At 37.4% G+C, this 71,921-nt stretch overlaps 5 protein-coding genes and 1 pseudogene across 19 annotated transcripts; 4 read left to right on the forward strand and 2 right to left on the reverse strand.

The window, feature by feature from the left end:
• Positions 1–2,350: 2,350 nt before the first annotated feature.
• Positions 2,351–3,118, reverse strand: LOC147511454 (uncharacterized). Its single transcript, XM_086603153.1, is given in 2 exon segments — positions 2,351–2,661; positions 2,664–3,118. Coding segments are annotated over 2 exon segments (402 nt in total). The 5' UTR covers positions 2,797–3,118; the 3' UTR covers positions 2,351–2,392.
• Positions 3,119–3,313: 195 nt separating this feature from the next.
• On the forward strand, positions 3,314–11,296 carry CKL4 (casein kinase I-like 4). Of its 5 annotated transcripts, none has more exons than XM_086603148.1 (19): positions 3,656–3,966; positions 4,040–4,080; positions 4,168–4,237; positions 4,320–4,468; positions 4,906–5,001; positions 5,135–5,205; positions 5,554–5,615; positions 5,704–5,767; positions 6,000–6,084; positions 6,193–6,319; positions 7,144–7,226; positions 7,702–7,759; positions 7,938–8,042; positions 8,749–8,940; positions 9,101–9,269; positions 9,493–9,563; positions 9,671–9,812; positions 10,339–10,488; positions 10,661–11,296. In XM_086603148.1, exons 1-13 carry the CDS (start codon positions 3,891–3,893, stop codon positions 7,994–7,996), a joined length of 1,041 nt encoding a protein of 346 aa, XP_086459274.1. In that variant the 5' UTR covers positions 3,656–3,890; the 3' UTR covers positions 7,997–8,042; positions 8,749–8,940; positions 9,101–9,269; positions 9,493–9,563; positions 9,671–9,812; positions 10,339–10,488; positions 10,661–11,296. The 5 variants fall into 5 exon arrangements, with proteins under 5 accessions (XP_086459272.1, XP_086459274.1, XP_086459276.1 ...); XM_086603150.1 differs by having other exon boundaries at positions 9,101–9,221; XM_086603147.1 differs by having other exon boundaries at positions 10,339–11,296.
• Positions 11,297–22,748: 11,452 nt separating this feature from the next.
• LOC147511456 (secreted RxLR effector protein 161 pseudogene) lies at positions 22,749–23,510 on the forward strand (annotated as a pseudogene).
• Positions 23,511–27,823: 4,313 nt separating this feature from the next.
• LOC147511457 (protein JINGUBANG-like) lies at positions 27,824–32,006 on the forward strand. The gene is made up of 2 exons (XM_086603154.1): positions 27,824–28,460; positions 31,172–32,006. Exons 1-2 carry the CDS (start codon positions 27,885–27,887, stop codon positions 31,889–31,891), a joined length of 1,296 nt encoding a protein of 431 aa, XP_086459280.1. The 5' UTR covers positions 27,824–27,884; the 3' UTR covers positions 31,892–32,006.
• A 9,235-nt stretch (positions 32,007–41,241) lies between these two features.
• Positions 41,242–59,558, reverse strand: LOC147511458 (uncharacterized). 10 transcript variants are annotated; one of them, XM_086603155.1, is made up of 11 exons: positions 59,239–59,558; positions 58,744–59,045; positions 58,581–58,621; positions 57,089–57,220; positions 56,874–57,003; positions 56,743–56,789; positions 56,572–56,672; positions 56,307–56,409; positions 56,028–56,095; positions 55,361–55,392; positions 54,271–54,691 (listed from the first exon to the last, which is right to left on the reverse strand). In XM_086603155.1, the coding sequence occupies exons 2-11, from the start codon at positions 59,021–59,023 to the stop codon at positions 54,645–54,647; spliced, it is 981 nt and encodes a 326-aa protein (XP_086459281.1). In that variant the 5' UTR covers positions 59,024–59,045; positions 59,239–59,558; the 3' UTR covers positions 54,271–54,644. The 10 variants fall into 10 exon arrangements, 7 of the variants coding, with proteins under 7 accessions (XP_086459282.1, XP_086459281.1, XP_086459283.1 ...); XM_086603156.1 differs by lacking the exon at positions 54,271–54,691 and adding an exon at positions 41,269–41,324 and having other exon boundaries at positions 58,744–59,558; XM_086603157.1 differs by having other exon boundaries at positions 58,774–59,555.
• Positions 46,335–49,244, forward strand: LOC147511459 (uncharacterized). 2 transcript variants are annotated; one of them, XR_015219383.1, is made up of 2 exons: positions 46,335–47,904; positions 48,503–49,244. XR_015219383.1 is itself a non-coding variant. In XM_086603162.1 (1 exon), the coding sequence occupies exon 1, from the start codon at positions 46,462–46,464 to the stop codon at positions 47,383–47,385; it is 924 nt and encodes a 307-aa protein (XP_086459288.1). In that variant the 5' UTR covers positions 46,335–46,461; the 3' UTR covers positions 47,386–47,978. The 2 variants fall into 2 exon arrangements, 1 of the variants encoding a protein (XP_086459288.1); XM_086603162.1 differs by lacking the exon at positions 48,503–49,244 and having other exon boundaries at positions 46,335–47,978.
• Positions 59,559–71,921: the final 12,363 nt, after the last annotated feature.

Below are 71,921 nucleotides of genomic sequence, written 5' to 3' on the forward strand. Positions count from 1 at the left end.
TATAAAGTTGGTACCTGGGAATTCTGCTGGAACTGTCACAGCATACTACGTAAGTAGAATAATTAACGCAAAGCAATCACAGTTCTGGTCTCCAATAAAACCTTCTTCCTACATTCTAGTATATCTTAATTATGCAATCTATGCACCAAGATCCTTAAAAAACCACAGTAACTATATTTACTTGGACACTGTATTCAATTTTGGCTTTCCAAACCTCAATAGGGTATTACAATTGGCACATCAAGCACTACATCCAATTCTTTACCAGACATCACTCCACAACATCCATAATCGTAAGACATGGATACCCTGACATCAGTAGATGGATACCTCCAATGCCAAGAGCAGTATTAGCAAACCAACATCCTGCACAGATCCATCAAAGAAAAGAGTAGCTAATGGTTCTTATCAACTTTATGCGGCTGTCTTCTCAAGAAGACAAGCACGACGATAGAGATTTTGAGTTCTTGAGGATCGGAACACCTCAAGACAACCTTGCATTATCCACACAAACATTTACACTATGGGGAACGGAAACAAGGAGCAGCAATTCTATCCCTGGTTCGATCCATCAGCTGATTACCATAACTACACCATACACTGGAACTCTAGTGAGATGGTGCAAGTTCATTCCTAGGCATATGATCTCACACTTCCCTAATACTTGAGTACACCATGATCAATTGATCATCAAATTGTTTGTTAATGTTTGAGGTGGTTTTATCGATGGGCTACCAATCCGTGTTTTCAGGAACTATGAGAACATGGGGATTCCTTATCCTAACAAACAAGGTATGAGGGCTTATTCCAGCTTATGGAATGCCAATAAATGGGCAACCAGAGGTGGTCTTGAGAAGATTGACTGGAACAGTGTACCCTTCAAGGCTAGACTAGGCTAGACTCAGTAGATTTAGAGCACAGACATGCAAGTTTAATCGGCCAGCTAGCATCTATCAGTCCCCCTTCAAATACCCCAGAAAACTGGTGGACTTCCCCTTTATACAGCAAGCTAAGTTATAGACAAATGGGTAAGATGAAGTGGGTCAGAGACAACTACCTGATTTACAACTACTGCAAAGATACTAAAAGATACCATGGACAGATGCCTCCTGAGTGTTCGAAACAGCAATTCTAATATCTAAGTGACTTACTACGGATTTTTCAACAGTCTACTGTGGTTGTTGCAGAGACAAATTAGCTCACAAGGTCCTATTTTTTTCATTCTTTCAGCTCCCGCTGAATAAATAAGATATCAGTGTTCTGTTTTTCCTATTATCATGTGTGTTTGTTATGTCTTTTAATTGGAGATTTTTTTTTTTCAAGATTACTATATTGGTGAACTTCACACGGTTGAACTGTGTCAAATTCAACAATAAGATTTTGGTGGCATGACATGAAAGACATAATTTATCATAGATATGAATGGATTACATGCCATGCACTTCTCTTTTAACAATCTGAGTTTTCAAAGAGAATATATACGAAGATCGTTAAAGTGATTGTAAACGATTAATATCAAAAACTAAATCAAACACCAAAGATATAAAACATTAAAGAGAGCATGCAAAGGGGGTAAAACATCAGAAATAGTAGTGAATGTGTACACTATTATACCACATCCATGTCCTAGCTTTTCAAAACCACAGCCGAAACATTTCGTATCTGCTTCCATAGCCTACAATAAAAAATTTAGAAAGAGCCTCCACACAAGAAAAAATAAGGTAATCTTGGAAAGAGCTAAAAATGCAAAAAGTGCAATCCTTCAAGGATGCATGAACAGATAGAGGAACAAATTTGAAGATAGAAATGAAGACTACTTTGAAGTGGAATGAAGTAGCCAGATATACACTAGTATGATTAATAAATAAGTTTCAATGGAAAAAAACACACGTTGAAAAACCAAGTGCCCACAAGTATAAAAAAAAAAAATAGTGGAGGAGTTTCATCGAGAGTACATGAAGAATACGAATACTTGATATTTATAAATTAATATAACATAAGTCTTGCGATGAATGAAATACTCTAGAATCTAGATGGCAGTAAATAACAAGGTTGCATGACTAGACAGAAACAATATGGCAAATGCTATGCGAGAGCAAACACAATAGGTTGGGGGAAATAGAAAGATATGTATAGATGGCAGCAAATAACAAGGTAGGAAAAACAATTACTCAATCAGAATGATAAAATAAAATTTGTTGGGTTGAAAAATAATTACTCGATATAGATCAAACTAGCAATATAATGATAGCATTGGTAGCGTTGTGAAGAAGCTTTAGGCTGGATGATAAGCAGAATGATAGACCACAACTAAACTTCATAAATAAACTACAATGAATTAACACACACATTAAGGAGAAATGGGAAATTGTATATCACATAAAAACCAATGTCACATAATACAAATCCAAACACCCAAAACAATAAGAAAAGTACCCAACAAAGCGAAACCAACACGAGTTTCTTCACCAAGAACCATAGCTGAAACAGCAGTTGCCGCAAAAGTAGTTGCATTGGTAACTGGAACAGCTAAAGATATAGGACTATCACTTAATATAGCAAAGAAAGCAGCAGAAGCAGATAAGTTAACTACAAAAGGGATTGAGTATTGCCAAATTAATAAAAGATTTAGCCAATTATTCAAATACCCAAGTATTTTTGATGGAGTTGTGAAGACTGGTGTGGTTTTGTTACTGATTGTAGCTTTTTGTCCCATATGAGTGCACCACGTCTCATTATTGCATTTGTTGCTCCCCATATCAGGCCGATTGCTATCATCTTTTCTGCATCTCCCATTTCTCGTTTTGTTCACTGCTAAATGAACGAATGGAAAAACCAAAATTTGGCAAATCTAGTCATTGACCCATTAGATAGCTTCCGTTGACGGTTGACCAAATTTAGCAGAGAATTTACACATGGTCAAATTGAAATAGCAGTCATTGCATTGCCGTGTTTCGCCCAATTCAGCTGGCCATAATAATGCACATAACATCTGGTTTAGCATCGCGTAGAGTAAAAGTTGCTCGTAGTTGACCCACTACATAACCACACATAGGGTGCTCCAAACCCCAAAGGGTCATAAATCTTGATGGTGTAAAACACTCAGTTAGATTTGTGATTTTGTTTGTTAAATTTGATTTGGGTGATTTTGTAGAAAAATTGACACAAAAAGTTTTTTGGGAGACAGATACAGGTGAGTTTCCTTTCCATTTGTTTTCCATAAACAACACAACAATTTCTACCGTCTTTGTCCTTGTGTTAAAATTGTGTCGTCCGTCTCTTTAAACTAATAAAACACCCATTGGAATGGTTTGGCATGCCAAATTTGGTTTGGAACCCTACAAGTGCTAAATTTTTGACGTTGACACCCTTTTTAGCATGTCACCATTAGACTAGCTCTCAGTCGTTGGTTGAGCCATCACGCACCTGAAAAACACGGTCACGATTCCAGTGGGCTGCGCATCCAAAATTTTGAGCTAAGCATCAATAATGTATCTTTTTAAAATTATTTAATTAATCAATTATTTATTGTGTTTAGCCAATTAGCTAGTAGCTAAAAGTAGTTCACAACTACACTCCCGAAATTACCCCTGACCCACTTAAAAACTTCCTCTCTTGTCATGCAACATGCAAGTACAAATCGCCGCAAGTCATTTTCTCTTTTTATATACATTATCTCATCTCATCTGCCTCCCTCTCTTTATTTCTCTCTCTCGTGTTGTTTGTGGTTTCAGATTCACGAGAAAAATAAAAACTCAACTCAATCTTTCGCGCTCTCTTCTCAACTCTCCGATCTTTCTCTCTCTCTCTCTCTCCTATCAATTTTCAATATAAAACCCCTAAACCTGTTGATGAACTTGTTCGATCTGAACTGAATATATATAAAACACATGGAGAGGATTGTAGGTGAGAAATACAAGTTAGGCAGGAAGATCGGTAGTGGATCCTTTGGTGAAATATATCTAGGTGAATATTTCTTTATTATTATTATTATATTTACAAATATCGGTACTGACTTGTTTAATTTTTTTTGTTTCAGCTACTCATATCGATACTTTCGAGATAGTTGCAGTTAAGATTGTAAGTTTTTTTTTTTTTTTTTTTTTTTTTTTTGATTGATCAATTGGATTTCTTTATTTATTAATAATTATTCATTTATTTTGACAGGAGAATACCAAGACAAAGCATCCACAATTGCTTTACGAAGCAAAATTATATAATATTCTACAGGGAGGAAGTATGTTACGCTATGTTAATATACTTTTTTTTTTTAAAAAAAAAAATTGTTGCAATTTACTAATAATTATTCATATGTTCAGGTGGTATTCCTGGTACAAAATGGTGTGGTGTAGATGGGGAGGAAAATGTTCTTGTACTTGACTTATTGGGACCGAGTCTTGAAGATCTGTTTGTGTATTGTGGAAGGAAGTTTTCACTGAAGACTGTTTTACTGTTGGCTGATCAGATGGTAAAGAGTGTTTATTTTATGACACAATTTATTTGTCTTTGCGAATATGCTCTTTCCGAGGAATGTACACACAAAAAAGAGAAAGTATATGTGTGCAAATGATGCTTCTACCATTATTACTATTGTTGTTCTGATGGATGTTTTGTGTACAGTGTACTTCACTTTATGTCTAGACATTTAGTGATCAGGGAAGTTCATATAATCTAGACATTTAGTGGATACAGGATTGGTGTAATTTAATGACATTACCATCTCGTCAAACAGTACCAACCTTATAATATAATATATGTGCTTTTACGGGATTGGGATTTTGATACCTCTAGTAACCTGTAAAAGTCTTTGTTTTACACTGACAGTTTATTTTATTTTTTCAGGTTCTACCTCTCCTAAAGTTATGCTATTAAGTAATAATCATTCCCTCCTTTCATTTTCTGCAGATTACGAGAATAGAGTATGTGCACTCGAAAGGTTTCTTGCATAGGGACATCAAACCTGATAACTTCCTCATGGGTCTTGGTCGTAAAGCAAATCAGGTAATCATCTTTGTCAAACTTTATAATTTTGTGATGGTTAATATGTTACCCTTTACCCTCTTGGTCTAGTAATTAGTCTTCAGTCTACCTTGAATTTTTTTCTGATTACTCTTTGCTGTAACTTGATTTTCAGGTGTACATCATTGATTTTGGACTTGCAAAAAGATATCGAGACTCTACAACAAACCGCCATATACCTTACAGGTAATGTCTGTAATAAAAAAATTGGTGCTAGTTAACTATATTAATATTGGGTCTGGCTACCATTATGTAAACATATTCTTGGGATTTTAGGGAAACAAGTCCGATTCTTATATGTTTGCTTATTATGTATCCATCCTCAAAATTTCCTATGCAGTTAGAAGCATAAAGTAAATTTATAAATTTTTTGGGATTGTATTCCAACTTCATTATCATACCAGATCTTTCATTAATTGACACCACTATTTATATATTTTGTTCCGACAAATGCATTGAGCTTCCTATTTGCTTAATAACTCATACTCTTGGTGTAAACTGGGCTGAAGATGGACTCCCTTTTATCTTGTCCAGGGAGAACAAAAATCTTACAGGGACTGCACGCTATGCAAGTTGCAATACTCATCTCGGCATAGGTAAAGAATGATTCATGCTTGGGGTTCAATTTGTTAGCATATTTGAATGTTTCATCTTAAGCTGTATCTTCTCCTTATGTTAATTTAGAGCAAAGCCGCCGGGATGATTTGGAGTCGCTTGGTTATGTTCTTCTATATTTTCTGCGAGGAAGGTATGCCCTCTGTTCAAGCTTATCTTCTTCATTGTGGAAATTCATTGGATTTGATGTGTATATCTTTAACTGTTGAAATAGTTCCCCTTCGCATTAAAAAATATATTCCATCATCTCGGTTAGGGAGTTTATAATTTGATTGTGTCCGTAGGATATTACTGATTAAGAGTAAAAATCTAATCTGCAGACTGGTTAACTTCTTTCTCATGTGATTTCCATATTTTGGTTTCAGTCTTCCATGGCAGGGTTTAAAAGCTGCCACGAAAAAGCAAAAATATGACAAGATATGCGAGAAGAAATTATCTACTCCTATAGAAGTATGTACTACACCAATTGCACGATCTTTTGTTCACTGTGTGCTTTTGTTTTTCTGAATAGATGAAGCAAGCATATGCTATATCTGACATATTTTTTGTTTTGTTAAGGTCCTGTGCAAGTCTCATCCTGTGGAATTTGCGTCATACTTCCATTATTGCCACTCTTTGACATTTGATCAGCGCCCTGATTATGGATTTTTGAAGCGCCTTTTCCGTGACCTGTTTACTCGTGAAGGTATATTTGGTGATGATAGACATAATCTTTGTTATAAGTAGGCTTGCCCTAATATGGAAGTTCTCCCGCTCTGTTCAATCATATGAGAATATACCCAATAATGTGCTCAAGGAATTTTCGCAGTTAAAAATTGATCTCTATTGGTTAATTATTAGTTTCCAAGCAAACTTGTATCTGATCATTTTTGTTAAGATTTGTGGTTCTCTCACATAGGGAAAAGATTTTAATTGAATTTTTCTTGGTTTAGATCATACTTCTAAAAAATAATATATGCAAACATAGAAAATAGATTATGAAATCTGGTCCATTATCCTTAAGCTCATGAACAATGGGGCTAATTGATCCACTTATTTGTGTCTATATATGAAGGGACAGATAAAAGCTATGTAACATCATCACTCCATATTTTCGGAGGAAAAAAACCCATGTAGGAGGGATATACATGTCCATGTTGGATATGACACAAACACATTGAAGATTTTGTAGCTAAATTTTTGGTATATCGTCTGCCCAATACTTCATACCCATGTCAAATACCCGAACACTTGCACGTGTCAGTGCAATTGTTGAGATTTATAATCCCATATCGTGTATCTTCTACGCATAAAAATGTATAGGTCTTGGGGTCTCCCCACTTATCGCCAATCAGTTTTAAGTTGGATGCCCATATTTTAATAGTGACTTGCAATAAAAGCAGTGTGTTGTTAATTTTTTCTTGCCATTTGAGGCTTCAGTTTACAGTGTGGCTTTGAAATGTTGATACTTGCTCCCATATCTTTGTCTTTCTAGGCTTCTTATTGTTTTCTCTTCTTCATATGTGGCAGGTTATGAATTTGATTATATATTTGATTGGACCATACTAAAGTACCAGCAAGCCCAAAGGACAAAAACCCAGCCTCGATTATCTGTGAGTGTATCTGATAATGTTATACTTAAGTGTTCCTTTTCATTTGACTATGAGTTACAATTTACTCATGGCATGCTTTCCCCATGGAGTTTATTATATGTTTTACCAACTGTGAAAAATATCTATGACTTTTTCTGGTTGGTGGAATCAGGATCCCAAAGAACCTCTTGAGAAAACAAAGAGGGGCAAGAAATAAGATGTGGAATGAAGATACCAACTCGCCATGATATTAGGAGCAATACAAGGAACGCAACTTTCATTTTAAAGAAACGGAAGTTCCCTATATTGCTCCTAACATGAGGGTTATTTTTCCTCTATCAAAATTTTGTCTTCAGTTCTGCTGCTCTCGAGTTCTCTTCTTTTCCCATGGAAATTTCATTCCACCAAGGACACCCTTTGTGTTGTCTAACATTTAGTGTCTAGTGATAATTGATGTATAGCAGGGTCTAACAGAAACTTTCATCTGAATTTACAGCCTGTGACTGGAGGGACCTGCACTCGTCCAATCCAAATGGATGTTGACAAGCATCAAGGTATCTTCTAACGCTTATCTTTCCAAATGCATCTGGAAATATAATTAGTCACATTGCCAGATATATAAGTTTGGACCAGATTTTCAAGTTGTGATGGATTTTTCTGCATTTCGCTGAAAGTACATTCTTTATTTTGGTTTATTAATGAATTCACGTGGGTATGTTGCATCTTATTCAGAGGTCACAGAGAGCTTGGGACCAAGTAATACTCCGCCCTGGCATTCGTATGCAATTTAAATCAGGAGAACAGAGATTGGGGCCCGACAATCCAGTTGATAAGACTGTAAGTTATACTGAACACATAAAAGTTACTTGATGGATTAATATTGAACATATAAAAAAGTCTCAATGGATGTTAGCTAGACCTATTGTGTGTTGAACCTTTTGTGTACAACTTGTTTAGTCCTGTTGGATAACAAAGTATATATTAAAGGGCAATGGATGGATAATATCCGTTTTTCGTTGGTATCAATATATTTATTTTTCATCTTCAAAGAGCAAGCTGGGGTAAGGCACAACCCCCACCACCCCCGCCAGGTTTTCTGGACTAAATTTAGGAGCAAATGCATCTGAGAGTAGAGAGCCAAACTGGTAAACTTCATTGTTTAAGTTTTATTATTTGAGTAGAGAGCCAAAGCCATTATTTTATTCTTGATGATACATTTTTTGCCTTTCTTAAAGACAGAGACAGTCCAATGAACTGTTTTCTGCCTTCTTCTTCTAGAGGGTAAAGAAGATAAGAAAATATTTCATCCTTAAACAAGAACTGTGCTTGACTTTTATGCTTCTGTTGAGGTTGTGGCGGTCACAGTTCCTTGTAAGCTAATTGTATTCTTATGCTCTGCCCTCATTCCTATTCACAGTATCTGGATGCATTGCATAGAATTGGAGTGGCTATTCACAGGAAAATAGTTAGAATTCTCTTGCTACGCATTGGTTATATCTTCGTTTAATATGGAGAATGACATGTTATGTCTTCCTTTTTACAGATTTCAAGCAATTTCACTGGAAAAATGCCTGCGCCTTCTAGTTCATTTGCTATGGCTGGTGCCTCCAAGAGAAATGCCACAAAACAAATGCCAACTGAAACATCAAACATAGCTCAAGGAACGTTATCCAGAAGTGGTCAGTCAAGCAGCTGGTTCCCTTCATTACAACGCAATTCTTCAGCTAAATGAATGGTATGGGACACGTTATCCAAGTAATTCCTTTTTTATGCTTTGAAATATCAATGTACTTGTACTCTGTGTAGGCATTCTTACTAGATGTCGAAGCTTCCATTAGATTTTTTTAGGTTTGTACTTTGTTTTTGATTACTGAATTTTTACATTATATCTTCAGAGGAGGTACTTTCTGGTGGAAAAGAGCCATGGATTGCATGTAGAGGCTGTTGAAGTCCTAGAGTGTTATTGAAGCTTCAAGTGCTTTTGTGGATGTCAGCCCAAGTACTATACTTCTTAAGGTGACTACAGCCACATCAGATGATGCTAAGAAATGGTCTCAGAGCTTGGTTAGTGTGCATATAGTGGCACCACAGAGTGATGGAAGTTTTATGTTTTATGCTTTCATGTAACATGGATGAGACGTGAAGTGTTTTCTTCATTCTTCTGTTAATAGATCATACAGTTACCATTTCCATTTGGTTCTGGATTCTGAGTTGCTTTTGTATCTTTTTTTAATGAATCTTATGGATTAAAGCCTTGGATGTTCACCTGGATCAATTTTAACCATAGGTACTCGAGTTCTTCCATAATATAGTGTTTCAGATGCCAAATTGTGGTCTCCGATATGAAGCTTTCACTAGGTATAAGCATATCTTTTCAAGCAACATGTTTTGATTCTTGAACTTAAAATTGTTCTCCACATGTTATTTCATTCTATATCTCATTAGCCATATTTCTTATTTTCCAGAGGAACTTGCCACTGCTTCAGATTATAGAAGGCTACTCCTTACACAGTTTTGGTGCACTGCACTTGTAAGAACCCGAACTTTCTTTGAAGATGTGTGGCATCCAGACGCTTCCAACTTTGAAAGCTAGAGAGATATTAAGAGGTAATAATACTTCACTATACTTGTGGAAATCGTGCGTAAGCAGCAGATGCTAGTACAGATATGCTATTTTGTTGCGCATCAAAAGTTAATCTCGGGGTTCTTTCATCTTCAAGATTAAGTTCTGGGATGATCTTTGGGACTTCACTGTACTTGAAAGAATCTTGCATAAGCCACTGCTTTATATACTTCCATGATGAGTTATGAGATTTTTTTGGCCGAGACAATCTCTTTTTGTAGATCTGTTCAAATTTAGGCTTAAGTTGACATCTGTAATTTCTTAATAAAACTGACCTATTCTGACTAGGTAGAAATTCTTGTAGTGGTTTTGTGTGTATGATGATATCCATGCTTGATCTTTCACTAAATAATAGCCATTGACTTGTTTGTCCAGAGCTTCGTGCACATGGTTATTCATAGATTCTGTCCCGTACTCCCGTGGTCCACCTAGTGTCTTTATTAATAAGTTATTTTCAGTTTTCTTGCAGTTGTTAGGTGTTACTGAAACTATGGTGTTGTAAATTTGCAGATTTTTATCCAACATTGGGGTAAAGCTACAAGTTACAAGAAGCATCATAGAAATGTAAAGATGCAAGTTAAAAGAAATAAAGCCACAACATGTGATCACTGTTTCTTTATCTGTCTGGGAAGAGTGGACCTTTGTTTTAATGTGGGACAGGTAATGGAGTGGTAACATAAAATATATATGTAGGTATTGTTTGATCAGAAGAGTTAATGAAAGGTCCACAGAGATGAAGAAAATGCCGTCATAAAACATATTGTCTTCCTGGAGTTCTTTGAGTGGAAGGTACCATTAATATACAGTCTAGTTCATCTTTGCTGTGATGTAGGAGAAAATCCATCGTAAGCTGCAATGACGAAGTTATTCTGGTTTGCCTATATTTGTGGGGAAGGAACAACTAGAAATGGAGTTACCATTACTTAACTTGTTGGATTCTAAGAGTAGTGTTGTATGGAGAGACGGTGATGTTGCTAGTGATTGTGATCCTCAGCTTTTTGTGGAAAAGGCAAGAAAATGTTTGTCGGCTTCCTAATGGGTAGGAGTTTTGGACTTTACCGAGTCGTATAGGCAACCAACTACACTTGGTGTCATCGACTGCTATGACAATTGGTGCCTTACGAGTAAGTTTTGGGGTAAAGAATGTTGTGTTTGTTGTGGTTCCCCCGTATTCTGCATGAGCTGATTGGCCTAAAAGCATGTCTGCATATTATCATCAAATGTTGGTTTTCCTAGCTTTGGAAGTACGCTAATAGATTTACTAGCTGCTTTAGGACTCTTTCGTTGGGGAGACCTTGCACGTACACTTGGTAATTATTATTTGCCACCTGATTATTTCTTTTCGGCTAATTAAGGAAATGTCAATTAGTGTTGTTGATAAGTTTCTGTGGTAGGTGCTATAGGTAGTTCTTCAATTAATGAAAGTTTAATTACCCATCAATAAAAGTATAAAGTGGGTTTCAGTGGAGATCGACATGAATAATGTAAATACACTTAAATGATGGCTGTTTCAGTAGTGTATGCAGATGGCAGGCTAATCACGTTCGCTCAACTAATCACAACTAGAAAATAAAATAGAACAAAGGTAAGTGTGTAGTCTTTTACTCTTTTAATCTCTTTCTTCTTTTCCTTCTATTAGTAATGCAAGACGACCCATTTATTTGATCTACTAATGTGTTAAAAGTTATAATCATTGATTTATATAGAGATAACCATATTAGGTTTAAAAAGTAGGTCTGTGTATCACTATTTGGTCTCTATACCATTTCTGTAACTGTATTGCAATGCAAACTAACGGTTATCTAAATAGTAGAATAGTAGTGAGTCGTTTAAAAAGGTAGGTCCGTGTAGCTGTACTTGGTCTCTATACCATCTCTGTAACTGTTTGAAATTTGATACCACACTTAACTACCTAATTGACTTGCTCTTTTGGGTCGGGTTCAAGGGACATATAACAGCACTCAGAAACTCACCCTATTGTGTACTAACGTGGCAAGTGAGAAAACTCTATTTTCACTTTTAGGTGAACCGGTTCCGTCACTAACTGGTCAATTAAACAGGTTTGCAGTCTTGCACAGAGAATTTGGAAGCACAAACTTGAGACAATGAGACATAATCAGAGATTCATCTTCTCTTTCACAAAAACTAAAATTTTTGTTCTTTCTCGCCTTCACTTTTCTTTCATCTTCCAAAACTAATATTGTCATTTTCACACCAGTTTGAAGCGTACATCTTTATTCCTGTCGCAATAATGATGACAAGAGGAAACATAGTTAGTAATTCGCCGAATTATTTGCAAATTATAAGGTTTGGCGAATAAAATGAATAAATCGGCGAATTTTTGAATGATACGGTTTAATTTGTGAATTAGTTGGGCCGGGCTTATAATTGCCAAATTATGATTCCGGATCTTTGAAATTCAAAAAAAGGGCCGGGCCTTAGTTGGAACCAAAAATAAATGTGGTAGTAATAGTAAGTAGAACCAAACATTTGACATTTGTATTATTTTTTTATGAATAAAATTGTAAAAATAAAAATAAAAACGTTATGTATCTATATTTCAAAGTTTTAAATGTAAAATATATAGTCGGATTTTAAAGGAATGCATTCGTATTATATCTGTTTAAAACACGTATATCGTATTTTTACCGTTAGTGTTTTATTGGACCGAATATTTAAAAGTATTATTGTTGAAAATTTTGAATCTTAAGCAAATAATTGCCGTATCGAACTTTTGACGTCTACGAATTTACTAGCTATAGGAGGAAGAAAGAATAGAAACCGAACTACGGAATTTTTTCTTTTATTTTCAAATTAGTATCCTAATCAAGAGTTCTAAAATGAAGATAGCGACTGATTGAATGCATAAATTCCTTCTATAAATTTCTTGATGCAAATCAAATTGTGGGATATTGCGTGAAAATTGAGGGTAAAAGTATCGGTCATAGTGTTTGATACACATCAACATTTGCCTTAATTGACTATGAAACTAGTATAAGATTTGGTTAAACCTCATGCTTCTTTTCTGCAGTTCACTTATGTTGAAGAATAGGAGATTATTAAAGGCGAGTTCGTTTGAATGTCACAATGGGGTTTTACCTTTTTTACAGCAATTTAGACCAATAGATGGGAAGAGATCGTGATTTGGCTAAACTCTAAAGGGCCTTCAAGAATTTAAAAGCATTTCCATTGAAAAGAAACTTATCGAAGACATAAAATTTCCTCATCATTTGGACAGTCTCTAGGACGATATTGAGGGGTCGTTTGAGGTTTCTCTTGGGCGACATAACTGGATTGTTTAGACTAAAAAAATTCTGTTTGTTTGTCATGAGGTTTATTTTAGTGAAGTTGGGTGCAAAATGAGAAGTGGACTTGAATGAACTATGAAAGAAAGAAACTGGACTTTGATTTAGCTCCAGCTAATGTATGTACTCAAAATCTGAGTCGAATTCGGTGGTTGCCCAATACAGGACCTCACTTTGATTCACTCCAGTATAACTCAAAATCTTATATTAACTCATACAACTAATGTACAAAAATATTCAAAAAAAAAAAACAAAGCAAAGACATTCAAACGACCTCACTGGGTCGTTTGACCCATATACAAAAGGTAAGACTTGGGTCATACGTCCAAGAGGTTTTATGTCTTGGGACTCTAGTCTAGATAAAGACCAAGTCTCCAAATAGAGTAAAATACTCTATATGTTGAGATTGAGTTGGATAAGATATTTTCTCTATATATTTGAGAGAAAATAACCAACATAAGTAACTCTAGCTTATCAATTATCCCAAAAGGCTTTAGTACTGACTCTGATTTATCCATTACAATTGCAAGCTACTTAGGGTTTTAAGGTGTGAAAACTTAAGCTATCTTTCTAGTAATTGTGGCTACGACATAGAGAGAAGGCGTATCTTTGATCGATTATGTTTCCGTTGCCGAGCTTATTGATTTGTTTCGACAAAAGATATGTATACTATTTTGTCTACATTGGTATCATGAGCCAGAATAGAATAGTTAAAGATCGTTTCTTTGTCGTTGTATGATTGAGTATCGAAAAGGTGCAATTTTTATACATTTAAATTGCATGTTTGGTAATTGGTGTCACGTTTTTTTCTTATGAAAAAATTGTGCATGGGTATCCTGCAATAGTGTTAACAGCAAATCTAATATGCAACTATGCATACCTAATTACTCGAGAGTTTGTCATTGAAATTTCCTATACATGTGATTAATATTAGACTTGATTCATGATTTCATGTTAAAACGGTAGTTATCATAAATGCATGAGTTTTGGTGTCTATATGTACGTCTGAACATTGTAAGGCAATGCAAAAGGTTTGGGTCCAGTAAGATTTGTTCCTACAGAGAATGGGCTTGAAGCCCAGTGTTCCAATTTAATTACGTAAAAAAGACACAACTTTTTCTAATTATATCAAAAGCCCATCCGGTCCATTTGTTGGCAATATTACACAATTGTCCCTTAAACAAAAATCAAAACTAGACAATTATGCAACATTCATGTTGCCATCAACAACATATGCAAATTTTGAAACCCTAGTTCTCCAAATTAAACCCAAATTTCGAAACCCTAACCCTAGTTCCCCAAATTAAACCCAAATTTTAAAACCCTAGTTCTCCAAATTAAACCCAAATTTCAAAACCCTAGTTCCCCAAATTAAACCCAAATTTCGAAATGAATAACCCTAATGAAGAAAAAAGAAAAGATTCAAACGATAATGCAAGCAAACACAAGATCTACTACAAAAAAAAAGAGAACAAGAGGGCAAAAGGTTAGATACCAAATTTCATTGATAGTTTCACAATTTTGATATATTAGGATTTTCATTTTATGAAAAATTGGTTAAAGTGTGTTGAATGTATTCCCTACAACATGAGTGTTGCATCGAATATACTTGGATTTTCATTTTAGATTGTCATTGAATCGCGAATATGGATGTTGATCATCAAATCCCAATGCAACATGGATATTGCATTGTTGAATCCCACTTTAACATGAGTATTTTGGGTTGAATGCAACACATGAGTGTTGTTTGAGGTTTAAATTGGTGATGTTTGTTTGAATTTTGAGGCATGTTTTCCACTAAAACATCTATGTTGATAAAAAGCACACCGCAACATTCATGTTGCGATCTGCGATCGTAATTGGTTGAAACAAGCTACTAATTCATTAGTTTTCTTTTCAAGGTTAAACAAGGGAAGGCAGCTAAATCTAAATGAACCTTCCGAAACAAACTAAAGATGCAACTACAGCTTTCACGAGCAAAACCCAAAAAATGAAAGGCAAAGAAAAGATATTGTTGGGTGCCGAACCTTAATACAACATGAATGTTGCAATTGTTAACTTCGTAGTTATTTTGGTCTTGTTGTTAGCTAGCTAGCATCGTAGTTATTAGGTGGGCGAAGTGTCCTCTGTCTACACATTTTATGAAAAATTCTCGAGATTGAGATCTTTGTTCGTCTTGTTCTTCTTGGTGAATTGGCTAAGCATGTCGTTTCTAAAGGCACCAAAGCGGTTACCAAATTTACTAGTTCTGGAAGATATTTGTTTAGGGTTTGTTTCAATGTTTCAATGTTTCTGTCTTTAGTATTTAGTATTAGAATGTTTCAATGTTAGTGGCGTCGATGTAATATATAGATGATTTGGAACCTATGAATCAGAGTTAGATCTTTTGTGAATGAAATTAGGGTTTCTGGTGTTCTCTATTTTGGTTGATTTCTTCGTTCGTTTTACCTAGTTCAAATCTGAGATAGTTATAAATGATGATGGTTGTGGATCTTGAATTGGAATGATGTCAGTTAAGAAAATGTTAGAATAATTGTAAAGTTTGGTTACTTTTTTATGCCTAAATTTTCTGGAATTCAGTTTGGGCCAATGTTTAGGGTTCATTCAGTTCTTAGAGATGAAAGGTTGTGGTACTAAGGCTTCTGTTTCGTCATTTCTTGAGAATTTGGTACTTCATAAATCCCATTTCGCGGCTTAGGTTCATTCTTGTGAATTGTGATTGTTGTTATGAATATGTAGTAAAGTTCAGACCCTATATAGGATGACCTATAATCCCTGCAATTTGTATCAGTAGACGTTGAATACCTCATTAGCCAATTGCTTCATAAATTCCAAGTTTCTAATAAATGGGTTTAGCTTTGTCTACATTATGAGTACATGATTCCAAAGACAAAAACACCAAGTTTAAAAGGAAACATCAAACTATGTAGTTGTAGTACATAGCATGACACCTGTAAAATGGAGAAGTCTCATTTAAAAGAGATAGGTTCAGTAAGTCTCACGCATTACGACTGCATGCAATATGAATGTTTCACTCTCAATTACAACTGCAATATGAATGTTGCACTCTTAATTACGATTACAACAGACTGCAACATAAATGTTGCACTCTCAATTACAACTGCAACATGAATGTTTCACTCAAATTAATTACGACCGCAACATGAATGTTGCACTATCAATTACAATCGCAACATGAATGTTGCACTCTCAATTACGATCGCAATGATCGCAACATAAATGTTGCACGCATCATCAATTACGTCTGCAACATGAATGTTGCACTCTCAATTACGACGCAACATGAATGTTGCACTATCAATTACCGCAACATGAATAATTTTATGGACTATAAATTTCATTATAACAAATGAAAAATAAAACAAACCGACTAGCTTAATAATCTCAAATGAGTATCAACATTCCATAAAAGTATACAATGAATATCAATTTCTCATTAATAAATGTCAAAAGACCAAACTTAAAAATCCCAATTAAGACAACTAAAACATATGGTTTGCCGAGAACATCAAAACTAATCATAGACTAACGAATCACACCGGTGCTTTCAATTCTTTTCTTCTTGGGTCTACCGGGACCAATCTTTGGACTACACGGATAAAACCAAGAGGAGAGAATAAGGCATCGCCTTAGCATAGAACCATTCGAACTGGCTTGATAGAATGTGAGTAGCATTCGAACGCGATCACCGTGATATCCTTCATCAATGTAGCCATAAAAGGAATCACCCTTACTACAAATACTGAGGGCGATAGCATGTATGCAAAGGAAATTATCGACACGCCAATAGTTACAAGTACATGTTCTATTCATCAAATCAATTGAATGAATAACATCTTGAGTGAAAGAAATATCAAAGCATGTATGCAAAGGTGTTAGAATTGGATCCGGATGGACTCGAACCATCACTCTCTCATTTAATGAGTGCTCTTCCATTTTAGCTTATGGATCCTTTGTAAAACTACGGTTTGTCGGAAAAAAAGAACAACAACAACTCACAGTCCAATGCTCGGAAGAATCACAAATACAAACAATGTCTCGTGTAATACCCCCTTTGAAACTTGATGCAGCCTCGAAGGGGAGGCAAAGATGGTGTTATTCATGTCATTGCACAAAGTGGCATTATACAAGGTAAAGATATCCTCATAACATCATATGATTTCTCTTGAAGCTTATCTGTTTGTAGGAGAACCATTGTGTCTTCTATTAATCCAAGAGCAACAAGCTTCACCCAATACCAAATACATGCATTGCATAGGGATAGTGAGATACCATTTATTCCAATAATCCTCCAAATCAATCCACATAAATCACAATTACTAAAGAAATTGAGATGAATAATTTTCCCACATTGACCTTATTTATCATATTGTTTACAAAGCCCAACCATAACTTTTTCTTCACATCAGAAACAAAAAACATTTGAGTGGAGACTGTCAATCAGATGAATTGGTTGACGAAGAATTTTCAGAAAGAAGCTTCACTCTTTCTCTCGAAATCTCTTGTTAACTACTATTGTCTAAATAAGTAAATTCTTCATCATACACCATTTTAAAGCTAATAACGTATTCATGGAGCATATTAGCCACTTCCTTAAATCGAAAGAAGTGTTCTAGAATTGAGTTCCAATGTTATTTCATATATATTTAAAGTGCAAGTGCTGCATCAATAAGATTAGGTAATGTAACCATCTCTAATTGATCTTGTGTTGCAATAAGAGCTTTTGCATCTTTGACATTTCTATCTAGATCTGTTTCACATCAAAACAAACAAGAAAATTTTCATTTCTTTAAGTATTTGAAGCTTAACAAAGCCAAATGTACACTATACCTTAACAAAACCAAGCTTAAAACTCAAAAATGAAGAACACCAATTCTCATTTACACATTAAATCAAAAGCCCAACATCATAAAAATCTAACCTTTTTCTTGCTAAGCCACTAGTGATTCCTTTCTCCATTACCCAAACATGGATAACAAATTTATGTTATCCAAATATTTTCAATTGACGAAATCACATATCACGATCTCAAACTCAATGATTTTTCGAAAACAAGCTACAATAAGAACTAAATAGAGAAGAAAAGGGTAAATTTGGTATTAGAAGAAATTAAAGGAGGTGATCTAATTGGATCAATGACCTTATTCCATAATTTTAACGTACGGAAACTTTTAATTCACAACTAAAAAAAAGGGGTGGGCTTTAGCCGTAATTCAAAAAGTCAATGGGTTTTAAGCTAATAAAGACTGGAATCAGGGTTTTTACCCCAGTTTTATGTTGTTCCTATGGCTCACAGAATAAGGCTTAAATGTTAAAGATTATTGCAAGTAATTACTGCTTCCATACTACCTGTTTGTTATATTTTATAAACAAACATGAGATATACATACGTAATGATATAATCAGACAAATGGCATGTTTTATCAATACATGTACAGGAACTATTGGTTAGTTTTTTTTTTCCAAAGCGTTGTTTATTTGAGAATTATATATTTGAATTCATGTGGAGTTGGTAGTTAATTATTTGATGCTAGCCTGCTTGAATTTCAAATATGATACTTAATTGCTGTATACAACAATGGTTAGCATGACTGTGCAAAATAAAAAGATCTGGGCTACCACAAGGATATCCCTATAGGGATGAGTGTTTCGAAACCGTTGGATCCGAGATCTAACAGTCCGAAAATCAAAAACAAAAAGGAAGAGAGAGAATATGGGTTTGTTTTTTATTTTCGGACCGTTAGATCTCGGATCCAACGGTCTCGGCTGGCGTCCCTATAGGGATATCCTCGTGGTAGACGAACTCAAATAAAAAGGTTAAATAAGCACACAATATCGCAGTTGGGTATTTGTTATGGTACTGTGGCAGTAAGGCATATATAATTCTTTACTTTGCAAGTTAATAACGTACCACAACCTGTTAGTTTGTATGTTTGACCACCATGCTGTCCATGCGTTAGTTTTGAAACTAAGCACCTGTATATATATCGATTACCAGTAACAATATGATGTTAAGAGGATGTATATTATTTATATGTGATATTAGATTGAGACTAATAATCTGTTATATGAGTGGAAGTTATTTAATTAACTCCTCATTAATTTTTGCCCATTGTAAAATTTATTGGGAATGGTAAAACCAGCAAACAATTGAGATGATTGCTAAGTTTACTTAGCTTTCAATCAAGGGCCTATGGTTATATTATTATTGAAGAAATTTTGATAGTGAGGCAATTATGCATGTGTGGCATAGATTAATACTTTTTTACGGCAAACTATTAATTATTTAATTATTGTCTATGCATGTAGTACGTGTAACATGGCATCTAAAAATATTGTTGTTGACCTGAACAAAGGAGAAAAACTGAACGGTTTGAATTACAATATTTGGCACCGTATGATCCAGTACCTCCTAGAAAAGCAAAATGTCCTCGAAATCTCTGACTAATAATATGGAGCTGCTTGAAGAAGGCACTACTACTTAACACCGTCGTAGCTTGGGAGTGTACCAGAACTGGCAAAAACAGGATCGTTGTGCGCACTTTACTATGTTAAGCAGCATGCGCAACGACCTGATTAGTGGAGTTTGAGGGTTACAAAACCGCTAAGGAAATGTGGAGTGATTTGAAATTGACTTATGCAGGCACCACATCTATTAGGTTACGTGTGTTGACTCTGAAATTCAAAACCTATAAGAAGGCTTCGAATGACACAATGGTTGAACATCTTAGGAATATGTCCCAGATGATACGTGACCTAAAAGCTGCTGGAAATGTTCTTCGATGAGCAAAGAAATTTCTGTTTTTTTGAGGTCCTTCCCTGATTCTTGGGAACAGATGAAACTCATTATGACGCATAATGAGAATATAACCAACTTTTCTCAGTTATTGCGTCATTTGGAGTTAGAGGAGAGCGGCAAGCTACTAGGACTAATAGCAGTGCTACCACTGCTTGTTTTACTGAACCAAGCAAGCGCGTGACAAGGTTCAAGTGTAAGCAAAATGGTAAAGCAGGTACAGGGGCTCAAAACAACACACTTGCGCCTAAAAGGAACATTAATAAGCACTGCAGAGGTAATAGAGCTGGTAAAAAGCAAGACAATAAGTCTAAGATGACATGTAACAACTGTGGTGTACTTGGACACTTTGCTCGTGAATGCACTGAGCCGAAGAAGGTAAACTCAAATACTTTTAATTGTTCTTATTGCTTTGTTTGCATTGAGGTGCTTGTTGCTCATTCATGTGATCCTAATTGGATTGTGGATACAGGAGCAACCAAACACATCACAAAGGACAGAGTAGGGTTTGTGGAGTTTCCTCGGGTTCCAAGTGGCAATCAAAGAATTTTTATGGGAAACAGTTCTAGTGAAGACGTACTGGGTATTGGCACATACAAGATACGGATGCGTACTGGTCGCAAGCTGATACTCCATGATGTTCTTTATGCGCCAGGAATTCGACACAGTTTACTTTCAGTTATTTGTCTTTTAGAACTTGGTTTTGATATTAATTTCAGCTTAGAAGCAGTTTCTATTTCTTTAGGTTCCATTTTGTATGGACGAGCTTTTATTTCGAATGGTTTATTTGAGTTGGATATTGATTTTAGTAATTATAATTCAGCTGATTCTTTTTTGACTTCCATGGATGATGATGTCGTTTCAAATTCAGTGAAATGGCACATTAGATTAGGACATATTGGTCAGGATAGGATGAATAGACTAGCAAGGGAAGGATTTTTGAGTCCTCTTGCAAAAGTCAATCTCCCGGTCTGCGAACACTGTTTGGCTAGGAAGTCAACAAGAAAACCGTTTGGAAAGGCACTAAGAGCATCTGTTCCACTAGAGTTAATCCATTCCGACATATGCAGACCATTTAATGTGAGGTCCCATCGTGGTGCATTTTATTTTATCATATTCATAGATGATTTTACACGATTTGGTTATGTTTACTTAATTTCGCATAAATCTGATGCTTCTGATTGCTTCAAAAGATTTATGGCTGAAGTTGAGAATCAATTGGAGAGATATATTAAGGCTCTCCAAACTAACCAAGGGCGCGAGTATTTGTCTGAGCAAATGAGATTACTTTGTGAACAAAAGGGCATTCGACAACAACTTACTATTCCTTCAACTCCGCAATAAAATGGTGTTGCTAAAAGGAGGAATAGAACCTTTTTAGATATGGTGAGATCGATGATAGTGCAAGCAAACCTCCCCACGACCTTCTGGGGTGATGCTTTGCTGACTGCTGCCTACATTCTCAACAGGGTGCCCTCTAAGTCTGTCCCATCAACCCCTTATGAGCTATGGACTGGCAGAAAACCTAAGTTATGCATCCATGGGGTTCTACTGGTTTTGTTCATACCCCGTCTTCACAGACCGGAAAGTTAGACATGAGAGCTAAGAAATGTATATTAATTAGATACTCTGAGCACTCTAAGGGTTATGTCTTTCTTCATGAACAAAATAATGGTGGGATGGTGGAAATTGAGTCACGCGATGTTGATTTTGTGGAAAATGATTTTCCAAGCAGGAAGAAAACTCGATTGTCAACTGAGTTCTATGAGATGGTAGAACCAATTGAGGCTACAGAAGAGGTAACTCCTCCTATGCTCGGCGATGGTGGGGTAATAATTCCTCCTTCTGAAGTTCCAATGATCGTTGAGGATAGTGGGAGTTTACCGCTAGATGACTCAGATGATCAAGACAATCTTGAGCCACGTAGAAGCAAACATGGAAGTGTACCCCGTCATCATTTTGAGATTGAAGGGGAAGCTTTCATGTGTGCTGTTATTGACGATGATGAGCCTAGGTCATACCAAGAGGCTTTGTCATCACCTGTTTCAAAGGAATGGTTAGCTACTATGCAAGATGAGATTAGTTCCATGAAGAAGAACCAAGTTTGGGAACTTGTTGATCTTCCTCAAGGACGCAAAATTATTAAGAACAATTGGGTTCTGAAAGATAAGCGAACAGTAGATGGAACTATTGATAAGTATAAAACTCGATTGGTAGCGAAAGGTTTTACCCAAATAGAGGGTATAGACTATGAGAAAACTTTCTCGCCAGTGGTGAGATTTACCTCAATTCACTTCATTTTAGCACTTGTCGCACATTTTGACTTAGAACTCTATCAGATGAATGTTAAGACAGTATTTCTTAATGGGGATCTAAATGAAGAAATTTATATGGATCATCCCAAATGCTTTGAGGTAGAAAGACAATAACGCAAAGTATGCAAGCTCAAAAAGTCTATCTACGGATTAAAGCAATCATCCAGACAATGGTACCTTAAGTTTTATTGAGCCATTACTTCATATGGGTTTGAGATGATTGAGGAGGATCATTGTGTGTATGCCAAACGATCTGATAAGAGTTTTCTTGTACTGTCATTATATGTTGATGACATTTTGTTGGCTGGAAATGATAAGGAGTTGATCATTGCCACTCATAAGTGGTTGTCCTCTAATTTTGATATGAAGGACATGGGCGAGGCAAATTTTGTATTGGGGGTAAAGATTACCCGAGATTGTTCTAAGAGGTTACTTGGTTTATCTCAAGAGACTTATATTAAGAAAGTTCTCAAACGATTTTGAATGCAAAATTACAAACCTATTTATACTCCTATTCAAAAGGGTCATACTTTACATCTTGGTCTTTGCCCAAAGACAGAGGCAGAGAAGGAACAAATGGCTAATGTGCCCTATGCAAATGTAATTGGGAGTCTGATGTATGCTATGATGTGTACTCGCCCAAACATTTGCTTTGCAGTAGGATTAGTGAGCCGTTTTCAGAGTAATCCTAGACATGCTCATTGGCAGGCAGTGAAAAGGATTCTTAGATACCTTTGTGGGACTTCAGACTATATGCTTTGCTATCAAGGAGCAAGAGCAAACCTTCACGGGTGCAGTGATGCTGATTGGGCTAGTGACTTGGATGAGCGTAGATCCACGTTCGGCTATACTTTCTTACTTTCAGGAGGTGCTATTTCTTGGAGTAGTAAGAAACAAGCTTGCATTGCATTGTCCACGATGGAGTCAGAGTATGTTGCTTGTTGTGTTGCTGTTCAGGAAGCAGTTTGGTTAAGAAGAATCTTTAAGCGACTAAATGTAGTGCAGAATGCCAAAGACCCTGTTACAATGTATTGTGATAATATGGCAACATTAACATTCGCTAAAGATCCTAAATACCATGGAAAATCCAAGCACATAGACATTCGTTACCACTACATTCGTGATATGGTTGTGCGTAAAAAGGTGGTCCTCAAACATATATCTACGAAAGACATGGTGGCAGATCCCTTTACCAAGGCAATCCCAATTCAAGAGATTCCTTTGTGGCTCATGTTAGGAGCTTAGGACTTCGTAGATTTTGATTTATGTTTGTAATGACCTTATAACTTTGATGGTTATTCATGTTTTTGATATCGTTGGATTCTTTACTACATGAAATTATTCTATGCATACATTGTTTCCATATTTTTTTAATGTTAGATTATATGGATATTCGTCATAAGGCTTTGGTCATTCACTCACACGGAGACCACCTTGGCACATGGAATGTGAGCAAGATAAGATATGTATGAATGAGTTAAAATCTTTTACCTAAGAAAGGTTGATTAGATTTTAATAATCAGTGGATGTGAGCTTGGTACATACAAATTATCACCTCAAAATAGTTGAGATGAGTTATTAATTTTTCAAATTATAACAAAAGCTTGTTAGCCGGATGTGAGATTTTAATCGATTTCTTTCGTAAGAAATTCAATTGAAAGGCTCAAGTGAGGCGCTTAGTGAGCGACTTGACTAAGATTCGTACAGTGTGGAAGCAGACGACTTCTTATTAGAGCTCCACTGTGTCATGTAATCATACTAAATGTGCTTATACGACCTAATATGAGTAAGTAATTGATCCTTGTTTACTTACTGTGTGAGCATATTCTTGTTTTATGCCCTCAATGACTAATGACTATGTAATAAAGTAGATTTTGATGTATACTACTCTAGCTTGTGACCTATGGCTAAGCATGATTAAGCTTATGGAACATGTCTGGGAAAACAATTAATCTGAAACTGAATGACACGAGGAATTGAAGATGACTATTTGGTAACACATTCTGGAGGTAATATGTACGCATTGACTTTGAGTTCCTGCCGGCAAAACTACTTGATTTTTTCATGATTTTTAATTCTAGTATGATATCCATATCTATAATTATTTATATGATCTATTTTTATTTTAAGGAACTCAAATATGCGTACTGGGTTGAATATTAATCTGAGTTAAGGTACTCTTGAGGGATTAGAAAATATTCAATCAAATGTGACCAAATATGTCTTGGGCAGTTATGAGTTGTTAGAGATGTGATGTGCCATTTCAGTCGAGGAATGACTTGATTTGAAACTCTCTTATGAAAGCAAGCTCTCATTGGTCGCACGCTTTATCTCTCTGTATGAAGTTTGCAATGTTGTAGTTGGATAAGAGGATGATATATAAGTACCACCATGGACGAGTGGGAGATGTAAGACTTGGGTCATACGTCCAAGAGGTTTTATGTCTTGGGACTCTAGTCTAGATAAAGACCAAGTCTCCAAATAGAGTAAAATACTCTATCTGTTGAGATTGAGTTGGATAAGATATTTTTTCTATATATTTGAGAGGAAATAACCAACATAAGTAACTCTTATCAATTATCCCAAAAGGCTCTCCTACTGACTCTGATTTCTCTATTATTATTGCAAGCTACTTAGGGTTTTAAGGTGTGAAAACTTAAGCTACCTTTCTAGTAATCATGGCTATGACATCGAGAGAAGGCGTATCTTTGATCGATTCCAATTCCGCTTCCGTTGCCGAGCTTATTGATTTGTTTTGACAAAAGATATGTGCACTATTTTGTCTACACAAAATGATCTCAATGAGTCGTTTGGGGCACCTTACTGGGTCGTTTGGGGCTTTTTCAAACAATAATTCGGTTTGGTACTTGTATATCTTGACTATTTCTTTCTTCACTAGCACAAATGCATATCTTGATCAACTCAACATTGGAGGAGTGATTAATACAAGAAATGGTGATTAATACAAGAAATTTGAATGATTGGTTTAAACAATTTCTGTCGAGTTCCATGTCGGTGTTGTAGTGATCTCAGCCCATTATGGAACTCAGAATATAAAACCAAGGACTCGTGAGAGAGATGACCGGTTCGAGAGAAAACTCAATTTTTTTTTTGGGTTCAGAACTCGCAAGAGAGATGACTAGTTAGAACGGTTGAAAAAAAAAAGCTTCATAAGGTCTTTCTGTCCAGGTGCAGGCAGTCCGCATCTTCACAGACAAGTCTATTTCACCGAGCCTCTCTTCGAGACAGTTCCCAGATCATTACGCCTTTCGTGCAGGTCAGAACTTACCCGACAAGGAATTTCGCTACCTTAGGACTATTATAGTTACGGTCGCCGTTCACCGGGGCTTTGGTCGTCGACTCCCCTATCATCAGGTCACCAACTTCCTTGACCTTCCCTTTAGGCGTCGGCCCCTCATACATGGTCTTTACGACTGCGGAGACTGTGTTTTTGGTAAACAGTAGCCCGAGCCTGGTCATTGCGACCCCCTTTGTGAGGAGGCACCCCTTCTCCCGAAGTTACGGGGCTATTTTGCCGAGTTCCTTAGAGAGAGTTGTCTTGTGGGTGGGTATTGGGCTTGGCTGTTAGGCTTCTTGTTGTGCATGGACTGGAGGCTGCCCAATCGAATTTGGTGAGTGTCCAATACAGGACCAGTGGAGAAAACATTGCGCTTAGGAGCGAAAAGTCTCGTAAGCACTCATCCACGACACATCTACCATTTTGTTATCTATTGATTAACTCAAGTTAATTAAAATCAAACCAAATATTTGTTTATTCTCTACAATTATTCCATTTTTTTCTTCACAAATCTTTCATTTTCATTTTTTTTTTTTTTTTTTTTTTTTGTTTCTATAAAGAAAGAATAACTTTACATAAAAAAAAACTACACTAACATTTATGAAAAAACTCTTAAATTTTATCATAATTAGTAAAGAAACGTAAATGCAATTACAAATTGTAATTTTATTACAACTCAAAATACTTATGATAATAGCCAATACAAAATAACTTTGAGAAATTCACACTGTAATTGAGCTAAGGAGAACCACATTAAAAATCTGCAACACAAAATTAAAAATTAATTTGCAATTTTTTAATTTTTAATTGAAATTAATATTTAATTTTTCTTTTTTATGGAAGCACAGAAAATTAAAAGATTTGGAGAGAAAAAATAAAATAAATATTTTGTTAGTTTTTAATTAACTCAAGTTAATCAATAGATAAAAAGATGGTGTATGGATGCGTAGTGGATGGGTGCTTAGGAGACTTTTCACTCTTGAGCGCCTACAATCGTTTTTTTTCTCTGCCTTTATGAGTCATTTTTTTAAGAATATATATGTCTCTAAAACCCGACCCTTTTCTTTTTATCTTTCCATTTTTAACTTTTGTTTTTTGTTTCTAAAAATCCAATGTATGTAACGCCGTAAACTCGCATCCATCTCTTTGCTTGGTCATTCATAAGTACAGGCAAGCCGTAGTACGATACTAGTGAGTCATTTCAAGTTTTCAACTATTGCTATCCAATGCAACTTGGGGTTACCATGATCATAGTACAAAATATCAGGATATGGGTATTTATCGATATTCAATTTCTGGATATGTATCGTGGATATATCCCCCTCTTTGGGGGTATTTGACATTGTTTCACATGCAAATATCGTGGATATATCTAAAATATCTAAAATATCGTAGATATTGTAGATATTTCTTGATATATCATGATACATTATTTATATTTATTTGAAATATAATGGTAAATATTAAATAAAATTGTTATATACATAAAATATCGCCAAATATCTCCAAATATCACAAAATATCTCCAAATATCACAAATATCACAAATATCATTAAAATATCACTAATATTTACAGTTGTATATATCTCTGAACATATCGTGATATTTATATATTTTTTTCTGAAATCCAGATAAATATCTCCAAATATCATATTATATCAGGATATTTTGTACTGTGACTATGATACCATCTGCACTACAGGTAATATTGATATGCTACAACAGACAACCATGTGACAAATCTGGCACCAACCATGTGACAAATCTGGCACCAGCAAAAGCCATTTTATTTTGGTTTGACTCCTCCTAAAAATGGCACATATGAAAATGGCACATATGAGTTTTGGTGTGCTAAAGATATTTTATTAGGTTTTGATCGTGTCATAGCTTTTGTATTTTTTGAAATACTCAATCTACCCTTACGTGTGCAAGATCGAAATAACATAAAACTTAAAACTTCTTTACGCTAGGTGCAGCCACGATCACAACACCGTTTGAATAAGAGGTGGCTTGTTTAGTTAATATTGTATGGTTACTTGGTTAGTGCACGCAAGTAATTAAATTTAATTTTTGACCAAATTTTTGAAGATGATTAAAACATACGTAAAATTTAATAAAATTTTCGGTAAAAGTTAAAAACTGAAAACACGTACAAAACTATGAACAAATACGGAAATTTTCAAGATACTAAATCTTTGGGGGCAACCGGCAAAAACGAAAGTTCTTTGGCGATTTCATGACGCATTGGTGCGTCTAGTCTTTTCTAGTATAGATATATATATTTCACTGCTCACACTTTAAGTAAACAATGTGACAAAGCATGGCTTCTATAGATCCCAGAAACTCCCCCTCACCACATTATTCTTTCAACGTAAATAGATTGTTTAGAAGCATTTCAACCAAAGAATCTTCATTCTCTCACTTACCACAATTCTCTCCACCTCGACATAGCACCTCTTCGATCACTCTACCTTTCAAACCTACTCCTCCACCTTCTCCTCAACCATCTTCCACATTTCCGAATCCCGACAAACACCAGCTAAATATCGAGAAATTTCAATCGTCGCAACGATGCATATGTTCCATGCTAAAAAAGGACGGTCGAATTCTATCCATTGCTATATCAAACGGCCTAGTCTACACAGGTTCCGAGTCCAACTACATTCGAATATGGAAACTACCAGAATTCACTGAATGTGGGAAGTTGAAGTCTAAGACTGGTATGGTGTACGCATTAGCTGTCTCAAATGATCAACTTTTCGCTGCTTATTCTGATTGCAAGATAAGGGTATGGCGCAGAACTTGGGATGGAATCCCTACGCATGTTAGGATTGCGACCATTCCGAAGTTAGGCAACTATGTTCGGAATTACATTGCCGGGAAGGACAAAAAAATGGTAATGTTGATTCTGTTTTGGTTCATGTTTTCGAAGTTAGGCAAATGGTAATGTTTTTTCCCACTTCCGGTAGGGGCATTTAAGTCTAACAATTATATGTGGGGTTCATTGATGCTATCTTATTCATGATTATCTAGGTGATGGTTATAAGAACTCCACATCAAGTGAGTCTAAAAAAACTCCACCACTAAATACAAGGAATTAAAAGTTGATTTTTGGTGGAGATGTTCTCCACCTAACAGAGATCATCCTCACAAAAAAATCAGCTCGTCAAAAATTGTTTATAATGTTATGAGATTATCCAATGGCCCATATTTTTTTAATTTCAGTACAACTTTTGACAAGGTTATACATATTCAATTGAGCTGATTTTTTGTGGTAGTGTTTTTGATCATGTGATATATATCTCTACAAAAAATTAGTCCTCAATTCATCTTGTAAGTCCATTTTTAGGAGTGGAAATAATTTTGGAGTCACTATAAGGTGGAGTTCATATAACCATCCCCTTTGATCTATTACCTATTATTTATGACAGATTTCATTTTGAATACATTTGATAGTAATATGATGGTATGATGATAATGATACCTATTTAAATAATAATAATAAAAAAAAAAAAAAAAAAACAACAACAACAGTAGTAGTAGTAAAACGTGAAAATTTGGCCCATCCCATGTGTGGAATGGAAAAAGTTGTCCTGTCTGACCCACTGCCTATAAAATTGTGAGTATTTTGGTTGTGAATTTAACAATTGGTGGAATAGAAATGTGGTTTTGGCAGCGTGTTGGTGATCCAAATTGCCAAAAAAATTGCTACATGTCACATTAGAAATGATTTTTAACAATGTGTTGATAATGTTCTAAGTGCTAACTAGGCAGACCCCTAGATGTAGCAATTCCCAAAAAACACAGTTACAAATCTCCCACATGAGATGGGGAGTGACAGATCATAACAACAGACAACGTTACATAGCTCTAAACTCGATATGTAACTCTCCTTTGGGCTTATCTACCCCTTAGAGCATCTCTATGTAGTGGAGGCAAATTCCTAGAATTTGTGAACAAGAATGTGAATGGGTGTTCACAAACCGTCCCTAACTCTAGGTGGGAGGCAAACCAAAATAAAAAAAATCTAGTTCAAGTGGAACCCATTTTAGTATTTAAATATTATTATTTTTTTTCTAAAGAGAGATGTATTTTAGTTAAGTAGGTCCCATTTAGATTTTTAATATTAAAATATTTCATTTCCCATAAAAAGTAGCTATATGTAACCCAAAAAAACCCACACGCCATTCTAAGTGTCACCTAGAATGTTGAAAACGTCAAACAAAATTTCAGGTGACACTTCCACTGTTGTGCTCTAGCCGAATCCGCAAACAAAATGCTAAATTTGTGAATACGGATGTGAACAAACACTTGAAACGACTGGGGTTGTCTCTACCCATAGTTCGGGATTTCGAATTTCGGGAATTCCGATAAATCCAAAAACCGAAATCCAATAAATTTCGACCCTATTATATTAGGAATTTCGAATTCTTTCAAAATTTCGATTATTTCGACACTATATTTAGAATTATGTTTTTTTGGAAAACTGAAATTCCGAGCGGAATTCCGGAGTTTCGTTCGGAATCACGAACTATGTCTCTACCTAGAGATGGAATTCCAGAAAATTTCAAATTGGTAGAGGCAAACACACTTGATAGGACTAGATTTGCCTTTACCTAGAGATGCTCTTAGTCTTTGTGACATGTACATAAACACTTAGTTTTAGTGTAACTAACACTAATTAGCTCACTTAACGTACTATTGTGCTGACTAACAAAAACACATGTTAATAGGTCTAGTGTATACCTTTATTTTTTATTTTTATTTTTATTTTTTTTTTTTTGGGTGGTATTTTAGACATACCTCCTCAAAACTATGGTGAAATTAGACATGCCCCTCCAAAAAAATCCAACATCCAATTGTTTAAGCTACTTTAAAGGAAAGAGAAATTGATGTCAGAGGAACGGTTTATGTTAGAATATAATTCAGGTCCAAAATCTAGCCTAAACTTTTTATCTTCTTTCAAAAAAAAAAAAAAAAAAAATAGGCTACTTCAAATGAAAGAGAAAATTCATCTCGTAGCCGTAGGATGGTGGATTTGGGGCCATTTGTTTTTCCAAACTATTTTGGCTCTTGGAATAGGGAACCCAAACTAGTAAAAGACATTTTACAGCATTGGGTACAATGTCCCTTTTGTACGTACATTAACTCTCACATGGTGATCATGTATGTACAGTCATTTCACTGGACCAGTTCATGGAAGATGATCACACGATCAGATAAATTCCCACAACTCTATAACTGCCAAACCTTAATTCCTAAGCTTCAGTGCTTCGTGGTTCGTACACCATATCTTATTCGGACATTATGTTATGTTGGTACAGTTAACGAAGGTTTGCTGGATGAGTTATAGGCTCATAATTATATGCAACGGTCTTATGTCTAGAGTATTATTGCCATTACTCTTTTGATAAGATACATAAATTGTTCATGGGCAACAATTTTGGGAGTAGGTAACATTGGCTAGGCAGAGAGTTCTGAATTTGAATGCCGACTTAAAAGTCAAAACTAATATAACCATTTCCTTCCTAAATGCCAAATTAATTCTATGTACATTTCACCTACTTTTCATGAATTCAAGTTATAACACTTTCTCTTATCTTACAGACGAAGCATATGGGACCAATATCGTCTCTAGCAATCAGCATCTCTGATGATCTCTTATATTCAGCTTCAACAGACAAAACTGTGAAGGTTTGGAGAATTTCAGACCACAAATGTATTGAAACAATCCAAGCCCATCCCGAACCAGTAAATGCTGTTGTAGTTGGAGATGATGGGGTTCTCTATACTGCTTCTGATGATGCGACAGTAAGAGTTTGGCGACGAAATTTTTGCAACGGGGATCGACCTCATTCACTCACCATTACACTCCCAGCTAAACAGTCCCCAGTTAAAGTACTGGCCCTTACTACAGATAGTGGATTTCTATATGGCGGTTGTACTGATGGATACATTCACTATTGGCTTAAAGGTTGGTTTTCAGGCCAACTACAATATGGTGGGGCACTTCAAGGACATACCCATGCCATAATGTGCATTACTAGTGTGTCAAATTATGTGGTTAGTGGTTCTGCTGACTTGACTAGTAGAGTTTGGGTTAGAGAAAGAGATGGTCAGCATAATTGTTTAGCCGTGTTACAAGGACATAGAGGTCCCATTAGGTGTCTTAACGCATTTACTGATAAAGTATTGGGAGATAATGAAGATGGTTGTACTGTATGCACTGGGAGTCTAGACGGTACTCTTAAAGTATGGAGGGTTTCGCACTCTTGTGATTCAAGTAGGAGTTCACCACAAGCTGGCAAAGAGTACTTTGAATTATAGTTTCCATTATTTTTATTTATTTTTTATAGTGATTGTTTTCATTATCAATAACACATTCTACCTGTGAAATTATTTTTCTCGGAGACATTTTAAGTGAATTTAGTGTGCATTTTGATAGAGTTTGCATGACATGGATATAAGCTTAGGGGGCAGCTACTTTAAATTCCTTAATGATATCTGGCATCCTAGCCTGGTCGCTGGAGCCAATTTCTCCATGCTTCATGTGATCATGTTCAATCCCAGGCCTTCGGTGGCGGGCCTAGTCTTGTAGTAAATTGACGGTGCAATCCGTGGTGCCTGTCATCATTTGCACTAGCAAAAGTGCACGTGCATTGCACGTGATTGTATCTGCAAAAGAACATCTGGCTGTTTGGCAGGAGTCAGAGTTTGGAAAGTTAGAAAATGAATTTTTACAAACGATTGCTGTACCAAAGCAATATTTTGAAATGATTTCATTAACATATTAATATATGCACTGAGGCAAATGAGCCTATAATAAGTGATTAGTTTGGACATGTATATTGCTGGAAATATGAAGCCAAAGCTTCATAACAGAGCTAATATTTAGATCTCAAAGCATTCAAGATATTTGTTATATCTCAATCACTATTACACTCACACTCTCTTACACCTTGTTGGATCTCAATCCATATTCTCTCACACTCTCCTAGAGCTCTAGATATAGCCCCATAGAATAATGAAAAAGCCTCCTCCCTCTCTCTCTCCCTCTTTCTCCTTTATACTATTATCCTCTTTCATCTTAACCATCCACCTATCCCTCCATCTTGTGGCACTCGGTGTCCTACGTGTAGGGTTTCCGTACAGTAACTAAGTATCCACGACCTGATCCTGTGCCCCCCATCTCTGAGAGTTATGTTGCTTCCGATTCATCCTACCGCAGATCTTATATACCCCGGATCCTACTACTACAGATGCCCCTCTCGAGTTAGCGATCTCCGCGTGATCGAGGGGTCGAGAGTGCCGGCTTTCCCCCTATCGCAGGTCGCGGCTTCACACTTGAATTGTTGGACTTACGAGCTTGACACGTGCCTGTGGACAGCACCTCTTCGAGTTTCGTGCATCCACGCATCACCCTTTGGCTAGCTCTTTTCGGTGCCCCCTCGATTTCAGCACCCCCAGATTACTGTGTCCTCCTTATAAAAGCCCGCTCAATCGTCCCCATTCCTTATTCAGACTCTCACTCTTCCTCTTGCATTTTTTCCCCTCACTCATCTCCGTGTCTTTACTCCTCCGATCGGTGGCGTTGTTGCTCCTTGTGTTCTTCTTCCTACCAGCACTCCGGTACCTAACGTCTTGCCTATCTCCTTATCTCCTCAGGTTGATCATTTTTTTTTTTTTTTTTGTATTGTGCATTTTTCTTTTTAAACTGTTTCTCCCCCTCTTCCCCATTTTTTAGCGAAGTGCTTTCTTATTCTGACCCCTTTCTCCGATGTCGGACTCCCATTCCACCGCTTCTTCCCCCTCCCCCTCTAACGCGGTAGCATCTCCCCCTCCCACTGACCCCTCTGAAGCCCCTTCCACTTCAGGGCAACATTTTGCTCTTCCGCCGCCGCCGCCTCATAGTCATAGACCTAATTTAGAGGCGGTCAAAGCCGCTTATGACATCCCTGTTGATGTCATTTTGGAACATGTGCCTGACCTAACTTATTTTCCTCACCTAGTTCCCTACAAATCAGGGTGTCTGGTGGCCATGGTTGGCCAGATTATTGCTGGACTCCGCTTCCCTTTGTCTCTTTTGGATGTCGAGGTATGCAACCACTTTAATATCCCTCCCTGTCAAGGCATTGGCAACTTCTGGAGAGTCATGTACGCCGCAAACCATTACAACAAGTCTGGGGTACCTAAAATAATAGTCCGCGACATGACTGCTTCCTATTACATACAAAAGAGCACCAAAGATGTCAGCGTAGGCTATCACTCATTCTGCGTCCGCCCTAAGAAATAGTCCTTTGTCTTTTGTGTCACCTCTTCGGACAAGATGTGGCATCACGATCCTCTGTATATATCTGGCAACTTTCTGTCTGCAGATCTCCCCGCTGAATTGACTCTCAATCATCTGGCCTTTTTGCCTAGTGGTGAGTCCCTTTCTCATCCTTCCACTTGTATGCATAGTCTGCGGCTTGAGATCTAATTTTGTGATTCATTTGTGCAGGTTGGAGACCTGACTCGAAGTCGCAACTATATGCCAACGAGACCTCCAACATTTTCCAAAAGCTCCGCGAACTAGGATCCTCCCAAACCGCGGTCCTCGGAATTGATCCTACCACCGGCACTCCGCTGCTCTCTGATCCCCAACTGCAGACCATCGGAGGGTACATCGCCCCTTTCTATCGCCCACCTCCCCCCAAAGAAAGAAAGACTCTAGCTTCTCCCCCTCCTTCTAAAAGACGTCACACCAGGAAACATAAACCCTCCACAACTGTTGCCCCCACCCCACTCTTCTAACTCCCCTTCAGGCTCTGCTGCCCATCAATCTTACAAAGCCCTTACCACCTAAGAAGATCACGCGAACTCCCCCGATTCTGACATGGATATCTCCAAGAGAAAGTTATTTGACAGCAACTCAGATGAGGATACTGTGACCAAGATAGTTCCCTCTCGAGTTATCCGATCTTCCCCCGGTCCGCCTCCTAAGCGTCTACGGACTTCTGTGTCCGATGTACCCTCCTCCACTTTGATTGTCCCAGTACCCGCCGCCCCTACTCGTCCAACTCAACGGCTTGGAAAGGAGCCGACACCTAGGCCGGCCCGAAATCCGCTGAACCTGTATCTGCCTTCTGCCCTACCTTCAAGGTCTACAGCCGCACCGTCAACATTAATGATTCGGCCTTGGAGAATCCAGCTGTGGCTTCCTCTCTGTTTTATGGGTCTCACCTCCCTAAGGACCTCACTTATGCAGAAGGGGGCTCGTTTGATTAGCACAAGACTTCTTTTTATACCAACTGGGAGAAGGTACTCTTTCCTCCTAACCTTATCACTGTTCCTATCTAATCTTGGTTGTCTGAACCCTCCTCTTCATCTCAGATGAGCCTGGATATCTCCTATATGATTCGCGGACTATTTGGTGCTAAATCCAAAGTGGAATCCCTGGAGAAGGAAGTTGCCCGTCTTGAGAAGCTAAAAGAGACATGCACCCGCCTCCAACAAGACTTTGATGCCGTGGAATTGGCAAAAATCAAAGCTCAGGATGAGCTCAAGACTACCGAGGCCTCCCATCAAGAATACATGGATAAGGTTAATGAACGCTTGAGCCATCAGTCGCGAAACCCTCCTTTTGTAGCATAATGAAGCGATGGCCGCTCTCTCCCAAAAGCACCAGGACAACACCGTAGCCCTCCTCAACCAACATCAATCTGACATGGGTAAACTACAGGAGTGTTTCAAAGCACTAGCTGACAAACGTGTGGCCAAGAAGGTTAAGGAGGAGTATGACCGCCTTATCATAGAGGGTCGTTTGCTCCCTGAAATGTCTGCTCCTACTGTCAAATCTGAAGTGGCTGTGATACCCGTGGACCTTGTCCCCTCCTTTGAGGTCTCAGCCTCTATAGTGGTGGCAGAGATAGTTGCTAGGGCCATTGATATAGCTGATGATGCAGCTATTGAAGAGGCTACGGAGATGGTGATGAATGAAGATGTTTAAGTGCTTTTGTATTTCTCTCCTATGCTCCCTGTAATTTTTGAAGTGTCACCGTGTGTCTTGCTACTTAATGTTTGAGAATTGTCCAGCATTTAACTCCTTACTCTATTAATCTCCGATTGACTCTTTGATGGTAATTAAACTCCTCTAATTAGTTTTGAATGTGCTGTTGTCCCCTCTGTCCATGTTCTTATAGGGCCCCTCTTTTGCATAGGTTTTGTTGTAGTCCTGGGCTTCTCGATTAAGTTTAGACGGGTACACCCCACTCTTGGGGGCAACTCAATTTGGCCTCGCCTATGGCTTATGCAGTTTGGAGGCAATCCCTCGTTTGCTTCGGACCTCTCGTCTGCGAAAGGGGCAACTCATTTTGCCCCTAATTCGATTCGGACCTCTCGTCCGCAAAAGTGGCAACTCCCTTTACCTCTTGCTTGTCTAGGATCTTGTATCCGTGAACAGGGTACTCACTCTACCCCCTAGTTCAATTCGGACCTCATATCTGCGACGGGGAACATATTTTGCCCCGGTTTAAGTTGGACCTCCCGTCCGCGGAAGGCTCATCCCCTTCGGTATTTTCTCTCAGCTGTTAAGCCTTTTACTGCTAGCAGAAATACTCTCTCAAAAGTGCCATTGTATTATATATTTACAAATAGCTCCAGTCTCTTGAAATAGACTCTCATTACATTCAGCTGTAGAAACTCTTCAGTATGCATCCTTACGTTCCATGGTCTCTCTATCAGCTTCCCCTCCATAGTCTATAGCTTGTAGGTGCCAACCCCTCTAGCATCCACCACCGTATAGGGCCCCTCCCAATTTGGTCCTAACTTTCCATCATTTACCTTCTTGGTGTTAGGGGTCACTCGATGGAGTATGAAGTCTCCAACCTGAAACCATTGAGGCCTCACTCTCTTGTTGTACTGTCTCTGCAGACGTCGGTGGTATTCTTCTAATCTGATGCGTGCGTAGTCCCTTCTCTCCTCTGCCAAATTTAGATCCCTTGGCAATATACCCCAGTTCAAACCCCCCACCACAAGCCCTTGTCCGGGTTGTGGATGCCACCATCTCTGATGGGATTACTGCCTCTATGCCATAAGCTAGTGAGAATGGAGTTTCTCTTGTGGTGGTTCGTGGCGTAGTTTGGTATGCCCACAGTACATGATTCAACTCGTCGGCCCATACCCCCTTCTTGTCTTCCAACTTCCTTTTGAGATTGTTCATTATGGTTTTGTTGGAAGATTTAGCCTGTCCGTTGCCCTCGGGATTGTAAGGGGCCGAGAACCCCTGTTTTACATGATATGCTTGCAGAAAATCCTTCACCTTGGACCCTATGAATTGGGTTCCGTTCTCCGCGATAATAGCATATGGTAACCCCAATCTGCATATGATGTTTTCCCATAAGAATTTAATCACTTGCTCCTCTTTTATCTGCTGCAGCGGTATGACCTCTACCTACTTGGTGAAGTAATCGGTGGTCGCGAGCATGTATCTATTCTTACCACTGGCCATGGGCAGCAGTCCCACTATATTCATGACCCACATTGTGAATGGCCAGGGGCTAGACACATTATGAAGCAGTTCGGCTGGTGCGAATATCAGCTGAGCGAACCTCTAGCATTTCTCACATTTCTTAGCAAACTCTACTGCATCTCTTTTCTTGTGGGGCCAAAAATATCCCTATGTCAACAACTGGTGAGCTGTGGTTCTCCCCGCTAAGTGACTCCCACAATCTCCCCCATGAAGCTCTGCCAATACTTCTTGTGCCAACCTCGGCCTGAGACACTTCAGCAATGGCCCATCAAAATTCTTGCGATATAACTCTCCCCCCAACAAAGTGTACCTCCGTGAAGTTTGTTCCAACCTTCTTTTTTCCTTCTTATCGTTTACCTCTCCCCCCGACAAAAAGTTCTTGATAGGATCCATCCACCCCCCCATCCTCTTCCGCGGCCTGAAACACCTCTTTGGACTCCTTTGTACTTGGTTTTGCCAACTACCCTATCTTGATAGTTCTTTCTTCGGAGCCTGGTATCGCCGCGGCTACATAGGCCAAGGCATTAGCATGTCGGTTCACTCCGCGGCCCAAATGCACGAACCTGATCTTTGTGAACTTTGCCGCTCTTCTATTTAGTACCTCCAAATATCTCGCCATCCGAGGACACCGCGTGGCAAAACCACCATTCGCTTGGCATACCACTAAGTTTGAATCTGAATACACTGTCAATTCCTTCACCCCCAAATCCTTAGCCATTCTCAAACTTGCTATCACAGCCTCATACTCTGATTCATTGTTGGATGTCGCAAATCCCAGCTTCATAGTTTGTTCAATTATGTTATTATCGGGGTAACCAACATGATACCTATTCCACTGCAAGCGTCTGTCGCCGACCCGTCCGCGAACACTCTCCATCCATTCCTCTCATCCCAAGGGTCCAGAGGATCTTGCTCCCCTTCTTGCTCAGGCTCCATGAACATCTCCTCCCCCCATGTGGGATCCTCCGCCGAGAATTCCACTAAAAACTCTGCCACTGCTTGAGCCTTCTCCGCGGTTCTGATCTGATACTGGATCTCATAAGAACTTAACATTACTACCCACTTGAGCATTCTCCCAGACTTCTCTACCTTCAGTGCGTGCTTGAGGGGGAGGTTAGTCACCACCACCACCATATGTGCTTCGAAGTAAAGTCTCAACTTCAGGGCCGAGAATATCAGTGCCAAAGCATATTTCTCCACTTTACTATATCGGGTCTTAGCATCCAGTAAGGTTTTACTTTGAAAATACACCGGCTTCTTCACCTTGTCCACTACCCTGACGAGGACTGAGCTAATCGCGTACTCCGTAACCCCCAAATAAAGGTATAGTTTTTCACCCTATTCCGATTGCGACAACAAAGGAGCCTTTCCTAAATAATTCTTTAATTCCTGAAACGCCTTCTCATATTCCGTCATCTATGCAAAATCCGAGGTACTTCTTAGCAACCGATACAACGGTTTGCACTTATCGGATGACTTTCAAATGAATCTGTTCAATGCCGCGACCCTTTCCAGCTAATCGTTGCACTTCCTTGACGTTTGAGGGGAGGGCATTTCCACTAAGGACCTTATTTGTTCGGGGTTTGCCTCTATGCCGCGATGAGTAACAATGTAACCCAGAAACTTCCCGATGGTCACTCCAAATGTACACTTCTCTAGATTGAGCTTTAGATTATGCTTTCGCAGTATGCTGAATGTCTCCCTCAGGCCATCTAAGTGCTCTTCTTCTGACATACTCTTTTCCACCATATCATCTATGTATATTTCGATTCCCTTTCGAATCTTGCCCTCAAACATCTTTTCTCCCAACCGTTGGAAGGTGGCCCCGGCGTTTTTCAATTCAAACGACATCCTGGTATAACAGTAGGTACCACCTTCTACCACAAAGGATGTCTTTTCCTGATCTGGAACGTACATCGCGACCTGATTATATCCCATTGAAGCGTCCATAAATGAAAATATTTTGAATCCTGTTGTTCTGTCTACTAACTCATCAATTTGCGGCATAGGGTAACTGTCTTTAGGACACTCCAAGTTGACATTGGTACCGCGACGACGTTAGACAACCAATTTGTGAACTCCACTTCCCTGATGATTCTCGTTCCTTTTAACCTGGCAACCTCCTCTCGAATCCCTTTCACATACTTCGGCCTCATACTCCTCATCTTCTGTCTCACTGGTTTTGCATCCTCCTTCATATGCAGACGATGACATGCGAAACCAGGGTCCAACCCTGTGATATCCTCTATTCCCCAAGCAAAAACATCACTATTCTCTGACAAGCACTGTGTCAACTTACTCTTCCACTTTTCCGAAAAATCGGCCCCTACTGAAGTGAACTTCTCTTTTTCCCTACCCCCAAATTTACTATTTCAATCTCGTCTAGAGTCTTCGATCCCATTGCTACCTCCACCTCCCCTTCCACGGTGGCACACTATAATTGCTATGTCTGCCTCTTCCTGGGGTTAGATGGTTCTCCTCCTGGGCCACAGACTATTCTCTTAACCGTATCCTGATGACTATTCTTAGCTGCCACCTAATCACCGCAGACTTCATACATTCCCGTTGAGGTGGGGAATCGAATTACCTGATAATAGGTTGACGGTACCGCCTTCATTTCGTGGATCCACCGCCTCCCCAGAATTGCATTGTACTGAGAGTTGGAATCTACTACCACAAATCGAGTGAATACCGTCATAGGCCCCGTTATCACAGGTAGTAACAGTTCCCCCATAGGCTCCGTAATACTCCCGTTGAATCCATACAAGTTGGACTGCGGTGGTCAAAGCTTGCCCTGGGTCAATCCTCATTTTGTCCAAAGTTCCCCTGAACAGCAAGTCCACTGCACTATCACAGTCAATCAACACCCTTTTGACCATGTAATTGCCCATTGCCATAATAATGACCAAAGCATCTTCGTGTGGGGTATCGACAACTCTAAGGTCCGCGATGGTGAATATAATCTGGTCTCCTTCCTCCGCCTGCCTTGACTTGGATCGCAGACCACCGGTTGCCTCGTTGACTTGCTGTATACTTGCTGTTCTTCTTATCTTATCTTTATGAGCGTTATGACTCATAACTTCTCCACTGTAAATCACATTGATAGTTCCCAATATCCTACCCGGAGCTGGTACCTGTTCCTCATCATTCCTTTTTCAATCAGCCTCTGAATCAACCATTTCAACGCATAACAATCATTAGTCTCATGATTTCGTACTTGGTGATAAGCATAGTACAACTTGTTCGGCATCTCGATCGGGATACTCCGCAGTCCCTCATATCCCTGAACATTCTTGATCAATGACAATATCTCACTCAATGACCTGTTCAAAGGAGTTTGTTCAGTCTCGCGGTATGGCTTCCTCTCCTTGTTTTCCCTTCGCGCTCCCTCTGTACTCCTCTCTGGACGCGATGAATTGACGTGGTACCCTCCACTGCTTCTATCTGGCGACTCCGTCTTTCTGTGATCTTCTTCCTTTTCTACCGATGACACTGCTTTCGCTATCCTCCTAGAATCCTTCTGCATCATGTCCTCATATCTTATGTATTTTTTCACCCGTGGATACAACTCGTGCAAGGTTGCGATCTCCTTTTTTGCCACCGACTGATGGACTCCCGTTCCTGGCTGCAGACCCCTTTCAAATGCTATCACTACTGTCTTTTCATCCAAGTTTTCAACCTTCAATGTCTCGGCCTTGAATCGGCACAGATAATCCCTCACCAACTCTGCGGATCTCTGCCTAACATTGAACAAGGCCGTGATATCCACCACTCGTCTCTTCTGATGTATAAAGTGATCTATAAACGCCTGCTCCAACTCTTGGAAGTTAGTTATACTCCTCGAAGGCAATTGATAATACCCGACGCTCCCCCTTTAAGACTAGTCGGGAACATAATGCATCGCAGCCCATCATACCGCGCTTCTTGCCATAGAGGCATTTGTTGCCTAAAATGATGAATGTGATATGCCGGGTCTCCCTTGCGATTGTAACTTTCAAATCTGGGTTGATTGAACCGTTTCGGCACCTCCGAAGCCCATATAGCATCTGCTAGCGGATTACGGTTCAGGCCAGCCACCACCTGACTAGCCGCTTCCATCTGAGTTTTTGCCTGTTGCTTGTTTGCCTCTCGGTCATGGTTTATCATCTCCTGGACTTGCTCCATCGTTGTCACACCCCAAATTTTCAGACAATGTTTAAAACAATGATATTCAATCATCTGGAAACCCGGGATGAAACAAAACCCAATACCCTGTTATCAAACACGATATAAAAAAAACTGAAATCAAAAGAAAACCAAAAGAACAACTCTTAATGTACAAATTCAAGAATTACTAAACAACTCTATTACATCTGTTTCAAATCAAGACTTTATACTTCATAAAACTTATACCAGTAAGACTCCAAGAGAGAATCCAAATCAAACGTCTTCATCCACTACATTCTACCATCTATGTTTCCAAGAACACACCCACGTTGCAAAAGAAAGCAAATATGGGTCAGCAAATTGAATTTGCTGGTATGAGCAGACTAATAACATAAAAACAATTCCATACTTTAATTATCTAAACAAACACTTTATATGTATCCATAACTTAACCATTCTCAGCTTGGAAGGCAGGTAGTTTCGTCATTTCAACCGGCATAGTTTCTTCCCAAGCAAGACATCCATTCTATTAACTCATTATAATAACTCATTTTAATAACTTAGTAATTTAATTAAATCTTACCGATATCCACTTCTGTATAAGGGTAGGACATCGTCTCTGCATAAAAAGTTAATAAGTCCTACCTTCCTGCAAAACAAAGTTAGATTTCCAAACGTAATCATTTATAATATACATCTATTTCATTCTCATTGCAACCATCATGGGTATATATAATTTGACATAATATATCGCCAATCATGTCCAACAACTCACTCATACTTAAAGCCAATATTTTTCTTAAAAACCACTCGTCTACTTATAAGAACGAGGAAATATATCACAACTAGGGAGTACATTCATCCCTTGTGAGTATTAACTCACACAAACCACGTATACATTTCTCATAAGAAATCATGTACATCATAATACATAAATATTCCTATGCAATAACTCAGTCACACGTAAAATCAATATTTTATTTTGCTTATTAATTTTCTCATTGACTCATTTATTAAAAGACACAACCCAACCTTTAGTTCGTACTCCATGATTTGCACTACACACATTTGCCAAATCACACATATCCGTGTGCCTCACTCACACCGAGTACCACTACAAGACATATGTCCTAAGCAGGGATATCGCCTCTAGGAAATATATTTTCATCTTGTAAACTCGTAACTTGTGAGTCACAGCCATCTCTAGGCTTTCCATACACCTACACAAAGCCTCTTTTGGGCATAAAAAAATATCAGGTCATTCATGGCACATTCAATGAATACCTTGGGTCATTCCCGCCACATTCAAAAAATACCCATCATAATACTAACAGGTCATTCATGGCACATTCAATGAATACCTTGGGTCATTCCCGCCACATTCAAGGAATACCCATCATAATACTAACATGTCATTCATGACACATTCAATGAATACCTTGGGTCATTCCCGCCATATTTAAGGAATACCCATCATAATACTAACAGGTCATTCATGACACATTCAATGAATACCTTGGGTCATTCCCGCCACATTCAAGGAATACCCATCATAATACTAACAGGTCATTCATGGCACATTCAATGAATATCTTAGGTCATTCCTGCCACATTCAAGGAATTCAGACCTACATTCCCGTACACTCAAGGAATATAGCCCACCTGTAAGGCGAATGCCTTAGTTCCTCTCTAAGGCGGCTTTTCACATGACATCATTAGTCATAAATATTTCTTTTTATCAAAGAGACATGGAGAGATCTAAAGATGTGGGCGACACATTAAATTTTCACCGGACACTTTTACACCGGATTTTAACAATTAAGAGTTCTCATTTATTATAATATTTTCATTACAAAACAAACATCGTCTCAAACAATAATTAATTACTAAAGATTCCAAACACAATAACTAATCAGCTCACATCATTATCAATTTTATAAATCATAGATATCAAAAGGTTCAATCAGGAATAACACATTAGTTAAATGTCTCGTGAATACATTTTAAACAACCACAATCACGTACATAATTAAGTACTAACATTGTTCACATATAGTTATCACAATAACTAATAACTAATATTAATATATAATATAGTGTAGTGTAGTGGCTGCATTTTTGCTCAAAACTGCCTACGTATCCAAATCTTTCAAGATTGGAATCAAGCCTTCGTAGTTCTTATCAGCCACATAGTCAAAGTCAAAGAACAATAAGAATTCATGCTTTAAGGTTGCACACTTTATTTCCCTTTCATTCCTCAATTATATATATATTAAACACAAACTTTAATGTAACATGTCACGTGATATAACATAAATCTATACTAATATTTAGTGCCTATGCAACAATTGTACTTGAAATATAATACAAATGTAAAATTAATCAATCAAGATTCAAGACACTCGTATGTCTAAGTAAAATCATTTATCTCATTATAATAAGAAAAGTTAACTAGAGCTCCCCAAAAGAAAACATGGCAGGTTATCTAGGTAACTTGCCAAAACAATAACATTTCCTATAGCCATCCAAATGATACCTCACTTGATTATTTGAAGACTAAGATAGGTATACTTACTTCTTTTTTTATGTAGAACTCGAAGTCCCAATGTCATTCTATCTCGGCGAAAAAATAGTTCAAAGTTGGTAAAAATCCTAATTTTCAGCAAACTAGATTTTTGATGGACTATCTTCTGAATGATACAACGCTTTCCACAGGTGTCCAAATGCATCGAGGCTTTTTGATTTGAAAAGCTAACACACAGAACTTACTTTATTATGTTTTACAAAAATACTCAATCTCATTCTAAATATTCAAAAACTAGGCTCAAACACAATGCACATAAACTGATTTCTGACGCACTGTTTTCTGCCAGTTAAACTTTCAAACACCATAATTAATTCCACAGGCCTTGGAATGCGATTAGGTCAGTTGGAATTGAAAGAAGACTTCCAAATCTTATTTTTCATCAAAGACCATGAATACTGAGTAGTTGAGAATGCTCCCAGTGATCCACGTCAGTTCCCCTTTTTTCTCTGAGACTAACACATCAGATTTTGCAATAATTCGGCAGAAAAAAAAAAAAAAATAAATCTTTTTTTTTTTTACCAATTTCAATTGTTCGTAATCTAAAATAGATAAAAAACAAAACCCCACAAAATAGATATACCTTCACAAAAATAAATAAATCCACTCCCTCTTTTCCATACTCTCTTTTCAATTGTACAAATCCCCCTCCCCCCAACTCTGCCAAAAAAAAGTCATCTCTTCAAACCCTCACTCTTATTCTTTTTCCAAAATATATATATTTTTTTTTTGTAGATTCTTTTAATTTTTTTTCTCTTTTTTATTATTTTTTTCAGGATTTGATCTGATAACTATTTGGTCGAATAAGATGGTCGAGGGCTCTTCGGTGATGGCTGAACTAGAAAATGCTTCATCACCAGATGATGCAGCTGTTCAAGTGTTCAACTAAGTAGTAGCCAGTCCCCGATCCAGGTACAAAGCCCCCTCCCCCCAACTCTACCAAAAAAAAGTCATCTCTTCAAACCCTCTCTCTTATTCGTCTTCCAAAAATATATATATGTAAATATATATATTTGTTTTTTTGTAGATTCTTTTAATTTTTTTTTTTTTTTTTATTATTTTTATTCAGGATTTGATCTGATAACTATTTGGTCGAATAAGATGGTCGAGGGCTCTTCGGTGATGGCTGAACTAGAAAATGCTTCATCACTAGATGATGCAGCTGTTCAAGTGTTCAACTAAGCAGCAGCCAGTCCCCGATCCAGGTACCAGGCCAACACTAAGCTTTATCACATACAAAGAGCATTTAAAATCTGCAAAACAGTTTTTGACTTCTTGCAAATTATTCTCTTTCACTCGGCTAGACTCCTCACAGTCTCACAGCCGGTCCTGTTATACTGTACAATGGTAAAAATATAGTAAGTATGCATAGAGTGGAAGCTACTTTTAGAAGATTGTGTAAATTTTGAGACAACTCTTTGAATATGTAGAGCAACAGAGAGAATGTTTTTTTTGGGGAGCAACATAAAGAATGTTGTAAATCCTAGGTGGCCCCTAATGCCCATGAATGTTGAGGACTAATAAATAGACCGAGCAATTTAAACTATATTTGGGCTCCACTTGTTTTCTATATTTCTCGAGCAATTGAAAATAAGGATGGTATATGCCAGAGATTGCTCTAAGGCATTTGTTATCTCGCTTCATATTACGTGTACGACATCATTTTTTGCCTTTGATTTTAGGTGGGCACGCTTTGTATTTTGGCCCTCAAGATACTTATGTCGCAGTTGACTGGCTGCTTGAGGGTATGGATTCTTTTCAAAATAAACTAACGCATGTAGAGATTTGGGATTTGATACCTTTTTAGTTAGGAATGCTTTTTGCACACAGTTGGGTGTGCATTTTTATTTGTTTGTGGGTCGTGGGTGGTTGCAGTTAATTTGTCTACCCTTTAAAAAAATTATATAGTTCCATATTTTAGTGATCAGTAATATTTGTCTCTATTGGTTTTGGTCAAATTAGATATAAATATGTTGCCCATACACATTCAGTTATTGGCGGGTTATCATGTACTGGTATTTATAATGTTATTAAGGTTTAGAATGTTCTCTCTTACTGATGCTTCGATCGGAGAACTGCTTTTTGGCTTTGAGGAACTTTGATCCGCTCCCATTGGGTATGCGACGCGGCCTATATTGTCAGTTCTCATCCCAGTATAAACTCTTGACCATCTAAAAAGCCTCTTTACTTTTTACATTCAAGTACTCCATGAAGGCGTCACCATTCCTAATTCAATGGGTGCAAATATCACAACACCCATATCTCATACACCCATGAACACCATTACATGTGAGAAACAAAAAGTGTTTACACCCATCTCTGCCTTCTCAAAAATTGGTTGTACAAATGGCAGCAACAGCAATAAGAGCAGCCATAACTTCATGTCGTTGTTGTTTATCTCCAAAGGGTAGTGGTACTTTCTCATCATGTTACATTTCTTCTATTTCTTCATCCTCAAAACACTCATTAACAGATTCACAAACCATATCACTCATCACCTTAAACACACCAAACAATAAAGCCTAATTAGAACGCTTCATAACTGACCAATGTTTATCTAAAGACATATCATATGAACATGCATTGGGTTACTTTAATCGCGCAATCAAAACACGCCCCACACCTTCTGTTTACACTTTTAATCTGTTATTAAAAGCAATGTATAGACTGAAGAGGTTTTTGGAAGTTATTAACTTGTATAGGAAGACAGGTTTGCTTGGCGTCGTCCCGAATAACTATACATTGACTATATTGATACATTGTTATTGTCATTTGAATTTTGTTGATTGCGGGTTTGCGGTTTTTGGGGAGAGGATTAAAAGAGGGTATAATCCGGATACGATTATTTTTGGTTCTTTGATTAAGGGTCTTTGTGTGGAGAATAGGTTATCGGATGCTATAACGTTACTTGAGAAGATGAGAATGTTGAAATGCCCGCCTGAAGCGATTACTTATGGTTTTGTTATTAATGGGTTCTGTAGGACGGGTAAGGTAATGGATGCTTATGGTTTGCTTAGGAAAATGGAGGAGAGGAATTGTAAGCCTAATGTGGTTGCGTATAATATAGTTATTAATGGGTTTGTTAAGGAGGGAGTTATGGGTGAGGCACTTAAGTTGTTTGGAGAAATGAGGGATAAAAATGTATTCTCTAATGTCACCACTTACAGTTGTATTATTCATGGGTATTTTATCGGAGGCTATATGAATGATGCTATTAGAATTTTCCGTGAAATGATGGAGCAGAGAGTTCCGCCAAACGTGATAACATATAACACGTTGATGCATGCTCTTTGCAAAGAAGGGTGGGTTGTGGAAGCACATGGAATGCTATTTGTGATTATTCGGAGTGGTGAGGTTCCTGATGCGGATTCGTACAATATATTGATGGATGGCTATTGCTTGGCCGAACGAGTGGATGATGCACTGAAGCTCTTTGATTCAATGGTTTCTAAGGGGGTTAAGGTGAATGTTATCAGTTACAATGCTTTGATTAATGGATATTATAGAAGTAGGAGAGTAGATGAGGCAGTGGGTCTGTTTAAAAAAAATGCAATGCAAGGGGTTGAAACCTACAGTTGTTAATTACACTACTATGTTGGGTGGGCTGGGGAAAGTTGGTAGAGCTGAATCTGTTCAAGAGCTCTTTCAAGAAATATTGGGCAAAGGAATATCTCCAGATGTTGTTACTTACACTTCCATAATTCATGAACTTTGTGTTTCTGGCTTTTTTAAGGAAGCCACATGGTTTCTGAATGATATGCTGGATAGGGAATTCCACCAAATGACGTAACCTATAGTTCTCTGATTTCTGGTCATTGCAATTCGGAGCATTGGCAAGTAGCCAGTAAATTTGTCAATGAAATGGTGGATCGAAGAATTCCACCTGATGTTGTGACATTGAACATATTGATTAATGGTCTATGCAAAGCAGAAAAACCTAACGACACACATGAACTATTAGAAACTATGATTCAAAGAGGTATTGAGCCTAACAAGGTGACATATAACACACTAGTACATGGATATCATTTGGCGGGAAAAATGGATACTGCTTTGAAGCTCATTGATTCAATGATGGCTACATGTCTTCAGCATGATGATGTGAGTTTGTTGTTCTTTCCATGGTTTACTTTGACACTTGGCAGATTTAGTATAATGCCTCTATGGCTTCACTCTTTTGTCATCAGGAGCGGATCAAAAATGTTTATCAACTCTTATTTTTATTTTTGTTCTTTGTTGTGTCATTCAGTTCACTTTACATCTTTTGTTCTTCTTATTTGTTTTATTCGGGCAGACATTGTGACGACGTGTAGACTATAGGGTCATGAAAGTGTGAGAATGTGGGATACCAGGATTACCAGCTCCAAACTCCATACTGTAAAGCCATTTTAATAGCATGAATTCAGATAGTCATTTTAAGAACTTTACGCTGATGTAGAGGCACAAAAATCATATCAACAGCACGCTTGAGGTTTAAGAGTCCGACAACGGGTAAATAGACACAAAAAACGTTTGTATTTTATTTAAGCTCATATTCACTTTGCTTATATGAGTATGCAATTGCACTCACATTGTTCGAGTTCTCCGTCTTTTATTTAATCTCATAATAGAAACTAATATACCTCACTAGAGCTTGCGGTTGTAGAACTACGTAGGTATCAAACTCATTACGCCGTTGTATCACGTGGTATTTGTGCAGGATGTGAGTTTGTTAGCCTTCAAAGGTCAAACAAATACTCCAATTTGTTGGTGGTGAGCAAGATATGGGTGCTAATAAAGAGAGGCGAGAGTGGGAATGATGCAGGAATAGTTAGCGAGAGCTCATAACAGTTGTTAGAGACAAGGCATGGCATAAAATACCTTTGATGGAGGTAGGTGATAATATTGGATTGCCAACTAAAGTTGTTGATCTTTGGGGCGATTGAAGAGAAAGGACTTTTGAGCACTACGCCTTTGTCAACTAACAAGGAGAAGGTTGAGATTGATGGTTTTTATTGTCCAAGGAGTATCGCCACTATATAACGGGTTCGGAGAAACATGGTTTGATGGCTTCGATTGACTTTAGTAGATCCAGTTTTTGCGATGCATCTGATTGAAAGAGGTTGCTGCGGAGACAATAGTGGAGATGAACCAATTAGTAGGTAGGTTTCTCGATTGTTGTTGGAGGAAATGGGAGCAGATCTTTAATGTCGCTGAAAATGTGAATTTCAATGTGGCTGGTCAAGAATGTGCTGATTATTGTGAAGGCCCAACATGAAATGTTCATGAAATCAGTCGATGAGAACTTGATGCAGCTAAGGCAACTAAGGATGCGACTATGGCAATTAAAGATGCAACATTTAATCAACTAAATATAGCTCGACAAAGACGAACTAGCTTAATCATAAGATCATCCACTATTAATGTAGTAAGCCAGGTAATAGCCGGGCCAATTAGCTAGTGTTTTCATAAAAATCTAGTTCAAACTCTAACTAAATTAAAACTGGACTTGAACACGCGGGTCGTAGAAACCGATTTGACGACGACCGTTTTATGTCAACCAAACTTCCAGACATCATATCTACCACCACAGACCTCGGAATGCGACAAGGCCAACTGGGTTGGAAAGAAGACTAAAAAAACTCACTTTTTCATGTTTTGGCAAGAGTTTGAATCTGACCCTAACTAGGCAAAAACTCGATTCCAAACCCTAAACCCAAAAACAAACTCTAACCCAAAGCCTATCTAAATTAATAGAATCTGGTCCACTTAAAATAGAAAGGACCCAGCCCACAAAACTTAAAACCAGCCCAAAGAAACAAAAGGCTTTTACTCTAGCCCAAGTCCAAAAGTCTAAACAAACTTAAGCCCACAAATTCTATTTTATTTTATTTTTGGCCCAAGCCCAACAAAAGGAAAAAAAACAGAATCGCCACCTCCTTCATCTTCCTCACCAGCTGCTATCCTCCACCGAATCAACCACCACCCCTCTCACTCACCACCATACCAAAACCATTCAAAAACCCAACTTTCGGCTATCTTCAAAACCCAATTCCATCCCTTAAAAACAAAACGACCTGGACCCATTAACAACCCTTAAGAGCTTCAACAGCACCTCTACACACCACCAAACACCATCGAAACAGTTCGGGTTTGGTTACTAACAAAAACTCCACACTCGGATATTATCAAAACTTACTTCCCCTCACTTTCCCAAAACCGAGTTCGACACCTTCAGAGCTTCAACAGCACCACTCGGCACCACTAGGTAGTATCCACTCAACACAAAACACTCAACACCTTACACTCAACACAATCCAATACAATCAATCCAATAAAAATCAACCCATTCAAACTTTTAAACCCCCCAATCAATAGTAATCAACAATATGTATATACACAATTTGAGTTTGTTAATACTCGAATTCTTTTTATTTTCATAATTAAATATTTGTTTCAACTGTTACTCAAGAATAAAAACATAACCTCATGATTTCGACAAAAATTGTAATTTATAAATAAACTTATGGTTTGGACAGAATATGCAAATTTTAAATAGACTATCATACGTGTCGATAATTTCAGTGAAAGATATAGTATCTACTCACCCGTGATACGCTCCGGCAGCTATCTATCAGTAGATTTCCAGCAAGAATCCTCCCTTCTCCGTTATGTGAAAAACTCCATTTTTATTTTTTTCTCTGTGTGTCCATTAAACTCTATGTGTCAACTTCTTTTTGTTTTCGAACCCCCCTTAAATAGGGAATGGGGTTTATCCTCTTTACCCTATCTCTTTCTAATCTTTATCCTTTTTTATTTTTGTCTATTATTATTATTATTATTATTATTATTATTATTATTATTATTGTACTACGAAAAAATAAAAGAAATAAACGGGGTGTTATAATCGTGAGGCCAGCTATTGGGTTCTCCACAAGGTCCGAACCCTCTTCCTCATTGTCAGACTCCTCACTTGCTTCTGCTCTCCCTTCCTCCTCCGCCATCTCTTTTTCCCTTCTTAATGCTTCATTCTCCTCTCTCAATCTCGTGATCTTTTCTTGCATAAGCCGTGTTTCCTCCGAAACTGACTCAGCGGCGGCCTCCTCTCCTTGATGTCCCCTTTCGTTGCTCACCACTTCCGCCTCCAGTTCTTGCATCACCACCTTTTTTGATTGGCCTACTCCTCTCTTACCTACCGTTGCCATTTCCACGTTGCTTTGCTCTCTCGGTCCCTACAGACGGCACCAAATGTTATATCTCAATCACTATTACACTCACACTCTCTTACAGCTTGTTGGATCCCAATCCCTATTCTCTCACACTCTCCTACAGCTCTAGGTATAGCCCCCTAGAATAATGAAAAAGCCTCCTCCCTCTTTGTCTCCCTCTTTCTCCTTTATACTATTATACTCTTTCATCTTAACCATCCACCTGTCCCTCCATCTCGCGGCACTTGGTGTCCCACATGTAGGGTTTCCGTACAGTAACTAAGTATCCACGGCCTAATCCTGTGCCCCCATCTCTGAGAGTTATGTCGCTTCCGGTTCATCCTATCGCAGATCTCATATATCCCGGATCCTACCACTACAATATTCAAGAAAAATATTAACATTGAAAAAGCAAAGGACAATTTGAAATTGTTAATCTAGTTACAAATTCTGATAAATCTTAACAACAATGACTTTAAGGCCTTGTCTATAACATCTATACCTTAGGGAAAATACTTTAAAACCTGATTTCATCTTATCCAACTTCCCCTCCCTACAGAGACCGTCTGCAAGAATAGAAGAGGTCCTCTTTCCAGAAAAATAAAATTGCATATAATAGAATCCTGTAACACCCTATATGACCCATCAACACTGATATAAGCCAAGCTATTCAGAGATAACCCGAACTCTGACCTTGAATATACATAATACATGTCAAGCGCAACATCAACCATTCCAGCCTGGCAAAAGAAGCACATGGCAGCTAGCACTCATAGTGACCGCCCTTATTAGGAGAAATTCTTCCCTATATACTATGTTAAGTAGAAAAAACAGCATATCGTGTTAAGTATGAAATAACAGCCTATCACATACCGAATATAATACTCAAAACTAATTTGAGAATTGATGAGTCCTAAAATCACTTATAAAGTTATAAGAACTTGGGGTAGTACACTCCTCAGTTAACATACCCTGCAAACAATATAAGAAGCACAGGCATGATAAATTCATTTAAACACTAATCCTTGAAGTAAATATTTCAGTCAAAGAAAGCAATGTCCAAACACCATAAATGAATACCCTTTTCTGAAGGGAAACATGAAGCACCACTTTGGAATAAATTTTGGTTCACCTTAAGTATTTAAAGTTAGTTTGTTAAATGTTGTTTCTCTTCCAGTCATCCCAGTCCATATTTCTCTTAAAATAGGTTGATCAATAATGTGAACAATCTGAAAGGACATGAACTTCAGTAAGAACATTCATCCACTTCAGTCTAGAAATTTGCTGATCATAGTCAAAGATGACAATAGTTTGTACCATCCTAGTAAAATCAAGTTCATTTTCTTCAGAACCACATAGAATTTAGAGATTGATGCACCTTCTCTTTCGAATGCCTCGATTGCCATAAGGGTGAGACCTTGCCTTACATGAGCATATGCTTGAAGTGCATCTTATTTTCATAATGGGTCCAAAACAGAAGAAATTAAAGGTTGAGTGCCTTGTAACACCCAAACCATTATTTTCTTCAATATGTATACTCTGGATGATAAGAAGTTGCCTTTATATTTGAATCTCCATGAATTCTATAAAGCATAAAACCTTTGACAGCAAATTAGCCTAGATCCGGTCAAAACCTTGAGACATTGGTAAAAGGAGATCTTGACTAATTGGTAAAAATTTGATCTCGAGTACTTCCAAGTTTAACAATCAGGAAAGGAGACAGCTAATCTATCCCAAAAAAATGTGTATTTTTTTTTTCTTTTTTTTTTCCTTTATTTTCTCAATCAACACATTTTCATCCAGGAATAGGAATATTACTATGAAAGCAAGTTTTTCTGTGGTTAATATGTATTTTTTTTTTTTTTTTTTTTCCTTTATTTTCTCAATCAACACACTTTCATCCAGGAATAGGAATATTACTGTGGTTAAGAAAATAGCAAGTCCTATGAAAAGAAAATACCTAGAAAATTAATCCCAAAGCCGAGATGGTGTGCAAAGGTATCTTGAAGGTCCTTATGAAAGTCTGCCCATATTTTGCCTTGTGAGTTGGTGTTTAATATGATCGTTGTGACAAATATATGGATATTTCTTTTCCTATTTTACAAAGAACTGAAGTATGATACTCTGATTGAGCGGTGAGTAAAAGAGTAAACGAATGACCTCATCAATGATATAGGCAATATATTCATATGCCATATGCAATTGGTAGGAACATATAATCGACCCAAAAAACCTATACCTGATGTAGGCCAATTGCTGCAGATATAGCACCAAGATAATTATAGTGGGCAAATATCGTACTCATAGATATGTTTCTTTCAATATTTTAAAACTTGAGATATTGGCATAAGGGCCAATATCTCGATACATGTCAGGGATATTTGAAATGTTTTGTAGGCATAAGGCAAGAAAGGGAATAGAAAAAGGAAGGACACGTGGCGAAAGCAGATTGGGTCAAAGGTATTTGGGAAGACTAAAAAGGCTGGATGAGGAAGAAATGATTCATTCAATTCAGATTACAAAAAACTGTATAAACAAGAGAGAGAAAGAGTGAACCAGAGAGAAATTGTAACAAACTTTATCATCAATCAATAAACATATCGCTTTTCTTCAACTCTTGGAAATCTTTCATTCATATCTACATCATGAATTGTGTGAGTTGAGAACATTAGTTAGGATTATGTGTTCTTGGCAATAACATTGGCGCTGTCTGTGGATCTAGAACAAGAAACTTTTCGATTTTCTTTTTCTACGATCTAGAATCCAGAGTTTTTTACAGATTTGAGTGAAGGAAGTGTGATAGAAGAGTGTGAATTCGCTTACAATGGTTCCTAAGAAGAAAGCAAACAGCAAAAGAATGGAGAACCACTACACCAGAAATTGCCAAAAACGACGGTTAAATCTGTCATAAATCGAGATTTACGACGGAAAATGGTGTACCAGACACCGTTGCGAATAGTGCAGTCGTTAATATTTAACGACGGGAATGAGTGTGGTAAGCTAAATTAGAACTGCGACGGGCTTGAGACAATTTATGCATAGTTAAATATAGGACATTCAAAACCGTCGTATATTTATTTTCCAATGCACCTGCTTATTTTCAAAACTAGAACTCTACTAACCGTCGTAAATTTGTGTCCTTAGTTTAGGACATGCATTTCCGTCGTACAAGTTTATGGTAATTTTTTTAATAATTTTTTTTTTGTAGAATCTATTTTTCCAAACCCCCCACCTTATTTAAGGTTTTTCAGATGATAAAATCAATTAATCAAACAACACATTTCAAAATTTGATATATACATTGATAATTTCTAATTTATAATATTTTCAAGCTTATGATTGCCAACAACTAGGTTTTCAAAGTATACAAAGAAGAATAAGAACATAATGAAAAAACAATTTGAAATTCCTATCTTCATCACCTTTGCACGCACATTTTGTTCTTTCGTGTGAATCACATAGCCTTTCATGACGGTAAACAACTTTGAGAGTTTTCTAGGAGCTAACCCACTTAGAGGCAAACCGACGCCACTCCACATCAGAGAAGTGAGTTCACAATAGTTGATTTCATTCAATTCAGTTAGTCTTTCCGAATGAAACTGGAAATTATTGTACAAGACTACTTATGGCCAAATCCAACTTGCCTTCGGTCTGCTAAGATCCAACTTCTTTGGGTAAAGCTAGCCCAACATGAGCGGATCCTGCAGGTATATCTTACCTTTACATAAGATAACCATACTCTTATAGGTGTTTTTTCTAAGTCAAGTACCACAGGCAACAATTATGAAGTTTGTACCAAATTCTCATATCACAACCATGTGCAAAGCTTCTTTATAGATATGCATAGTCTAAATTCATGTCCACTTAGCAACCACGTCACCACATAAATAATAGGTCTAAACGAAACAATTAATTATTAAACACAAACAATCCCAGCCCTCTGTATACAACAAAGTATAAAGAGGCCCTGTAGGGAGAAAATTGAATGTAAAGAAACACTAACAAAGTCGACAAAACAACTTTCCAAGCAAGCTATAAGCAGATCAGTAGGTGTTTAAGTGTAGTGTGTGGGAAAACTATCAATGCAGGACTGAGAAACCCCCAATCAATTGCAAATAAAACACAATGACAATTGTCTAGCAAATTACCCATAAGATCATATTATGTAGAGAATGTAAAGGTTGGAACAGGTGCATCAAATTAAAGGGACCCATTTGAAGCTAAAAAACAAATAAGTATATATCCTCGAACATAAAAGAATAGAAATCAACAAGTTTGAATAGACTTCTACCCAAAAAAAAAAAAGCTTGAATATAGACACTAAAATTACAAAACTAAATCAGATAATCAAAGAAAAAAGAGAATCTCACCAGATTTCGAGCCTTCCATCAATTCGCTATATCTGCACATACGCACATGCTCATAAGTGAACTACCTACAAAGGCGTAATCACCAAACCAGACAAACAAATAGCGTCAGATGTAGCATTTCCTTCTAGCTGCATAAGCATTAAGCTAATTAATTAAAGTGTATCTTAAATGTACATCATCTTGCAAATACTCAAAGCAACCCACGTAGGAAAGTAAGAGAGTTCAAGAGAATAGCAACAAAAGAACCAAGACACATACATACTGATAATCTACACAGACAAATGTTATCAAAAGAACCCCACTCTTACATCACAATTGCTAGCAAACAAGAATGAATATAAGTTCCACTAATCAAGTAGAGTCATATGCTACAAGATCCTTAACTCGAATAAACATCAGCGACATGTAAAGATTGTTTACTATTTTTTTCCACCGTCAACAGTACTACACTGAGACGCAAATCATGTATCTTAAGGTAGTAGAGCACACCCATATCTGTGTCGACAAATTAGTGATGGGCTTATTCACTCTCTCAACGAGAGAGTTCCTTACAATTGTAAACAATATATACTAGCTAAAAATCAATAACTAAATAACTCATTTCCAAGTTTTCATTTGCAATACGACAAATTAGAGTTCCGTGTCAGACACATTGCATGTAATTTACCTTGAATTTTGATATTTTGCCGTGTCCGACAATTCGTATCCGTGTCCGATACGGCGTGTCAATGTAACCTAGGTAATACTCAGTCTATCATATATTAGTATACAAGCCTTACTGGCAAGAACAGCAATGAATATATATGTCCATAAATAACTGCTAATAGTAGTAACTCCTTGAAAATACATAACAAGGCAAGCAATCAACAATAGCACAACAATGATTTCAACCACAACAAACAAATAGGTTAAAAGGGTGTAATACATAAATACTCCTGGTCCGTACCTGAGATGACGAGAGATGGGTGGCATTATCTATATGCCCAAGACAAGAAACAATCTTTAGAGTTCCAATTAGGCCCATCTTCTTATACTTCAACTCTTGATTACTGACCTGACGAAAGAAGTGAAGTACAAAAACACTAGGTGCATAAAAATCTCTGGACTAGGACATTCCAGAAAATTAATAGATATACTGACCGAGTTGGATTTATACACAGTAAAGCATAATAGAGATGCAAGATGCATCTCTTAGCCAATGATTACCCTACCTGCTTGCGTACGATGTCAAAAGTTCATTTGCGATGGAAGATCCAACAGAATCAGCATTAGATCGAGCGGAGAGTGCCAAATGGCTGAAGACCTCATATACCTGCACTTAGGAAGTCATAGTTAAATAGCTGATAGAGAAAGTCAAGGAACCGAAAAATAGCATATTATACCTTGTGGATATTTTCATCATTAAATTCCTCTATGTAATCCAAGATGCCTGAATATGGAAATTTAAAAGAAGGTGAGCTGTGCAAAGAGTAAATTTAAAAGCAGCACAAGACTATAGATACAGAGAAATTACCATTGATATAAGAAGAAAGTGTGATCAGTTCCTGCGAATATTTTGAAGCCAGAAGAACCATGGCCTCTAGTGCCGAACCGACTTCATAAATAACACCAGAACCTATATGAGTAACTAATGCATCGAGGATCTGAAAGAAGCGTCACACAAGAGTATGATAGTTAATATCGTGTTAAATGCATTATAAGTTCAAAATTATTTATAAAGAATACTACCTCATGCCTGGAATAAGTATCAGTGAACTCATCAAACAGAGATATATACATGTGAATGCCAAATTCCCTTGCCTTTTGTTCTTTGCACGCCAATAAGTACTCAGACACGGAGAGAAATGAAGGGAAATACTCCTGGATTCACAAAGATTTGGGCATACACTTCAAGAAAACTTCTATTTAAATAGAACACAATATTCTTCACCTAACAGTAGGTTCGTGACGTTTACAAAGGCCGTTACAGCATAGGCCATTGCACAGTAGCATTACTCCTTAAAAATTGTCTGGCACATAAGCCAGGAAAGCATAATCTTCCAAAAAAAACATATTTGCAAAACAATTATCTTGTTATGGGAAATTGAAATAGAATTTGCATTATTTTTTCCTCTTAAAGTTGAATCTAGCATATAAAAAAGGAAAAAGATAAGAAGAAAAAGAAGGAAAAGGACAGCTTCAAAGTAGTAAACAAAAGAACAAGTACCATTAGTTTATAACTGCATAATAGCCTAATTTTAGAGTCCGACACAGAACTCTAAAAATCAATAACTAAAAAACTCATTTCCAAATTTGAGGTAATTAACTACTAAATTTTCTAATACAACAATAACCAACAAAGTTCACAGTACATATCATGTTAAAAAGTTGAAACATTCACTGAATTTCTGCTAGTACTGGTAACTACATAGGTTCACCCAAAACTAATAAAGTAAAATTGTCTAATTTCTACAAAACTAATGGGATTGAGTTATAATTATCGTAGTCACGAAAAAGTACACTCAAAAGTAATGAGACAACTTCAAAGAATCCCAATAAGGTAAAGTCAAACAATTCAAACATGAACTCTACTATAAATAAAATCGAACAACTATCCAGAAATATCTAGAAATATCCAGTATAAACAAGTTAATTTCACATTATCTTTGTTATAGGCATACACAAACAACTATATCTTTAAGTTTCAGTAGCTTAAAATCAAGATAACCAAAACTTCCTTTCCAAGTTCACATTTCACAACACCGTAATACCAAATTAAAAACAAGTACAACTAATATGACCAGGCCATTTTTTAGGTATACATAGACAAAGCTGCAATCTTCACAACAAGAAAACAATTTGAAAGAACCCACCCTCAACAAAAGAATGATTAAACCCACTGACCCAACCCATCTATGCAGCCCAGGGAAATAACAGTACTATATTGAAACACAAATCATATATCTCAAGGCAGTAGAGTGCGCCCAAAACCGTGTCGACAAATTAATGAAGGAGTTTATTCACTTTTTCAACAACAGGGAGCTCCCTCAGTCCACAACGTCATTTTCAAATTTGTATTCAGTATTTACTAGCTGAAAATCAATATCTACAAAAAAACACTCGTCTTTGCAAGTTTTCATTTCATGTACAACAGATACTAGTTTTAAGTTAATCCTCATTAATCTATCCACAAAAGAATAATAACAGATCTAAAATCAGGAAAGAACAAAAAAAAAGTTACCTTGAAGTGAACACGTAGAGCAGACCCTCTAGCCTTGCAAGCTGAAAATAAAGCAAACATCATAATATATATATCAGAAACCCTAGACTGGAAATTTGGGTTTAGAAATTGAGGTCTGGAAAAAAAAACACGAAAATTGATGATAGAGAGAGAGGGGGAATACCAAAACTTAAGAGAGAGATGAGGGGGTTACCGAGCTCGAGCTTGACAAGTTCGTTTGCCCCAGACTGATAGATTTTCCCTTCCTCTGCGAATCCAGATTCATCTTCAACCTCATCTTTAGGAACCAATTCCAAAATCTCAAAAACATTACTAACTAAGTAAGGAGGTTGCTTGTACAACTTAATCTTATCTTGATTATGCTTCGTCAATCTTTGTGTCGAAAAGACGAGAACTCCTGATGATCTCATCGGTTGACATTGAATTGAATCGGTCGTCCTCATCCATCTTGTCTTTAAAGAGATCCTAAACTTAGAGACTTATCACTTACGTTTGTTTATGTAGATTGAACAATACAAACAAGAATCACTAATGAACTTAATATGTATTAAATCATCTACTGAACTTTTGGATTTCAATTTCAATTCTTGACGTTGTCTTCGTTGGCTACATCTCCTTGTGTTACTTTATGAGAGAGAGAGAGAGATGTAGCTCTTACCGAATTGAGAGAGATTTGAAGCTCTCACTGTTAAATCACTCCTGCCAAAGCTTTACTTCAGAGCCCTCCCACCAAAGCCCTCAATTTCCTTACACTAGGGTTAGGATTACTGAAAGAAAAAAAAAATATTGAGGCGGGATAGTGAAATATTGGGCTCGCCTTCTCTCTGAAAATTCATCTACGACGGTCATCGAAAATGGGAAAGACAATAAATCTCGTCTCTAATTTGGGACGATAACTAATGTATTGTAGTCAACCTTAGTCAACCTAAACAACAAGTACGACGGGTCTAAACAATTTAGGACGACATTTCTCATTCTTAATTAGAGACAGGGTATAGTCATTATAGTGTGTCCTATTTCCAAAATTCTGGTGTAGTGAGCGATAATCAATCGGATACAAGAAATACAAGAGCTTCAGTAAGCCGAGAGGAGATGGAAGCAAATATGAATGTGGAGGTGTCGCTTCAGAAAGTGTTGAAAAGATTGAAAGAAGTAGAGAGGCAGAATGCTATTTTACTAAAGGAGAATCAAGAAATGAAGAAAGGAGAATTAGGATTGAATAAAGGAGGTCCAACTAATGTGGTTAAGGATTTTCAGGAGGAAGAAGAGGAGGAATGTAGTTCGAAATTGGATAGTCATGATAGGGGAAATGCATCAATAAGAAATGAGAAAGGGGCAGAAGTATCGCCAGTAGCTGAAATACCGATACCACAGCCTATCACTAAGAAATGATACAAGAAATGATGTTAAAACAATTGGGAAATCAAGTGCTCGAGAAGACTCCAACGTCAATAAGGAAGTTGGCGGATGATGTTAGTAGGAATCCGATACATCAAAGTATCGAAATGATGCATGTTCGCCGAAGTTTAAACTGCCTAAATTCACTCAATATAATGGCTCATCGGATCCGATGGACCATCTCTTTGCATATCAGCATCAGTTCTCGATATATAAGGTAACTGCATATCTGGATTCATTGTTATACAAGTCCTTTTCTTCAAGTCTGAAGGGGAAGGCATTAAAGTGGTTCTGTTCTTTACAAGAGGGATCAATATCATGTTATAGGGAGATTGAAGAAAAATTTCTGACCAATTATGGGCATCAGCGGGTGAAACCAAAGCAGGTGTCGGCTTTGTTCCAACTGAAGCAAGGAAAGAAGGAATCTCTGAAAGGTTTTTTGTCGCGATTCAAGGCAGAAGCACAGTTAGTAGAACATTTGGATGAGTAAGAGATGACAACAGTAATGGCATTTCAAACAGGGCTCATTCCTGCATCCGATATGCACAAGTATATGCTTCGAAAGGATATTAAGACTCTGAGATAGCTCTATGATAAAGCCGAGAAAGACGTGCAAGTTGAAGAGGGTGTTCTATCAGCTTTAGTTCAACCGGTGTTACAAGTGTCTGAGGCAAGCAACTCTGCAAAAGAAGAGACCCATCATAAATCCGATAAGAGGAAGTTGAATGAGTCATATTCGAAATATGAGTGTCAACCTTCACAGAAGAAGAAATTTGAAAGCTCATTAAGAGAGGAGTTGGATCTATCCAATTATGTCGCTATTAATACTACATTGGAAGATATCTTGAGGAAGGTTGGGAAAGAGCCTTATTTTCAACATCCGACTCACAAGCCTCGGGAGATAGAAGATAAACCTTTCTATAATTTTCACAAGGTAAAGAATCATGAGACGAACAAGTGTCTTCAATTGCTCAGGGAAGTAGATCGATTAATGATAGATGGAAAACTCAGGGAGTTTAGAGCTGAGGCTAGACCAGATGTAGCGGCGGTGATGAATGATAAGCCGTTAGGGGTGATTAATATGATATATAAGGGGGTTATCCCACAGAAGAAAATCATAAGGGATAAAATTCGAAAGATATCGACAGTCAAGGAGGTGCTGGAAGTAAATGTGGAGCCGATACCAGTAGACCCTGCTCTCATATCGGCAAGTATACCTGGAGCTATTATGTTTGTACCTGACGATTTGTCAAAGGTAATGTTACCTCACGATAATGCTCTGTTGATTACATTAAGGATATCAGGATATGATGTGCAAAAGATTTTGGTGGATTGTGGTAGTTCTGTCAATATTCTGTTTTGGAAAGCATATACAGGCATCGGATTTGATGAATCCCATTTAAAAGAACCACAGTTTAATCTGTTTGGTTTCAATGGAACCTCAACAAGACCAGCGGGGGAAATCAAGTTGCCAATAAGGGCAGGCCCATAGACTATTATGACTAAATTTATAGTCATAAAGCATCATTCATATCATAATGCTATTTTGGGAAGAAAATGGATACATGCTATGAGAGCAGTTCCGAGTACTTTTTATCAGGTGATCATATTTCCGACAGCATATGGACCATATGAGATAAGAGGTGACCAGTCAGAATCTGAGAAATGCAATTTTGTTACGGTAAAGGGTATGATGAAAGGGGAGAAAGGGGACACTGGGGGCGTCTCAGAAGTCGCCAGATAGCAATTAATGGAAAGTTCAACTCCAAAATCCGATAGCAAAAACCATCAGGAGGATTTTAGGTTCACGTCGGAGATGAAGATAGAGCCCGAGATAATCCTAAGTAAGACAATGGAAGAAGTGCAAAAGATCAATATTGGACAAGACAATGAAAGTTGATTCACTTTCATTGGAACAGAAAGATGAGTTCAGAAATCAAGAGTGATTTAATCGAGTTTCTAAAGAAAAATAAAGATGTATTTGCTTGGTCGATGGATAATCTTCCTAGTATCGACCCTCAAATATGTTCCCATAAGTTAAATATGCGAGAAGGAGCAACCCCAGTTCATCAGCGTCATAGAAGGGTCAGACCGATATACGCGCAAGCAGTACAAAATGAAATTTAGAAAATGCTGGAATGTGGAATCATCAAAGAGATTGATAATTTAGAATGGGTTGCAAACATTGTGGTTGTCCCGAAAAAGAATGGAAAGGTTCAGATATGTGTTGATTTCACAGATGTTAACAAACAATGTCCGAAGGACTATTATCCGATGCCTAGAATTGATGAACTGGTGGATAGAATAGCTGGGTTCGAATTGTTGAGTTTCTACGATGGTCATTCTGGTTATTTCCAGATTATTATGTCAATATTTGATCAATTGAAGACAATTAACATTTGTTGTTGAAGGGGGGAGGGGTCTTTATTGTTTCATTAGAATGTCATTCGGTTTGAAGAATGCTCGGGCAACATATTAGCGATTAGTAGAAAAGATGTTCAAACATCTGATTAAGTATATTGTGGAAGTATACATAGATGATATGGTTATCAAATAAAAAAAGGCGAGTAGTCATGTTCAAGATTTAGATACGGTGTTTCAAATATTCCGACAGTTCAATATGAAGCTTAACCCTGAAAAATGTACTTTCGGGGTAAGTTCAGGGAAATTCCTCGGATATATCGTCACAAAGCGAGGAATTTATGTTAACCCAGATTAGATTCAAGCTATCCAACAGATGCCTTCACCCAGTACAAAGAAGCAAATTCAAAAACTGACAGGCAGAATTGCAGCTTTGAATAGGTTTATATCTCGAACTTCCGATAGATGTAAACCTTTATTCAAATTGTTGAAGAAGAATACAAAGTTTGTATAGGGTGAGGAATGCGAACTTGCGTTCACTGAGTTAAAGAAGTATCTGCAAGAAGTACCAACTCTGATAAAACCAAAAGAAGGCGATATGTTATTCTTATACCTCGTCATTTCGGATTTCGCTATCAGTTCAGTACTCGTCAAAGTGGAAGATGGAGCCGAGTGACCTGTGTATTTTCAATCTAAAACAATGCTCGAAGCTGAAACTCGATATTCAATGTTGGAAAAATATGCATTAGCTCTCCTATATTCTACTCAACGGTTAAAGCCTTATTTTCAATCCCATTCAGTAGTAGTAATGACAAATCTTCCTTTAAAGCAAACTTTAGCTAAGATAGCTAAGTCGGGGAGAATGGCGAAGTGGTCAGTTCTTATTGATGAGTTTGGGATTGAATATAAGAATAGAGTATCGGAGAAAAGCCAAGTTCTAGCGGATTTCTTAGCAGATTTTCCTGCAGTAGATGAAGATTGGGAGGCTGAAGAGGATAATATTCTACTGTTACAAGAGCATGATAATTCAATGGATGAGGATGATCCTTGGGTCGGCACAAATGGATGGAGGCTCTTTGTAGATGGATTATCAGGCCAAAAAGGATGTGGTATCAGTCCTGTGCTGATAACTCCAGAAAACCAAAGACTCGAGTCAACAGTTACTTTAGGGTTTCACGCTTCTACCAATGAAGTTGAATATGAAGCTCTAATAACAGGTTTGGAGATGGCTAAATCATTAAACATCAAAGACTTATCAGTTTTTAGCGATTCTCAGTTGGTGATAAGCCAAATCAATGTAGGATATTCGGCAAAGTGCGATAACATGATAAATTATTTGAATTTGGTAAGAGTAAAGCTCAAAGATTTCAGGAAGATTATTTTTCAACATCTTGACAGGGGAGAAAATCGACATGCTGATGCATTAGCATATGTAGCTGCTATGCTTGAAAATAAGGAAGGTCGTCCGTTACATATCGGTGTTCAGCAAATTCCAAGTATTAGTATAAAACATACAGAGGTGATGGAAATAGACACGCTGGGGGCATCATGGGTGAGCGATTATATGCTATTTTTGTCAGAAGGAAAACTGCCAGCAGATAAGAATGAGGCTAGAAAGGTAAAAAGAGGAGCCGAAAGATATCTATTAATTGATGATCAATTGTATCGAAAAAATCCAGGGGACCACATTTAAAATGTATATCGATAGTAGATTCTCAGAAAATTATTGCAGAAATGCATGAAGGGGAATGTGGGAATCATTCGGCAGGAAGATCGTTGGCAAGTAAGATTGCAAGGTAGGGATATTTCTGGCCACAAATGCGGAGGGACTGTCTGCGATATGCAAAAAAGTGTATTCAATGTCAGAAGCATGGACATGCCATTCATGTGCCAGCAGAGGAGTTACATTGTGTCTCGAACCCATGGCCATTCGCATTATGGGGGATGGACATCGTGGGTCCTCTAGTACCTGGAAAAGGGAAGAAAAGATTCATGTTAGCAGTAACTGACTACGTCACTAAGTGGGTAGAAGCGATAGCCTTGCAACATGTCAAAGAACAGGACATCATCGGTTTTCTGTTTGAAAGAGTGGTTTGCCAATACGGATTGCCATACGCTATTATATCGGATAATGGTCCTCAATTCATTGGTGGTAAAGTGAAAGATTTTTTAGAATCATACAGGATTAAGCACTTTACATCGACACCTTACTACGCTCAAGGAAATGGGCAAGCTGAAGCAACAAATAAGACCATTATGGACAATATCAAAAAGAAGCTGGAGGATAAGAAAAGTTTATGGGTTGATGAGTTAAACAGTGTGTTGTGGGCATATAGAACAACTCCAAGAGTAGCAATGGGGGAATCGCCATTTACTCTAGCTTATGGTATGGAAACAGTGACTCCAGCTGAGATGGTAGTATCGACATCAAGGACAATGCTTGTAGAAAAAGGATTGAATGACCAGGGGATGCAGGCAGAAGTCTTGAATTTGGAAGAGAGAAGAGAGCAAGCAAGAAGGAAGCTTGATTCCTATCACAGGCAGCTCAGAAAAGCATTTAATAAGAAAGTTAAAGAAAGAAATTTCCAAGAAGGTGACCTAGTGATGAAAGAGGTTACACAGGCGACAAAAGAAAAGGGAGCTGAAAAGTTATCGACAAATTGGGAAGGCCCATACATTGTCCACAAGGTGGGGATAAATGGAGCGTACTATCTAAAGAAGGGTGATGGTGAATTGCTAGCAAAGCCTCAGAATGTTAATAATCTGAAGGTATTCTATCAATAATGTATTTTTCAAATTTTATGGGGAATTAAGCTGTGTAGCATGAATTTTCAATTCAATACAAATGGATTCAAGTTTCAAATTTTAATTTTCGTGTAAAAATATATGGTGTTATCATATGATAAAAAATCCTAGTATCAATAGAAATATTGATATTAGGCATATCGGCAAAAAGTCATAATATCATAAATAGAGGCAGATATCAGGCATAAAAAGTCCTAGTATCGATAGAAATATTGATATCAGACATATTGTCAAAAGAAACGACCTCGAATCGTAAAAGAGGCGATATCGTATAAAAGTCCTGGTATCAATAGAAATATTGACATCAGGCATATCGTCAAAAAGTCCTGATATCTATCAGGCGTAAGAAGTCCTGGTGTCGGCAGAAATGGTGACATCAGGCGTAAAAAGTCCTGGTATCAACAAACGTGTTGGTATCAGGCATATTGTCAAAAGTCCTAGTATTGACAGAAATGTTGATATTAGGCGTAAGAAGTCCTGATATCGACAGACGTGTTGATATCGGGCATATTGTCAAAAAGTCCTGATATAAAAAAAAAACAGGGGCAAATATCAGGCATAAAAAGTCTTGAGATTGACAGAGATGTTGATGTCAGGCATATTGGTAAAATGTCTTGATATAAAAAATAGGGACATATATCAGGCATAAAAAATCTTGAGATTGACAGAAATGTTGATCTCAGGCGTATTGTCAAAAAGTCCTGATATCAAAAATAGAGGCAGATATAAGGCATGAAAAGTTTGTAGAAGTATAGAAATGATAATAGCAGGCGAGATATTAGTAAAGGATGAGGCATTAAAGATCATTCAATAATAAAGGTATGTTGCAATGATTTATGTTTGTTAATTGATACAAGTCTAAGTATCGCCGATACTCTCTTTTTGGTTGAGGGTATCGAAAATTATATTTTCTTTGTGATACAAGTCTAAGTATCACCGATACTCTCTTTTTGGTTGATGGTATCAAAAATTATATTTTCTTTGTGATACAAGTATAAATATCGCCGATACTCTCTTTTTGGTTGATGGTATCAAAAATTATATTTTCTTTGTGATACAAGTCTAAGTATCGCCGATACTCTCTTTTTGGTTGAGGGTATTGAAAATTATATTTTCTTTGTGATACAAGTCTAAGTATCGCCGATACTCTCTTTTTGGTTGAGGGTATCGAAAATTACATTTTCTTTTTGATACAAGTCTAAGTATCGCCAGTACTCTCTTTTTGGTTGAGGGTATCGAAAATTATATTTTCTTTTTGATACAAGTTTGAGTATCGCCGATATTCTCTTTTTGGTTGAGGGTATCGAAAATTATATTTTCTTTTTGATAAAAGTCTGAGTGTTGCCGATTGTTCTTTCTTTTGTGAGGGTGTCGAAAAGTGTGATGTTCAATGTAAGCAAGTACGAACATATTGCCTTAAAATATATAAGTACCAACAAGGGCAAAAAAGCATGGAAATTTAGAAATTATGGCAATAAAAAAGTATCACTTGTTCGGAGAATACAACATATGAATAAAAAAGATGATAGTTTAAAGGGGAGGATTGTTGAGAAGGGCATCGATAGCAAACAGAGTAGCATCGGTGTTTTGAGTACCATCAGGAGTAATCTGCGAGTTAGTGGTATCAGTCACATGAGGATTAGAGGGGGTTGTATCTCCTTCTTCATCATTAGAAATCATATCATTTTCCACAAGAACGTGACGTGGAACAAAAGGTTTACAAATATCCAACTTGTCACCTAGAGAATTTACTGCGGCCATGACAGTGTTGTACTCAGCATCAGCAGCTTCAGAGGCTTCTTCATATTTCTTTCTTTCGGAATCAAAGTCTTCAAGCATTTTCTTCACAATCTCGGCATGTTCAGCCAGTTTATCAGATAAAATCTTCTCAGCTTTTTCAGATTGCTGCTTCATATTAGTCTTCAATTGATCGACTTCTTTCTTGAAGACGTTATTCTCTCGGGATAATCTATAAAGTTCGGATTGCTGAGAGGTCAGTGTTTTTCTAAGATGCCCGATCTTGCACTCTTGTTTATGAAGCAGATCAAACTGAGCCAGGGCAAGCACTTTGGCCTATAAAGATATCAAAAATAGATAAGCACAAAGTGAAAGGTGAAATCAGGATGAAATGAGAAAAGACAAGACATGAGTACCTTCTCCATGTAATCGCAATACTGGGAGCTCAGTGGGATTAATGTTGATGGCAACAAGCTTGTCTTTGGGAAGAACACAGCTGCCAGCCAAGGCGACACCCAACTCGTCCATATTAGTATCTTCAAAAAGCGAGGCTGTTAAAGGGACATCGCTGCCATTAGTAAGGCGAAACACAGGTCTAAAGAGTTGGCTAGCATCGGCTGACGAAATAGAATTAAGGTTTTGACCATCGACAAGACCACTCCCACCCCATGAATGAGTTTTTCCTCTCTTAGAACAGTAGTAGTTGAAGGGGGGATGGAGGTGTTTTGCTGAGAAGAAGTAGGAAGCTTGTCCTTAGCAGCAGTAGAAGTATGCTTAGTAGGAATGGAAGAAGGAGTAACTTGTTTATCAGCATCAGTTGGTGCTGAGGAGGGCTCAGATGCTTTCTTTTTCCCTTTTTCATATAAGTTGCGACCAACGTTGGGATTCATCGGCATTCGAGGAGCCATGTCTGTATACAACAAAAGATGCTCATTAAATATATTTTGTAAAATTGGATATTCATAAAAGTCAGGAACCTCTTCTTTAATCTCATGAAAAAGATTGTGAGTCATGGTACAATTGTTATCTAAATATTCATAGAAACTTTTGGGAAGTTTAGGAGGCAAGCCATGCAAGGCAAAGGAGGATACGAGAAAGGGAAGATCGTCTGAGGAATTTTTTAAAGGAGATTGTGTGGGAGTTGGCGACTGACCCATTTTTTGAAGAGCTCGGTATTTGAGTACATAGAGAGGTGCGCAATAGTTTGAGATATCAGGAAAGGGAACAATGATTTTGGGATTCCCTTCTTTATCAGCCCCAGTCTTAATATTGACAGTTTCTTCAGTCTCTTCTAGAAGTCTGAGCACTCTCTCGGAGTTCACACGAGCTTTCGCAAAATGAGGGAGAAGTATTGAAAAGACGCAAAGAAGAGTGATATCAAATATGGGATTTCCGAGGTATAAAGAGCAAAAACAAATCAAAGGGAGGACATACCTGCGGAGTTGAAAACTTGATGTTTCAAAGGAGGATTTGCTGGGCTATCGGCGCTTTCCCAATTACCCATAACAACAATCGGATATTTGGTCCACTCCTTGTCGCTCTTATAATTTTTACGGAGGATACCCCTAATGTTTCTTTGGGTATGTTTTTTGGGATAAAAATATCCGATAATCTTTTCACAAAATTGATAGTGCATAAGAATATCGAACAGCCTAATTCGATCAGCTTCATACCTATCAGGGGAAAGGTGGCTATTGTAATAGTTATAGACAAACATTAATCTCTAGAAGTTACCCATTCCTTGACCAGGGGAAATATTCAGATGGTTCAGCAATTCACGATCGAGATAGGATAAAGGAAATCTCAGTCCAGCGGCGAGTTGGCCAACAGTAATAATGATTCCTTCTTTGGTACCACTCTAACACTGAGTAAAAGCCCGAGTACCAGCATAATGTTGTAAATAAAGGGAGGAGGGAATTTGATAGGTGGCTTGAACTAAAGCTAGGTTTGGTCGCTTTATGAAAAAACCGCAAAGTCCTTCGTGCCATTGATTGGTATCTTCAATAGTATCGCGTTCAGATTCAGAGTCACTGGTTTCAAAGGGATGGCAGGGAATGCCTTCTATAATATAAGATAGTTCCCAAGAAATCTGAAGCCGAGATCGAGTGGTCAAAGTGGAAGCAAAGTTTTGGCTATGAGGTCTATCATTAGGAAGTATATCATCAGAAAGGATATCATCCGATATGGTATCCTCAGAATGGAGGCTAGCATTAGAGGAGGTATCTTCACTGGTCATTGAAACGACTATATACAAAGAAGGGATGACAAATGTATTTTTAATATCGTCAATTCAAGATTTACAAAGCATTATTAGCAGCATGATATTAGAGTATCGACAATGTCGATATAAAAGTTGAATCATCGGAAATACCGATGTAAATATATATCGGAATAACATAGTGTTGGATTATCAGAAATATCGTGATATATGCCGATAGTTAAGCCAGAACAAACAAAAAGATACAAATAATGTTATGAATAAAAAGATTCGAACTTTTACATGTTTTGAAGTTTAAGGTAGTAATGTATGTCATTGCATAAGCATTAGCACACAAGCACATGCAGATTTAAGGGATTCAACTGTCAAAAACTAAAGTTAAAACAAATTGTCGTATCTATTATTACTAAAATAAGTATTTCAATGCATGCTTTAGAAAAATTAACGAAGTGCAGGACGAAAGAAGCGTACCTTATGGGTTGCAAGAGTGATGGGTTTTCAAGAGAACGAGATTAACCTTCTGGAAAGTTGAAGAAGAAATAGACCGGAATTTTGTGTTTGGAAGCGTATTAAAGAAGCTAAAGAGGGAGAAACGGTTCAGTTTTAAATTTATAATATTGAAAAATTGGACCAGGTGGTTATTTGGGCCCGACAATTTTCATATCCGTTATCTGATATAACCACTTCTCTAAAAGTTGAAATTTCAAATGAAAATTTCAAAATTTCGAGAGGGGGCGATGTAGTGGGAAAATATTGTACTCATAGATATGTTTCTTTCAGTATTTTAAAACTTGAGATATTGGCATAAGGGCCAATATCTCGATAGATGTCATGGATATTTGAAATGTTTTGCAGGCATAAGGCGGGAAAGGGAATATAAAGAGGAAGGACACGTGGCGAAAGCAGGTTGGGTCAAAGGCATTTGGGAAAACTATAAAAAGGCTAGATGAGGAAGAAAAGATTCATTCAATTCAGATTACAAAAAACTGTATAAATAGGAGAGAGAAAGAGTGAACCAGAGAGAAATTATAACAAACTTTATCATCAATCAATAAACATATTGCTTTTCTTCAACTCTTGGGAATCTTTCATTCATATCTACATCATGAATTGTGTGAGTTGAGAACATTAGTTAGGATTATGTGTTCTTGGCAATCACAATAAGCTATCGACAGAAGCCCTGAACCAAGTAGTGCAATATTTCTAACACCAAGCTTTGTGGCTAGCGTTGATATCTGAAACTTGTAAAAAGGTAACAATAAGACACCAACAAAGATTTGACCACAAGAAAATGTGTCACTCCCCAAATTTCATAATAACTAAATACCAAAGACAAGTGGCATCTATAGTCATTACGAAACTCAAGACGTGATACAGACCTACCTAGTAAAACCCAAACTATACAAAGACAGAAAAATCCTACAAAAATTTCGGCAATGTCTCCTATGTAGTTTTGACATTTCATAAATTTAAATTTTGTTATAACACTGGAAATCATATATATATATATATATATATATATATATATATATATATATATATATATATATATATATATATATATACCATTGTTTAACCCAACTATTTAACAGTCTCAACGAATGCCAGAACAGTTAAGTAACCCTTGCACCTCGAGACAATTTAGTTCCTTCCCTCGTAAAACATTACTTTCTCTAGCGTGTCTAAAATCTGCTAAAAACATTGTATAATTTATATCAGGACTATTGGTTCCTCTATACAGTGTGAGGCGTCCTTTTATTAAAGTTAACCAACAAATAAAATAATTTTTTGTTCAAAAAATCTTCATATGGTGAGTCATCCCTACAAGAAAGTCAGTATACTTACCATCCTGCAAAGCATATTGTAAACGAGTGAAACCAACTAACAATTATAATAATTCAAATTTAACTACATAGCCTAAATCATTATAACATTCTACAGAAATATCCCTAGCCACGACCACAATAGTCACCTCTACACATTGTTGTGATTGACATATATCCATTTGTGTCTCCTCGCATAACCAACACCACCTCTCAGTAACCTCCTCTTAGAACGCTGGGAAGATTGGATCTATATGTTTGCGCGCTAAATATCATATCTCTCACCTACTCTTGAGGTCGAGGATTAAAACAAACACACTTGGGCTAATGGGTTATACCTATCTACCTTGGTGATCAGCCAAGAAATTTTTCTAACACCTTGAACTTAACAAAGAATTTTCAATAGGCATTATCATTAATGCCAAGCCCAAAATAAAATTCAAAATCGAAACCAGGAGTTGTGGCGGACTAGGGACAACACACAAACATACCATTTTTATTAATTAGTTATATAAAAAGCTTATGTAACAGGAGTATTCAACTTATACAATAGCATCTGGCAAACCGCCTATAATTTAATATCCCAGGGAACCAAATAATCATATCACAATAAAATGAAAAAGAAACCAAAGTCAATACTATCACAAGTGTCTTCAGGGTATATCTTACAATACCCATTTCCTAATAACTATACAAGCATCATCAAGTTTCTTCAGGCATTCAATACCCATTTATCAATATCCATATAAATTCTTATATCCTCTTCGAAACCCCTAGGTTTCCATAGGTAACACCACCACCAATAAATATTAAAGTTCCACAAAAATCCAAACGTGATCACAATCACATATAAATATATTATACCACATGATCACCGTTTAGTTTAAATAGTTCCAGAGAATACAACATTAATATTTAACCCCTTATGTGCATCAAGACAAGCAGTTTCTCCTACTTTCCGAGACTCATGGGATAGTTTCTCGTTTAAATAGAGGCATA

Source organism: Coptis chinensis, chromosome 3 (genome assembly GCF_015680905.1).
Source record: "Coptis chinensis isolate HL-2020 chromosome 3, ASM1568090v1, whole genome shotgun sequence".
NCBI lineage: Eukaryota > Viridiplantae > Streptophyta > Magnoliopsida > Ranunculales > Ranunculaceae > Coptis > Coptis chinensis.

Excerpts from the sequence above, each read along its gene's own strand:
- LOC147511457 (XM_086603154.1), top strand. The coding sequence starts at position 27,885 with ATGGCTTCTATAGATCCCAGAAACTCCCCCTCACCACATTATTCTTTC. Across the intron at positions 28,461-31,171 it reads CCGGGAAGGACAAAAAAATG|ACGAAGCATATGGGACCAAT; the intron begins GTAATGTTGATT and ends CTTATCTTACAG.
- LOC147511458 (XM_086603155.1), bottom strand. The coding sequence starts at position 59,023 with ATGAGGACGACCGATTCAATTCAATGTCAACCGATGAGATCATCAGGA. Across the intron at positions 58,622-58,743 it reads CATCTCTCTCTTAAGTTTTG|CTTGCAAGGCTAGAGGGTCT; the intron begins GTATTCCCCCTC and ends CTTTATTTTCAG. Across the intron at positions 55,393-56,027 it reads GCAAAATATCAAAATTCAAG|ATATAGCGAATTGATGGAAG; the intron begins GTAAATTACATG and ends GCGTATGTGCAG.
- CKL4 (XM_086603146.1), top strand. The coding sequence starts at position 3,891 with ATGGAGAGGATTGTAGGTGAGAAATACAAGTTAGGCAGGAAGATCGGT. Across the intron at positions 3,967-4,039 it reads CTTTGGTGAAATATATCTAG|CTACTCATATCGATACTTTC; the intron begins GTGAATATTTCT and ends TTTTTGTTTCAG. Across the intron at positions 4,238-4,319 it reads TAATATTCTACAGGGAGGAA|GTGGTATTCCTGGTACAAAA; the intron begins GTATGTTACGCT and ends TCATATGTTCAG.
- LOC147511459 (XM_086603162.1), top strand. The coding sequence starts at position 46,462 with ATGTATAGACTGAAGAGGTTTTTGGAAGTTATTAACTTGTATAGGAAG.